At 40.6% G+C, this 72,089-nt stretch overlaps 4 protein-coding genes across 4 annotated transcripts in view; 2 read left to right on the plus strand and 2 right to left on the minus strand.

Moving 5' to 3' along the window:
• Window positions 1-5,533: 5,533 nt before the first annotated feature.
• Window positions 5,534-6,472, minus strand: LOC125128703 (olfactory receptor 10J1-like). The gene has a single exon (XM_047782882.1). The coding sequence runs from the start codon at window positions 6,470-6,472 to the stop codon at window positions 5,534-5,536; it is 939 nt and encodes a 312-aa protein (XP_047638838.1).
• A 22,014-nt stretch (window positions 6,473-28,486) lies between these two features.
• LOC125128704 (olfactory receptor 10J3-like) lies at window positions 28,487-30,816 on the plus strand. Its single transcript, XM_047782883.1, has 2 exons — window positions 28,487-28,494; window positions 29,835-30,816. The coding sequence occupies exons 1-2, from the start codon at window positions 28,487-28,489 to the stop codon at window positions 30,802-30,804; spliced, it is 978 nt and encodes a 325-aa protein (XP_047638839.1). The 3' UTR covers window positions 30,805-30,816.
• Window positions 30,817-37,355: 6,539 nt separating this feature from the next.
• Window positions 37,356-45,298, minus strand: FCER1A (Fc epsilon receptor Ia). The gene is made up of 6 exons (XM_047782996.1): window positions 45,043-45,298; window positions 44,067-44,186; window positions 43,648-43,668; window positions 41,940-42,194; window positions 39,461-39,718; window positions 37,356-37,729 (listed from the first exon to the last, which is right to left on the minus strand). The coding sequence occupies exons 2-6, from the start codon at window positions 44,119-44,121 to the stop codon at window positions 37,533-37,535; spliced, it is 786 nt and encodes a 261-aa protein (XP_047638952.1). The 5' UTR covers window positions 44,122-44,186; window positions 45,043-45,298; the 3' UTR covers window positions 37,356-37,532.
• A 26,636-nt stretch (window positions 45,299-71,934) lies between these two features.
• LOC125128853 (olfactory receptor 10J1-like) overlaps window positions 71,935-72,089 on the plus strand; it is a 1,412-nt gene continuing 1,257 nt past the window's right edge. The window contains exon 1 of the mRNA XM_047782997.1: window positions 71,935-72,089. This exon is cut by the window's right edge and continues 1,257 nt beyond it. The gene's annotated coding sequence lies outside the window, so the exon portion shown is untranslated.

Below are 72,089 nucleotides of genomic sequence, written 5' to 3' on the forward strand. Positions count from 1 at the left end.
TTAAAAAAGACTGGGCTGAGGCAATTGGGGATCTGTAGGCAAAAATTAAACCTTGACCTAAATCTCACATTTATTATGACAAACTCAAAATGGATCATGGACTTAAATGTAAAAAATAAAACTCTAAAACTTCTAGAAAAAAATTATAGAAAAATGTGAAATGTGAAATGTAAAAGACCCCAAGATAGTCTAGATAATCTGGAAAAAGAAGAACAAAGCCAGAGGTATCCCACTCCCTGTCTTTAAACTTTACTACAAAGCTACAGTAATCAAAATAGTATGCTACTGGCACCAAAACAGATACATAGATCAATGGAACAGAAAGCTCAGAAATGAACCAAGTTAATCTATAGCAAGCAAGACAAGGACATACGATGGGGAAAAGATAGCCTCTTCAATAAATGGTTTGGGGGGAAACAGGACAGCTGCACGCAAATGAATCAAACTGGACTGACCACTCTCTCATACCCGGCACAAAAATAAATTCAAAATGGACTAAAGACTTAAATGTAAGACCTAAAACCATAAAACTTCTAGAAGAAAACATAGGCAGTAAGCTCTTTGACACTGGTTTTACTAATTTTTTTTTGGATATATCTCCTCTGGCAAGGGCAACAAAAGCAAATATTTAAAAAGGGGGACTATATAGAACTAAAAAGCTTTCTCACAGTGAAGTAAATTATCAATAAAATAAACAGGCTACCTACTAAATAAGAAATTTGCGAATAATATACCCAATGAGGATTTAAGGTTCAAAATATATAAAAAAGCTCATACAATCAACATCACAAAACCAAACCACCCAATTTTTTAAAAATGGACAGACCTGAATAGACGTTTTTCCGAAGAAGACGTACACATAGCCAACAGGCTCATGAAAAGATGCTCAGCATCACTAATCATCAGGGAAATGCAAACCAAAACTACAATGAGATATTTGATAATGTCATTGACACCTGTCAGAATGGTATCAAAAAAAATGACAAGTATTGGTGAAGATGTGTGGAAAAGAGAACTCTCATGTACTACTGGTAGGAATGTAAATTGGTATAGCAAATATGGAAAACAGTATGGTGATTTGCAAAAAATTAAGAATAGAACTACCACATGATCCAGAAATTCTACCCCTGAATGTTTATCAGAAGAAATCAGAAATACTAATAAGAAAAGATAGATGCACCCCAATGTTTATTGCAGCCAATAGTATTTATAGTAGCCAAGATATAGAAGCAACCTAAGTGTCCATCAGTAAATGAATGGATAAAAAGATGTTGTAAATATATATGCAATGGAATATTAGTCATAAAAAAAGAATGAAATCTTGCCATTTGTGACAATGTGGATGGACCTAGAGGGTATTATGCTAAGTGAAAGAAGTTAAATACATGTTGTATGATTTCATTTATGTGTGGAATCTAGAACACAAAACAAATATAACAAAACAGAAACAGAGTCATAGGTATGGAGATCAAACAAGTGGTTGCCAGAGGAGAAAATGATGGGAAGAGGAGAGAAATAGGTGAAGGAGACTGAGGTACAAACTTCCAGTTGCAAAATAAATGAGTCATGGGTATGAAAACTATGTATATCTTTGTATGGTGACATCATAAACAGGCTTATTGCAGTGATCACTTTGAAGCATAAAAATAAAAACAAAAGGAAATAACACTGTTTCTTTTATTTTTTAATTTAAAAAAAATTGGGGGGCATGTGGAAGTTCCCAGGCCAGGGTTCCAATCTGCACCACAGCAACGACCTGAGCCACAGCAACAATAATGCCAGATCTTTAACCCACTGAACCACCAGAAAACTCCCACACTATGTTTTTTAATATGGAGACTCATTAAGACGTCAGTTTTTACATAAACTAATAAATGCAATAGAATTACAATAAAGTAATAGAGAGTTTGGTTTATATGTGTGTAACTCTGTTGAATGTATGTGTGTGCTAGGGAGGGGTGTGAGTTAAACACGCTGCTTCTAAAATTTAAATAAGCAAAACACCTAAAAATATTCTGAAGAAGAATAACGGCAGGTAACTATCTCTGTTAGATAAAATATTTTGAATCTATGGTAATTAATGTTGTTGACACATTAAATAAATATATAAATGCAAGAGAATAAAAATTCTGCATTATTTTCATATTTCACATTGTTTCAGAGGACTTTCATTTGCCCCAGGGAAGGGTAAATTCACAAGAATCTGGGGGGAAAAAAAGAAGTCAATTGAATTTCAAAAAGATTTTTTTAAGCTCATAACTAAAACATTTGTCTTAAAAGCTGAAATAGTTTTTAACTTCAGCAAACTTTTCTAGAGAGGAAAGCTTCTTTTAGTTTACAAAGAATGATTTTGAATATCAAAAGCCTAAGCATGAAAAGTATTTTGTATGTGAAATGTATAATGTAAACTACTACAGAGTCAGGAAGAATTTAGGTTTTTCTGCCAAAGTAAAATAAAGGTATCTGGCTTTGTGGAAAAAAATAATACTGGAGTAAGGTGGATATTGGAGAAGATCCACTCTTGCACCTACCAGTAGATACCAGCTTTACCTGCTGTAAGGAAGGAGGAGAGGCATCTGATAAAGCAGAAGGGGTGTGTCCCTCATTTCCCAGCCTCTGAGAAAACACCTGAGTCCTGGTGGAGCAGAAACAGGTGAGTGATACATCCAAGTGGATGTCTTGATGACACCTCACTATGTCCTGTTTATACCATTATGGGGTCAAGGGTACAACTGTATGTCTAAGTGCCCTCAAGAAGTGGTTGAGAGAAGGCCAGTGGACCTAGCATAGTCACAAGGAAGATGAAGGGCAGGAACCACACTGATGAAAGGACATAACAAGACCAGAGCCATCTTAATAGATACTAGTCAGAATGACCACTGGGAGTCATGTATCTACATAGACTCCAACATGGGCAGGAAGTGACCATGGAGCAGGTTCTTCTTCCTCCATGCCAAGAAAACTGGAAGACTTTGTTACAGACCTGGAGTCTTGGGCTCTTTAATCAGTAGACATTGGTGCGACCAGATGAGAAATTTAGGCAAGGCTTTATTGGGACTCGTGTTGAAGCAGGAGAGAGGGGAAAAAAGTAACAATTCCCTTGCTCGCTCACTGAGGGGGGTGACCTGGTCCCCTAAATAGAGTGAGGGTAGGAGTGGACCCATGGGTCAGGCTGGGGGGGGGGTGGTTTAGGTGGTCTTCCCACCCCCTTGGTGCTGCTGTGTGCAGGGATCAGGCACAGTACCCTGCTTTGGCTCCTGACCCCTCAGAAGTGGCAGTCGGGTTTTGGTCTTTTTGTATCTTGTTGTTCATGATATACCCCAAATTCTCATGCCTGCAGTTATTTTTAGTCCCTTATAATCTTTGTATTCTCTTGCTCAAAAAGGCATTTGTCCAATTGTAAGCACTGTAGCAAAGAGTCCCAGGTCCCACACCTTCTCACCTCCACCAGAACTTTATACACCCAGAGGATAATGTGGAAGAAAGGGGAGGACCAGGGCCTTGAATGTAATTGCTCAAAAAATGACTTAAGCACTAAATTGCCTGAGTTGACATGAAAAAAGGCTAGATGGCTTTTCTTAAGCAGATTGGTTGCTCAGAATGACAAAGTAGACTGAATTGCAGAACTGTTTTACAGCTAGATTTTTATGTTTGTATGCGTAGCCTATAAAATACACAATCACTTTACACATTTTATTTGATATTTCTGTATTTTAAAAATACCGGGAGCGCCTGTTGCGGCTCAGTGGAAAATAGTTCAACTAGCATCCATGAGGATGCAGGTTCGATACCTGGTGCTCAATGGGCTAAGGATCGGGCATTGCTGTGAGCTATGGTGTAGGTTGCAGACGTGGCTCTGATCCCATGTTGCTGTGGCTGTGGTGTAGCCCAGTGGCCATAGCTCTGATTTGACCCCTAGCCTGGAAATTTCCATATGCCATGAGTGCGGCCCTAAAAAGCAAAAAATAAAAAATTTTTTAATTTAAAAAAGGAGTTCCCGTCATGGTGCAGTGGAAACGAATCTGACTAGGAGCCATGAGGTTATGGGTTTGATCCCTGGCCTCGTTCAGTGGGTTAAGGATCAGGAGTTCCCGTGAGCTGTGGTGTAGGTTGTAGATGTGGCTCAGATGTGGCATTGCTGTGGCTCTGGCCTCAACTAGCAGCAACAGCTCTGACTGGACCCCTAGCCAGGGAACCTCCATATGCTGCCGGTGCAGCGCTAAAAAAAGACACACACACACAAAAAAAAAAAAAAATTTTTTTTAAATTGTATAATGAAAATACTGTGTACTCACATGTTTCTTATTTATCTTTTTATAAATAAACCAGTTTAGTAACTTATTTGCTTAGTAATTATGAATATTAGTCATTATAGTTTTATTTAGCACCTATTTTGTTTCACAAATTAAATCTCAAGTTCACCCTAATTCTTTTTTATTTTTTTGAGGTGAGGAACAGTGAATAGTCTTTTATTCATTTCTGACTCAGTCGCTTTCATTTTACAGAAGTTTTCATGTCCAAATCCTTTACTGTTGACTTTTTCCAGGTTTTCAGTGCTAATGAAATTATCTAATTTATCTGAAGGGTATCATGCTGACTCTTTTTCATATTTCTATTTAATTCTCTTTCTTTACCTTTGTGACTTAGCTTACAAAGGGCAGGAGAGGACCACTGCTCTCTGACCCTTCCCATGTTCCCCAGGCTTCTACTCTCCTATCACAGGAAGCTCCAGTTTGAATCTGGTTCTAATTTTTCTTTCTTTTTAGCCAATTTCATAATGTTCTTTCAGCAGTTTTCTCCCTGAGCTGTTGGTCTTCTCTTTCTCTGAGCCTGCTGTGCAACCTGTCCATGCAAGAGATACTTCTTCCAGCCCTCTAAGGACTTCTTCATGTGTCATATGTTCAGCCATGAGAAGTGAAGGATCAGACCAAGTCATGTGGGTCCCACGTGCATCAGATGTGCTTAGGAGTCCTCTCCACCCAATGCCCTCATTCCTCGCGCCCTGGTTCCCTTCCCTTTGGATCCCACATGCTTGAAAAGATTCTCTCTAGAAGGCTGTTAGCGCGCTCCAAACCCATTTCCTAAAAGATACCGGTATTTTCATTCTGCTTATTTTGTTAAAACCAGGGCATTTCAATTTCTATACAGTATCCTTCCCAGTGAACTTCTTGTCCAAGCATCCAAGAAGATTCAGTGCAGTGGCAATTTTAATGTGGCTTATACTTCAGCCAAGTGGGCCAGTCACTTTCAGTTTGAGATGAACACTAGATCACCTTCTGACCTTGTAATTATCTCCTGGAATAGGGCCAGCGGGTGTCTGTTTACAGGTCTGTAGAGTGACTTGTGTTTATTATGTTAACAAAGAGGTTGAGGAAGTAAAAATCAATTATTAGCGTCTAGCCCCCAGCTCCACTTTTGCCCTGGTCCCAACAGTGATGTATGAGACTCCACCAATCATTTGAAATCTTGGCTCTGTGACTTGACTTACATAGGCTTCCTTCTGGAAGGCATGCACACCTATTTGGGCAGGGTTTCACCTGAGGAAAAGAGATTTCCTACCCACCATTCTCCGCAGAGCATCCTGGACGTCTTTGTTTCTTAGACTATACACAACAGGGTTTAGTAAAGGTGTGATGACAGTGTAGGCCACTGAGATCAGCTGGTCCTGATCCTGGGTGTCCTCTGACTTGGGCTTGAAGTAGGCAATGGAGGCACAGCCGTAGTGGACAACGACCACAGTGAGGTGGGAGGCGCAGGTGGCAAAGGCCTTCTTCCGGCCCTCGGCCGAGGCGATCTTGAGGATGGTGGAGATGATGAGGACGTAGGAGATGAAGAGGAAGGTGGCAGGGGCTGTGATGGCCAAGAGGCTGATAATTAAGGTCAGGATGTCATTGATGACGGGGGTAGCACAGGCCAAGTCTAACACAGGACGAACATCACAGAAGAAATGCTCAATCCATGTCCTACAGAAGGGCAGTCTGAAAATGGCCACAGCCTGAACCAGCGAGAGAGAGAACCCTGTGGCACAGACCGAGGATGCCAGCGTGACACAGACCCTCCAGTTCATGGTGACGGAGTAACGAAGTGGGTTGCAGATGGCCACATAGCGATCATACCCCATGACTGCCAACAGGAGGCAGTTGGTGATGGCAAAGCCAAGGAAGAAAAAAAGCTGAGTCCCACAGCCCTCCAGGGAAATGGATTGGCTCAGGCCTACAAGACTGGCAAGCATGCGTGGGATGATGACCAGGGAGTAGAAAGTCTCTGATGTAGAGAGGACACTTAGAAAGAAGTACATGGGGGTGTGGAGGTGATGGTCAAAGTGGCTAACAGTCACAATGATGACATTGCCAGCCAGGGTTAGAGTGTACAGGGCAAGGAACACCACAAAGAGTGTGAGCTGATGCTCTTGGAAGTTGGAGAAACCTTGGAAAGTAAACTGTCTTACTTCTGTGTGGTTGGCTGTCCTCATTGAAGATCTCAGGTCTGAAAGACAAAGTCAGCACCCCCTCTTGGCACCAGAGGCTGCCCTGCCCTCTGGTGACCACACTGTCCGGAGCAGAGATTCAGCACCACATGGACCTCGCTCAAAACTTCATGACGGAGTTCCCATTGTGGCTCAGCAGGTTAGGAACCTGTCTAGTATCCATGAGGAAGGTAGGTTGTATCCCTAGCCTCACTCCTCAGTGGGCTAAGGATTCAGCGTTGCTGTGAGCTGTGGTGTAGGCCCTGGATGCGGCTTGGATCTGGCATGGCTGTGGCTGTGACGTAGGCTGGCAGCTATGGCTCTGATCTGACCCCTAGCCTGGGAACGGCTATATGCCAAGGGTGTGGCCCTAAAAAGACAAAAAAAAAAGAAAGAAAAATGATGAGTCAACTACCTTTGCCAGGGACATGGGCAGGACTAGGTCCTAGAACTGGAAGTAAAGACACAGGGAATTTGAGCAATCCTATTTAAAAGTTTGAAGTAGGAGTTCCTGTCGTGTCTCAGTGGTTAGCAGACCTAACTAGCATCCATGAGGATGCGAGTTTGATCCCTGGACTCTCTCAGTGAGTTAAGGTTCGGGCATTGCTCTGAGCTGTTATGTAGGTCACAGACGCAGCTCAGATCCTGCGTTGCTGTGGCTATGGTGTAGGCCAGTGGTTACAGCTCCGATTGGACCCCTAGCCTGGGAACCTCCAAACACTATGGGTGCGGCCCTAAAAAAAGGCCAAAAAAGTTTGAGGTAAAGCATTATTTTCAAATATCCCTGGGTCATTTAGAAAATGACAACCTATGACAGCCCATAAAATTGGCCTCAAAAATTTCTCAAAACTGGATTTTCTTAAAAAGTAGACCACAGTCTCAGACCGCAGTATAATTGAGTTAGAAATTATCACAAAAAGGAACTTGAAAAATTGCAAATATTTTTTTCTAACCAGTGGTTCAAAGAGGAACTAATAATGGATGGTAGAAAATATTTAGACCTAAACAATAATAAAAGAATCACAGACCAAAACATGTACAATGCATTTAGAACATTATTAGAGGGAAGTTTATAATTTTAAATGCTTATTATTTTTTTAAAGGCTAAAAATTAAGGACTTGAGCATCCATCCTGAGAAGTTATAAAAACAAGACTTAAAAAAGAAAATAGAAGGGAAAAAATAAGCAATGTGAACAATATCTAAAGAAAGATAAAAGAGACAAGGTCCACAAACATTAAAAATTATACACTTTAGGTAAACTGCTAGTGAAACTAAGAAAAACAAATGAGGACATAAATAAACTCTAGTACGAATTAATAAAGGGGCACAATAACAGAAGTTTCAGACAAAAAGATGAAAAGTAACATTATGAACAACTTATTAACTCAATTTTTTTTTTTTTTTTTTTTTTTAGGGCCACGTATGCAGCATATGGGGATTCCCAGGCTGGGGTTGAATCAGCTGCAACTGCCAGCCTACGCCACAGCCATTGCAATGCAGGATTCAGGCTGAGTCTGCAACCTACACCATAGCTCACAGCAACACCAGATCCTTAACCCACTGAGCAAGGCCAAGGATTGAACCAGCATCCTTATGAATACTAGTCAGATTCATTACTGCTGAGCCACAATGGGAACTCTCAATACATTTTTAAATTTCAGTGAAATGGATATATTTCTAGAAAAAAAAAAAACTATTTACCAATATTGAATCAAGAAGAAAAAACTTGAAAACTATTTTAAGAAATAAAGACAGTAGTAAAAAATCTACAAACAAACCTCCAGGCCAAGAAAAATTTAGCCATAAGTGCTATAAAACATTCAAGGATAAATTAATTTCAATCTTACACAAAATATTTTGGATAATAGATAAAGAGGGTGGAGGAGAGAAAAATTTGCCACCCCAAAATATGTCTCTTTAGCATGAGGATAAATTTAGGCTATTTTTAAGGTCCAAAGACTCTAGAGGAATCTTTGACCTTCTCCCTAACTGCCTAAAAGAATGAAGCCAGGAGTCCTCTTTGTGGCTCAGCGGTTAACGAACCCAACTAGGATCCATGAGGATGCAGGTTCCATCCCTGGCCTCACTCAGTGGGTTAAGGATCCAGCATTGCCGTGAGCTGGGGTGTAGGTCATAGATGTGGCTCGGATCTGGTGTTGCTGTGGCTCTGGCTGTGGCTGGCAGCTGTAGCTCCGATCCGACCCCTAGCCTGGGAACTTCCATATGCCGGCCGTCACCGCAGATAACTATGGAGGAACCTAGGAAAGTCCCAGTTCAGGTGTCCCATTTTCTCTGCCTGGCCCAGCAAACCTTTGTTCATCAAACATTTGGTTTTCTCTCTCCTGTGAACTGCCTTCCTCTCCTTTGAAGTCTCAAGCCACTGCCCCCAACATCCTCTTTTTTTTCCTTAGCTGTAGATGGTATTTAAGGTGAAAGGTTTAGCTGTTTTGATGGGTCACTCAGTTTTCCTGGGTCTCTCCTATGTATATGTGTTATTAAGCTTTTTTCACTTTTCTTTCTCTTGTTAATGTATCTCAGGTCAACTTAATTCTTAGACCAGCCAGAAGAACCTAGAAGAGTCGAGGAAAATTTCTTCCTCCCTGACCAAGGAGTACTCCTCACCTCATTTTAGGAAGCCGAAATTATCTTGCCACCCAATTTATCAGGCCGATCACACACACAGAAATACATGCAAAACTCTTAAGCAAAATGTCACCAGGCCAAAAGCAACAATGTACAAAATGAGTATAGGACTGAGGTGGTTTTATTTTAGGGTGAAAGTTTGTTTAACATTAAAGTAGCCCCATTATCTATTTCCTGAAACGAATTATGTCAAGGAGAAAAAAAAAGACATGATTATTTCAATCACTACCAAAAAAGCATTTTTAAAATGCAGTGTCTACTTAGAAGAATCCTTGGTAAACAAAGAATAAAAGATTTTCTTTAAGCTGATAAAGCATGTGTGCAGCAGTTCTTCAGCCAACATATTCTTAAAGAGGCTCGATACTGAAGGATTCATCTTTAAGATTAAGAACGAGATAAAGGTGACGGCTTTATCCACGTCCCTTCAACAGTGTACTGAGTATTCTAACCAGCCTAGTAAGGCAAGAAAAAGAAATTAAAGATATAAGGATTGAAAGGAAGGAATTCTTTAGAGATGATGTGATTGTGAACATCGAAAACCCAAAAGGAGCTACTGCTAAATTATTAGAATTATTAAGAGAGTTTAACAAGTTTTCTCGTACAAAATTTCTGTATAAAAATTCATCACACTTGTGTACTTTAACATATTGATAGCAAATTAAATTTAAAAGGGCTGTCATTTAACAGTGGCTTAAAAGTATCAAGTACCTAGGATAAAGACTTTTACTAGGAAAATTATAAAACCTTAGTAATGAATACCAAAGTAGACTGAAATAAATGGAGCAATACACCATGCTTATGAATTGGAAGAGCCAAGATTAGGAAGATTCAAATTAATCAAAAATCCATGAATTCATACTCTGCGAATTCTGTGCAATTCAATCAGAATCCCAAATGGATTGTTTTTGGTTAGTTGCATGTTATATTGATAACTGATACTAAAATTTACATGTAGATACAAAGATCCAAGAGAAGCCAAAACACTATTTTTTTGTCTTTGTATGGCTGCACCTGTGGCATATGGAGGTTCCCAGGCTAGGGGTCTAAACAGCTGTAGCCGCCGGCCTACACCACAGCCACAGCAACGCCAGATCCGAGCCACGTCTGTGACGTACACCACAGCTCATGGCAACACCGGATCCTTAACCCACTGAGCAAAGCCAGGGATCGAACCCACGTCCTCATGGATGGTAGTCAGGTTTGTTAATGGCTGAGCCACCATGGGAACTCCTCAAAACACTCTTAAAGGAAAAAACGAGAGGGTTTGCCTTTCAAATACCATTGCTTGTTACAAGACTCTAGTAATTAAGAAAGTATGGTATGGTCACAGGGATAAGCAATCACAGTGATGGGGGAAAAGGGGGTTCTGAAATATGGAAACTCTTTGTAACAGAATTGGCATTGTAGACTGCTGGAAAGTAAAGAGTAATCAATGAATGGTCCTGGAATAGTTGGTTATCCATATGGGAAAAATTAGGTTAGCTAAAATCAATTTCAAATGCATGAAGTACCTAGAAAGAAAGAAACAGAACACCCTACGAAATGTTTAGGAGATAGTATAGGAGATAATTTTTGGAACTTGGCATAGTAAAAGATACAACACACAAAAGAAAATGATGATAAATTTTATTCTATGAAAATTAACTTCTATTTTTCAAAATAAATCACAGAAAAGAAAAAAGTAAAAACAATAAAAATATTTAAGGTAAAAACAAAATACTAGTATCTAGACTTCTAAAAATCTAAAAGAAGCATAGGTTAAAAAAAGTGGAAAAATTAGGAATTTTATATGAGAGGAAACACAAGTGGCATGGGAACAGATTTTTAACATTATTAATAGGCGGGGGCAAATAAGACCACAGACAGCAGGTTAAGATCACAGACCATTCTGCACTTATCAGACTACAAAAAAATCAAAAGTATCACACATACAGAGCAATTGAAGCTCCAGTTCCCAATTGGAGGAAATGTAAATTGATACAGTCATTTTGGGAAACAGACATGACCTGTTAGAGGTGAAAATGAACATATCCTATTCAATTCCACCATTAGATATTTGACCTAGAGAAACTAAAGAGGCACAGGCAAGAAGATTATAGCAGAAGTTCCCTTAATGGCGTAGCGGAAATTAATCTGAATAGGAACCATGAGATTGCAGGTTCAATCCCCAGCCTCGCTCAGTGGGTTAAGGATCCAGCATTGCTGTGAGCTGTGGTGTAAGTCGCAGACACAGCTTGGATCTCAAGTTGTTGTGGCTGCGGTGTAGGCTAGCAGCTGTAGCTCTGACTGGACCCCTACCCTGGGAGCCTCCCTATGCCGTGAGTGTGGTCCTAAAAAGCAAAAAAAAAAAAAAAAAAAAGATTATAACAAGCTGGTTTAGTGTAGAAAAATGAAATTGAAACCATGTTTTTTATCTTTTTTTTTTTTTTTTTGCCATTTCTTGGACCACTCCCGAGGCATATGGAGGTTCCCAGGCTAGGGGTCCAATCAGAGCTGTAGCTGCCAGCCTACGCCAGAGCCACAGCAACACGGGATCCGAGCCACATCTGCAACCTATATCACAGCTCACGGCAACGCCAGATTGTTAACCCACTGAGCAAGGCCAGGGATCAAACCCACAACCTCATGGTTCCTAGTCCAATTCATTAACCACTGTGCCACGATGGGAACTCCCCATGTTTTTTAAAAGCAGAAAGGATATTTCAATTGAAATAAATTCTTATAATGCAGTATTATAGAGCATTGAATGAATGAATGAATTGTAAATCAGGGGTGGGCAAACTGCAGTCCACAGGCCACTGTTTTTTATAAATAAGGCTTTAATGGAACACAGTCACACCCACTTTTAATGTATTATGTATGACTGCTTTTCACTGTAACAGAGTCGAATAGTGGCAGCAAAGACTGCATGGCCTGCAGAGACTAAAGTGTTTACTGACTGATCCTTTACAGAAAAAGCTTGCTGGCTCCTTTTAAAGATCATCAAAGGGACTAATTACATTTTCACAAATCAACATGGATAAATCTCAAAATCATAATGTTGAGTAATAGAAGCAAATCAAAGATTCCTACAGATGTGTGTGTATTCCATTTATTTAATGTTCAAAAGAAGGCAAGATTAATATATTGTTTAGAGATAACAATATGTTCTTTAAAACACTGTCTTTTAAAACCATGGGAAATTTAAATCATGGAAATTCTTTAACCTGAAATTCATGATCGTGACTATTTGACATATAGTAGATGTGTTTGAAAGGACCATATCTGAGGCATCGAAATTTATGGTAATGTTCTACTTCTTAGCTTGGGCAGAGGGTACCTAGGTATTTGTTTAGTTCCTTTTCTTAAAATGTACATTTGTTTTACATACTCTTTTTAATGCTTACCGTATTTTACAATAAAAATTTTAGTGTACCTCAAGAAGTGTTCATGCTATTGTTAAATGGAGGAAATATTACAAAACAGTAAAGGTTATATGATCCCAATATTGTAATGGAAACAAAGATATATACCCACATGAATGTGAATATGTATACACAGGAAAAAGACTAAGAATATGTAAAATGAATATATGTGACAGTTATAAACAGAAGTTAATGCACGACTTTTTAAATACTATATATATAATGTGCAGCATTTAAATGATGCATATGAAAAATTTTTAATGGAGAATAATAAGCTAAAAATCAAGATATGATATACCATATATGGAATTACCTCAACTATATGAAAATATGAATACAAAGAAAGCTAAATGGAAGTCACATAGATGTTAATAGCAACAATTCTGCATGGTGTAACTCTGGGTAAATGTCTACTGTCTCTTGAATTTTCCAGAGTGTCCATGATAAACATGGGGATGGAGGATCAGTTCAATTTTTTTAAGCCTCCCTTGAGATTCTTATCACTATCATTCCATCTAAGTATCCCTCCAGTCTTGGTTCTATCCATATTTCATTGGTTCTCATATGATGGCACTTTTTCTTTTCTTTTCTTTTTTTGTCTTTTTGCCTTTTTCTAGGGCCGCTCCTGTGGCATGTGGAGGTTCCCAGGCCAGGGGTCTAATCAGAGCTGTAGCCGCTGGCCTATGCGAGAGCCACAGTAACACCAGGTCTGAGCTGCATCTGCGACCTACACCACAGCTCAGGGCAACCCCGGGTCCTTAACCCGCTGAGCAAGGCCAGGGATCGAACCCGAAACCTCATGGTTCCTAGTCAGATTTGTTAACCACTGAGCCACGATGGGAACTCCTGATGGCACTTTTTCAATTGAAATGATTTATTATCTACTTTTTCAACTACATTGTAACTATTTTGATGACAGAGATCATACTTAGTCATTTCTATATGCTTAGAACCTAGTCCAATATTTGTCATATCTTAAGCTTTTGATAACTATGTGTTAAATAAATCAATAAATGAAATAATACTCTTGAGGTACTTCTAGTCTGGTGGAGGAGACAATACCTCTGCCAGATATATACAGCAGTGCTGCCTTGGGTACATGGAGACCAGGACAAAAGTATTGAAGTGAGAATCTAGACTTATTAAATTGCAGAAACTGAGAGACTGAAGGGGTGGGGGGGGAGACATGAAAGAACAATATAGGAAAATGTGAAAAACTATAATCATTAAGAAGGGGCATAGGGAGATTCCCATCATGGCGCAGCGGAAATGAACCCAACTAGGAACGATGAGGTTGCAAGTTTGATCCCTGGCCTTGCTCAGTGGGTTAAGGATCCGGCATTGCAGTGAGCTGTGAGCTGTGTAGATTGCAGACACAGTTCAGATCTGATGTTGCTGTGGCTGTGGTGTAGGCTGGCAGCTGTAATTCTGATTTGACCTCTAGCCTGGGACCCTCCCTTTGCCACAGGTACAGCCCTATAAAGCAAAAAAAAAAAAAAAGGATGTAGATAATTAATCTGGGGTTAGTTTTCCAATCCTTTAATCTGAGTTTTGATGAACAGCTCTTTTCTCCAGAAAGGTGGTAGAAAATTTTGCAATTTTTTCTTTTGCATTTTACAGTTTCCTTTATTCTTCAAAGCAATGGTATATCTACTACTCAAAAATAACTATGTGGTGGAAATATGAGGACATGTAATTCCAAAGGAGTTGCCTAGTATTGCATATTTAGTTCATGGCAGAGAGAACTTGGGAACCCAGCTCTCTTTGCCTTGTGCTCTGAGTCCTTTGCTCTTGAAACATCTCAGTATTGAAGGGAGATGTTTCTGTCTCAGCTGAGATGCTGCCACATGTAATGGTGAAACACAGTGATACACATTAAAAAAAAAAACAAACAAGCAGGAGTTCCCATTGTGGCGCAGCAGAAACAAATCCGACTAGGAACCATGAGGTTGTGGGTTCAATTCCTGGCCTTGCTCAGTGGGTTAAGTTAGATCCCGTGTTGTTGTGGCTGTGGCGCAGGCTGGCAGCAATAGCTCAGATTAGACCCCTAGCCTGGGAACCTCCATATGCCGTGGGTGCGGCCCTAAAAGGACAAAAGGCAAAAAAACAGAAACAAACAGGAAATCACTTTATCTTGTTCTGTGTTGTTTTGATGTCTCTGTGAAGAGACAAGGACATGGATTTGATAAGTCTTACCCAATTTCCTTTTAGTTCCTAACTTAACTACTAGTGTCTGGTGGAGGGGCAAGTCTCAGGAGAAAACGGTATTTTCCTTTATTTATTTTCTTCTCTTTCAAGTCTAGCATCTATCTGTTTAGACTCTCCAGCTCCAGCCGCATTCCTATCCACATCCCCCTCCCTCAACACACACACACACACACACACACACACGTTATGTCAGGCATATTTCTCTGGAAGTAGTGGTCTGGGTGCCCCCGTGTTACATTGCTGGATGGGAGCAGGGCAAAGAACTGACCCAGGATTGAGCATGATAAGTAAAGGGGAGTCAAAGCAGCATATAGACCTCAAAAGCTGATGGAACAATAAAGTTGGCCCTTATGCTCTGAATGTCTGAGTTAATTAGTAAATGTAAGTACAAAAACTAACATTTGACTAAAATATACTATATGCCAAACCTATAAAGATAGGCTGCATAACTTAAAGTTTGGAAATGACCCATCAAATGAATAAAATACATACTCCCATTTTATAAATGGAAAATTTGAAGCTCAGAAGGATAAGCTGCTTGTCAGACACATATCTAGTAATTGACGAGACCAGGTATGAAACACAGGTATATCTTACCCCAATTCTACATGCTTTCACTGAATCAAAACTTTACCAAATGAATATTCAGGAATGAGGTTCAGATTATAGAGGAAGGAGACAACAACTGTATGAAAAATGCCTGACCCTCAGCCTTATTCACTCAAAAAATAACAGTGACATCGGTGGTAGATGACAACTCTGGGATTAAAAAGACTTTCTAATTTACTATATCTCCTCCATGATTATAAACAGGTTCTTCATTATTTAAAAATGAACCTTAGAAGAACACTCTATTTCATTTTATAGGCACCTGGTCTCAATAAGTCATCACGCAAAACACAGGGAAAGTGTGAAACTCTAACGTGCAAGAAAATCATCAGAAAGCCAGAATGTGAAAAGGAAGAAACTTAGAACATTTAAAAACAATTTCTCCCTCCTTTCTTGTTTCTACCAACAACCACTTACTTCTTACAACGCTGGCAAAGGAGTCGAGAAAAGTTCTTTTAGTTGCTGTGCATCTGATTTAAAAAAAAAAAAAAAAGAAAAGAAAAAAAAGAAGAACAAAAAGAGGACTCTCTCCAAGAGACCTATTAGGGAGAAATTGAAAATCCCAAGTCTAGAAGTTGAGCATTTCCTGAGTGTGAGAAAGAAGTGCAGGGTGTGGGGACCAACTTAAGGCCCAGAGTGTTGCATTCTCTGCCCTGAGAGGATCTTCTGTGGAGCCAAAGCCTCTTTAAACCCCAAATCCGGGAACTCTGTTTATTCCAGAAAGAAGACCAGATCCATCTGACCTAGGAGTCTAAGGACTTCCTCTTGGGAATCATCGCAGGGCACAAGGGGCTGCAAAGAGCTGGAGGCTTTATCCCAGGGGCCTGATTAGGAACTTGGGCAATTACGAGAAAAAAACCTCTGCCTATGATTACCGACTCACAAAGCCAGCTTGCATGGTAGAAACTGAAATGTGTTTTGTTAAAAAAAAAAAAAAAAAAAAGCCAAATAGTGAATGCAGAACATACAAAACAAAATACATGTCAATTATTCTGTGCTTGAGGATTACTCCATTAAATGAAGTAACAAATGTGAATGCACATCTACTTATGTTCCATGTACTGTGTTGAGTATTGGAGGTACAAGCCTGACACAGTCATGGCGTTTTCTGTCATAGAGCTTATCAAGGAGGAGGTAGGCTAATCCATTGGGATCTTCGTGTGAATTAGACAAAAGAACTTCTTTGAATAGATGCAGCCCATGTGCATACCACTTGGAGAAGAGACAGTATATTTTCGTAATTAGTAAAAGGACATCTCTTTGTATGGATGGATGGAGTTCGAAACCGGGATATACGACTTAGCAAGTGAACTGTGGGCTGGATTTTATCCTTCGTGCTACCCCTTGGTTAGAAATCCTTGGGCAGTGTACAGCTTGTACAACAGGCAGGTTTCGAATAAACAGTACAAATAAATACATTATTACAAAAAAAAAAATGCCATTAAGGAAAAATGCAGGGTCTTATGAGAGCAGGAGGGCAAGTTTTGCTAGTCTGGAAAGTCTTGCGGTATTTTTCAGAGGAATGATGTTTGAGTTGGGATCTTTAAGATGACTATGGGTCAACTAGATGGAGATAAAGAAGAGAATTTAAAGCCAAGAGAAAACATGAATGAAGCATTTGATAGATTCATGATCATAACTTTTTCCAAAGAAAGACAGACAAGCTATGCACAAAGAATCTGAGGGAGACGCAATCCCACTCTTGGGCATCTATCCAGACAAAACTCTACTTAAAAGAGACACATGCACCCGCATGTTCATTGCAGCACTAGTCACAATAGCCAGGACATGGAAACAACCCAAATGTCCATCAACAGATGATTGGATTCGGAAGATGTGGTATATATACACAATGGAATACTACTCAGCCATAAAAAAGAATGACATAATGCCATTTGCAGCAACATGGATGGAGCTAGAGAATCTCCTACTGAGTGAAATGAGCCAGAAAGACAAAGACAAATACCATATGATATCACTTATAACTGGAATCTAATATCCAGCACAAATAAACATCTCCTCAGAAAAGAAAATCATGGACTTGGAGAAAAGACTTGTGGCTGCCTGATGGGAGAGGGAGGGAGTGGGAGGGATCGGGAGCTTGGGCTTATCAGACACAACTTAGAATAGATTTACAAGGAGATCCTGCTGAATAGCATTGAGAACTTTGTCTAGATACTCATGTTGCAACAGAACAAAGGGTGGGGAAAAAAATGTAATTGTAATGTATACATGTAAGGATAATTTGATCCCCTTGCTGTACAGTGGGAAAAAAAAAGAAAAAAAAAGAATCTGAGGGAGAGATGAAGTTAGAAGGTGATGGGAGGAGATGTTGTGGGGCTTTGTACCAATTCATGCTTGTTGTGAGACTGATGTGGGACCAGCAGAGCTTTTAAGGAGCTGAATAGCACAATCAGCTGTGCATTTCCAAATGTCTGGTTGAAATGTGGAAAATAGATGGGAGAAAAGTAAGTTTGTAAGCAGGAGGGTCAATTAGAAGGCAGCTGTGGGAGTTTCTGTTGTGGCTCAGTGGTTAACAAACCCTACTAGTATCCATGAAGACACGGGTTTGATCCCTGACTCTGCTCAGTGGGTTAAGGATCCAGCATTTCCGTGAGCTATGGTGTAGGTCACAGACGCAGCTTGGATCTAGCATTGTTGTGGCTGTGGTGTAGGCCAGCAGCTACAGCTCTGATTCAGCCCCAGCCTGGGAACTTCCATATGCCGCAGGTATGGCCCCAAAAAGGCTGCTACTGTGCTCCAGTGGAAACATGATAGGAGCTGGAACTAGGGTGTAGACATGGAGGCCACGTTGTCTTGCTGGGAAGCACAAGACCAGTTCCAATGGGAGTCCAGGTTCACCTGGCCCAGCCTTCTGCCTTTCCCAGGACTCAGAAGTGATTCAGGAGTCATTTCTCAGAAGAATGCTCATTTAGAGAAACAATGCCTGACTTTCGCTAGAAATCTGAGGAATCTGCACTAGGATCCTTCTATTGGAGTCTGGCTGAATCTCGACTTAATTCATCATAATGGAAAGTCATCACCAAATTCTCTAACTAAAGCCCTTGGATGAAGGGGTGGCCATGTCCCCTTGAGAAACCCTGTGATGTTGCCACAAATAAATATTATAAACATATTATAAATCTCAATCTCTATAGGAAATTGGGTCTCTTTGAATACATCATATCCTTGGATCATAAGGATTTAGTGGTAGAGTTGTTTGCACTCTATGTTGCACTAACTTTGGAGCCTTCTCTTGATCTAGGCCTGCTCAAAACTGACAGTAGCATGGCTTACTCAGGAAATAGGTTGAAGTAGCAGATGTGTGGTATGTTGCCAACTGCTTAAATAATTCATTTGGAAATGGGAAAATAAACCAGACTGTGTTTGGGAATTATGAGCCCTACTGTGAAATGAAGTCAGGCCAAAATTCTATTTTTTACTTGAACTTCATGAGTTTTCACACTAAACCCTGTTGGCGCTCAAGAGGATAAGGGTCAGTTCAGAGATAATGCCACAGTATTTTCAGTCACCCTGGCAAATAGGTGCAAATTCCTTGAGAGAAGACCGCATTTTGATGAAAGCGTATTTAATAAATATATTCAAAGAATTAAAACTATGTTCCAAGAATTAAAAGAAAAATATGGTGGTGAGTCCACAAGTACTAAATCTCAGAAATAGGAATTATAAAAAAGAATGCAAATTCTACACATGAAGACTATCATAACTGAAATGATGTAAACACATTTGAGACGGCAGAAGCAAGACCAGTGAACTTGAAAATCGATCAATAGAAATTATCCCATCTGAAGAACAGATAGACAAAGGAATGAAGAAAAATAAACTCAGAGTTAGAAAACAAACAGCACAGTGGAGGTGTTAATCTAATTATATCACTGTTTACATTAAAAGTGAATGCATTAAATCCTCTGATCAAAGGGGAAGATTGTCAAGTTGGATTTAAAAAAGCAAGATCTGTCTGCCGGAGATACACTTTAGAATCAAATACACAGTGGGGTTCGTTGCAGCTCAGCAGGTTAACGAACCCTACTAGTATCCATGAGGATGAAGGTTCAATCTCTGGCCTTGCTCAATGGATTAAGGATCTCCGATTTGACCCCTAGCCTGGGAACCTCCATATGCTGCGAGTGCAGCCTTAAAAAGACAAAACAAAAAAGAAAATCTAGTACACAAATACTTTGAAAGCAAAACATTATAAATTGATATACCATGCAAACAGTAGCCATAAGAGAGCTGAAGTAGCCAAATTAATTTCAAACAACATAGACTTTCAGATAAGGAATATTACAAGAGACAGAAATCTATGAAATTATGATAAAAGAGTTAATATGTTAGGAAGATACAAAATTATAAATGTATACACACCTGACTACAGAATCCCAAAATGGAGCAAAAATAACAGAATTGAAAGGAAAAATAGGCAATTTAACAATTATATTTGGAGATAAGCCAATTTCGGTATTTTGAAACTACTACACAGAGAATCTGTAAGGATATAGAATACTTGAACCACACTCTCATTAACCAACTTACCTAAATGACATTGATGACTCCACACAAAAAGATCAGGATACATCTTCTTTTCTAGTGTATGTAGAACTAGACTGTAAGTCAAGTCATAAAATAAGCCTCAGTAGATTTTTAAAAATTGAAATATTCTTTGGCTAATATCAACATAAAATACTAACTTTCTTTCAGTTTGGCTTTTTTTGTTGTTTTTGTTTTTGTTTTTTGTCTTTTTGACATTTCTTGGGCCGCTCCCGCGGCATATGGAGGTTCCCAGGCTAAGGGTCAAATCAGAGCTGTAGCCGCCGGCCTACGCCAGAGCCACAGCAACGCGGGATCCGAGCCGCGTCTGCAACCTACACCACAGCTCACAGCAACGCCGGATCGTTAACCCACTGAGGAACGGCAGGGATCGAACCCACAACCTTATGGTTCCTGGTCGGATTCGTTAACCACTGCCCCACGACGGGAACTCCCTCAGTTAGTTTTTGCATTGTATATTTTTCATTCTTTTGTTTTCAGTATTTCTTTATTCTGATAATTAAGGTGTGCCTTGTGTTAACAAAACTTTGTTTTCCTATCAGGTCTGACAATCTCTCTCTACAATTGGGTTATTATTTTGCATTTAATGAAATTACTGATATATTTAAGTTTAAATATATCGTGTTAGGATTTTTTTTTTTTTGGTCTTTTCTAGGGCCACACCATGGCATATGGTGGTTCCCACGCTACGGGTCCAATCGGAACTGCAGCCACCAGCCAACGCCACAGCCACAGCAACGCTGGATCCTTAACCCACTGAGCAAGGCCAGGGATTGAACCTGCAACCTCATGGCTCCCAGTCAGATTCGTTAACCACTGAGCCACGACAGGAACTCCTATCGTGTTAGGATTTGTATTGTTTTCTCTATTTTTTGTTTGTCTACCTCTTCTCTTATCTTCTTTATTTTGGATTAATCAAGTATTATTTATTTTCCTTTTTGTTACTTTTACATAATTTTAATGGTTATTTTAGAATGCAAATAGTACATAAAAATTTAATTTATTGCCATTTGAATGTTATTGTGTATTTCAATTCTATAAATAAAAATTCCTAAGAGTAATTTATTATTGTATAATATTAGTTTATACCTGTCCACCACTTATCTTTTCTTTTCTTTTTCAATTCATTTTGGTTATTTTTAATTTCTGTTTCCCTTTAGGATGGATTTTTCCTTCTTCCTGAAGAACTTCTTTTTATATTTTCTTTTCCTTTAATGATTTCTATTTTTTCCATTATAGCTGGTTTACTGTGTTCTATCAATTTTCTACTGTACAGCAAGTTGACCCAATCATATATACATTCTTTTATCTCACATTATAATGCTCCATCTTAAGTAGCTAGATGTAGTTCCCAGTGCTATACAGCAGGATTTCATTGTTTATCCATTCCAAAGGCAACAGTTTGCATCTATTAGCCCCAAATTCCCAGTCCATCCCACTCCCCCCCAACCCCTTGGCAACCGCAAGTCTATTCTTCATGTCCATGATTTTATTTTCTGTGGAAAAGTTCATTTGTGCCATATATTAGATTCCAGATACCTTTTTATATTTTCTTATTGCAAGTCTGATGGTGAATTCTCTCGTATTTTTCTGCCTGGGGGCCTAGCAGTTAAGAATTTGGCATTGTTGGGGGAAAAAATGTAATTGTAATGTATACATGTAAGGATAACCTGACCCCCTTGCTGTACAGTGGGAAAATAAAAAAAAATTTAAAAAAAAAGAATTTGGCATTGTCACTGCTGTGGCTTGGGTTCAGTCTCTGACTAGGGAAATACCACATGCCATAGGTGTGGCCAAAAAAATAAAAATAATAAAAATTAAAATGTCTTTGTTGTGCTTTTTTAGCAAGGGAAATTTTCTCTGAGTATAGAATTCTAGTTGGTGGTTATTTTCTTTCAGCACCTTGAAGATGCCATTCTATTGATTTCTATTTTCCATTATTGCTGCTAAGAAGTCAATTAATAGTCTTATTGTTCTTCCTGAAAACGAATGTGTCTTTATTCCTCTAGCTACTTTTAAGAGTTTTTCTTTTCATCTTTATTTTTTAGTTGTCTTACATGATATGTCTACATGCATTTTGTGTGTAGATGTATGTGTATACAGCCTGTTTGTAATTCAGAGTGATTCTTGAGCCTCTGTCTGATGTTTTCCTCAACATGTGGCTGTTATTTCTTCATATATTGCTTCTGATACAGTCTATCTTTTCTATCCATGTGGAACTCCAATTACACTTATATTAGACCTTTTAACTGGGTTCCATATGCTCCAAATGCTCTTCTAGGCTCTTATGGTTGTTGTCAGGATGAGTTCCTTATGGTTATATGACTGGATTGTATTTTCTTATCAGCTGTCAATTGAGATTGCTCTGTTCCTAGAGGCTGTTTGCATTCCTTGCCAAATAGCCTTCTTATAAGCCTTTTCAAAACTTGGCAGCTTACTTCTTCAGAGGCAGTAAGGGAGGATCTCTTGCTCCTGTTTGCTGAGACAGATTTTAATAGATGTAATGTAAGCATGGGAGTGACCTCCATCACCTTTGTTTTATTCTCTGGAGTAGAGGCACGGTCTTAGCTCTACCAACATCAAGAAGAGAGGATTATACATGGACCCAGTGAGGATCACCTTAACTGCATCTTCCAGTCTATTTTTTTTAAAAGTCATATCTGATCATTTTAATACAGTGATTTTTTTATGGGTCTATTTCTATTGAGTGCTTTTTTTCCCTTCTTGATCTTTAGCCTTTTGGTCTTTTCTCATGGTATTTTTGTTGCATCCTGGACACTATATCATTTACAGATATAAAACTATTATATAACTTTTCAGGCTGTGCAAAAACCACTGATGGGCTCATGGTTTGCCTAACCTGTTCTAAATTTTTTACAAAGTGTAAAAATAAATTGAGGCTCTGTATTATATTCTCTTCCTCTAAAGAAGATTTTATTTTACCTTCTGGCTGGTAGACTAAAGGCAAGAGCATATTAATAGAGGAGGGATTAAGTAAAATTGAGCTAGTTTCAGTCTTTTTGAAGGTCATTTTATTTCCACTTGATTCTTTCACCTAGGGTGTAGCACTTAAGCATACGGCAACTGCCAGATGCTCTGCTCATTTTTTTTAGTCTTTGACCAAAGATTGCAGATAGCAAGTTACAGTTCCTCAAGGAAACTACAAAGAAATGGGTGTCAGGCTAACATTTCCTCATATCTGCTCTTTCTAAAATCTTGGCTCCTCAATTCTTCACTGACTCTATCTGCATCTTATAGTCCTTATAACATCATTCTAGGAATGGAGAGGAACTAACTCTTTCCTTCAATTTTATAGGGATATCAAGAGCAGCAGGGTAGAAAGAGCCCTGGTAATGGTCACTTATTAATTAGTTCTTTTAGTTAAACTTAGTTTCTTCATATGTACAATGGGAATAATAGTATTTAAATATATATATTTTGTCATATTATTATGAGATTACATAGAACAACATGAAGGATGCAGAGTAGAAGGCAAATCTGGTTTGATATTACTGTTGTCATCATCACAGTATCATATCCTCACTCACAGATGAATAAACAGAGAGCAGAGCAGATAAATGTTTATCCAAACACTAATCAAGCCTGTGGTGGATATGAAAACTAAAATCTGGATAAACAGAATCACTAGTCTAATGCTTTTTTCACCGTAACAAAGGTGTCTATCTCTAGTAGTGCCACCACTTCACATCATTCAATCTAACCAGTATTTACTGAGAATTATTTTGTGTCCAGAATTGTGCAAGTATGACTTCTGAAGCTAGATTCTGGGGGTTTACGTGCTGGCTTTCCATTCATCAGCTCAATGTTGTAGGAAAGTTACATATCTTCTCTGTGCTGGTTTTCTCTTCTACACATAAATATAAATATGCTACCTTATATTTTGTTGTGAGGATTACATTTTTTTATATGTATATACATATATATATATTACAGAGTTTGGCATCTAGAATATAATAAGCACACATAATTAGTGTTAACAGTTATTTTTATTTGTGGTAGTGGCTGTAGGTACCCTGAGAAAGCAAAAGATAAATGAGAGTATTTAAAGGTGCCTACAATTGAGTTAGGAATATAAGATCAATGCAGAGAAAATTATTAAAGAGTTAAAAATATGTGACGATTGTGTGTTCTTACACATTTTAAGGCTGTCAGCACTCATGAACATCGAGGTGGGCTATGGATAATAAGATAGATGTGAGAATGAGCAGGGCCCTGTGGGGTTCCTAGGTGCAAAAACCTTTATGTCCCCTGTTTCGTGTTTTTATGGAATAAGCTTCAGGTTCCATGGCCTTCCCTGAGTTCCAAAGGGGAGATTCAAACAGTTGCTCATCAGGGAAGGAAGGGGAGGCAGAGACAAGGGAAGATCAGTCAAGAAAAATGGTACAGCCTTGGGGTAGGACCCTGGGTCCTCCACAAGCCTTGTGCACATATCATTGAGCTCTTCTGCAGAACTAAAACCCCCAACAAATTAAAGATATTAACTATTTGATGAAGCATTTTTCATTCCCCAAAGGAGGACCACCAGAACTAGTCCCAGGGCTACTAAACACCAGCTTTGAAGAATGCAAGATTGCACATACTCTGATTCTTATCTGCAGCCCTATGTTCTACTCCTGAACGATAAGACCAACTCCTAATCTCTCCCAAAGCAGAGCACAGTCTTTCTGGCATTAGCCTGCTGTGGCCTCCTTTGCCTGGCAAAGTGATAAAAGCTGTCATTTTATCCTTCACCCAAAACTCTCAACATTTCTACTCAGCATCAGCGGACAGAGGGCTGAATTTCAGCAACAGATGTAGTACACAAAAGATGACTTGGCAAGGCTGAGGCCCTGGTGGAACTGAGCTAGGGCTCCAAAATAACATAGGGTATGTGGCGAGCATAGCAGAGATGAGAAAAGTCGGTTTGTAGAAGTTCTTACAACAGAACTCAGGAACCAGGGAGTTCCTGTTGTGGCTCAGTGGGTTATGAACCTGACTAGTATCTGCGAGGATTCAGGTTCAGCCCCTGGCCTCTCTTAGTGGATTAAAAGATCCAGTGTTGCCACAAGCTGTAGCGTAGGTTGAAGTTGCAACTCAGATCCTGTGTGGCTGTGGCTGTGCCTGGCAGCTGTAGCTCCAATTTGATCCCTACCTTGGGAATTGCCATGTGCTGCAGATGCGGCCCTAAAAAGCAAAAAAAAAGAAAAGAAAAGAAAAGAACACAGGGACGCAGGGACTGGATTGATGATTCTACCCTGAGACTCTAATCTGACTTCAAGTGCCAGAATATCTTAGGTCAACTCTGTGTACCTGGCAGGAGAGGGCCATGCTTAAACTCTATTTGGCAATTATTGCTTCTCTTCTGCCATAAGTCCTAAGCACATCTGCCTTTGGAGATGGACAGAGAAATGGACAGGGAGCATGACATGTATCATAGCAGGGCCATGATTCACCCTAACAAAATTTGAAGTTAACCTCTTCACCCCAGAGATTTCTCTTAATAGCCAAGGCAACTCTCCCCTCCAAAACAGTAATCTCAGGATTAGGAAATGAGCTGCCTGTATAATAAGGTCTCCAGATACTCTACTGTTTGGATTGTGTCTTCTTCTATTGATCACTAGGGAGCAGTCAGTGCTGTTTTGGGGAAAGAGACCCAGAAGTCTGGGACACACAGTTTGCACCTTAAGGAAACTCAAGACAGAGTTACTGCTTTGTAACCCAAGGAGGAGCTGCTTCAAGGTAGAGGGGCTGTGAGAATCTAGAGGAAATTGATGTGACTTTGTCTGTCCTTTACTTCCAATCTCAGGCACTGGAGAGGCTTTTCCTTCCTCTGTAGTTCTTTTAGGTATTGCATTCTGGAAGGTATCTAAAGATTTCTCAGTGAAGTTCGAATTCCTGTTCAACCATAGCTCTGCTCACTAAGACATTAGTGATCTTCAGATTTTAAAAATGTGTGGACCATTTGATAAAACAGCATATTTTTACAAAGTGGTCTAAACTTAAATTACTAATGTATTTTAAATAATTATCAGGAAGGGCACTGATAAAGATTTGGGAAATGTTTTATAACTATTAGTGAAAATCCATATCTTATTGCAGGCAATCAAACTCCAGAGTGGGGGATGTGACTCTCAGGCATGAATACAGCTCCCTAGAAGACCTAAGAAACAGGCTGCTTGTGAGTTTCCTGATATGCCAGAATGTTTTCTTTTTTCACCCCTGCCTCCCCAAATGTTTATTGTAGTGTATATTCAGTTATCACACAAGCCAGCATAGTTTATATTAGGAAGAATGTGCTCTCTCCTAGAGAATATTCTGATTTCTGTGCTTTTGGAAATGTGGATGTTTCAACTAATGTAGAGACGAGGGACATAAAGCTTCAAAAGTATTTAGTTAGGTCGCATACTGATGGCTGTTCAAAAATATAAGTTCCATGAGGACAAGGACCATTTCTCGAACATCTTTGTTTTCTTAGTGCTAGCCAAGTACTTACACTTTGTGGCTACTCAACACAGTGAACTGCTTAAAAAGATGATTTTGCTTGGATTTGAAGTAAAATGTTATTCTTCACAGGAAACAAACAAAAAATCAGGAAACAATGAGATAAATAACTTCTCTTCGCTGGAGATAAAAATGTAAATAGTATATTCATCCATGATTGAGTAGGGGCAGACTTTGTTTTACTTTTTTTTTTTTTTTTTTTGGTGGGGTGGGGGAATCATTTATTTGAAAGAACTGAAGATAGTAAAAAACTCTAAAATCAAAGACATTATCTGAATTTTGAGGTTTCTGTCCATCTGTACCCTCCCTACTTTTTTGTTTCTCATCTTTCCTTCCTCCACCCTAGATGAGTAATCCTGCTCTTGCCAATGTTTTTCATTTCCCTGTCCCACTCCGCACCCCTTTACTGATTGTTCTGTTATAGTCCCCCACGTGTTGGTGCTTGGGTAGCATTTTTTAGGGTGTTGACAGTTAGAGCTGATTAATGGTCTGGAGGAGGAGGGAAACAGAAATATTCTAGGCTACCAGCATGATTAAGATCCTCTGGCCAAAAAAGTGGAATTAATTAACCACCTGGATGAATTTCAATTCAAGTGTGCAAGTGTCACGCAAACTGTGATTTTATAGTGGTAGATTCCAAACTCTTGCTTATAAGCCAGGAATACCGTCTAGAAGTCACTGGAGGTTGGTACAAGATATGTGAGCTAGGTGGGCTATGATGATCTAAGGGAGAAGTAAAATGTAGAGCATCTTCAGGAAAGGGATTAGAAGCAAACCTGAAATTTTTTTTTTTTTTTTTTTGACTGTGTCTTTTTTTAGGGCCACACCCAAGGCTTATGGACGTTCCCAGGCTAGGGGTCAAATTGGAGCTGTAGCCGCCGGCCAATGCCACAGCCACAGCAACACTGGATACAAGCCTCGTCTGTGACCTACACCACATTTCACGGCAATGCTGGATCCTTAACCCACTGAGTGAGGCCAGGGATTGAATCCAAATCTTCATGGATACTAGTCAGGTTCGTTAACCACTAAGCCATGATGAGAACTCCAGAACTGAAAATCTTATTCTAATCTACTACCTGTTCTTTACTGGGACATGTAGCAATGAATGGTTCTGGTCATTGCACCTCAAGAAATGTTTAAAGAGCATGAAAAAGTCCATATGAGGAGTTCCCGTCGTGGCTCAGTGGTTAACGAATCCGACTAGGAACCATGAGGTTGCGGGTTCAATCCCTGGCCTTGCTCAGTGGGTTAAGGATCCAGCATTGCTGTGAGCTGTGGTGTAGGCTGCAGACGTGGCTCGGATCCCGTGTTGCTGTGGCCCTAGTGTAGGCCAGCAGCTACAGCTCCGATTAGACCCCTAGCCTGGGAACCTCCATATGCCACAGGAGCGGACCTAGAAAAGGCAAAAAGACAAAAAAAAAAAAAAGTCCATATGAGCAATTGGAAGGAAAATGATAAAATAAAATTTATAAAATCAAGGCTAAGATAATCACAGGCTTGTTTACTACACATCCTGGAATTCTAGGGTGAGGCCCCTCTACCCCATTCTGCTTTCCTTAGATATTTAAATTGGTTCATTTGTGGAAAATAAAAAGAAATATGTACTGATTAAACTAATAGTTATTAAGGGTTTCTTCCTCTGCATCAAGTCCTATGTCAAACTCTTCAGATGTATTAACCCATTTAATACTTACAGTGACTCTATGGAGTATTACTATATTCAACTTACAAATGAACTTAAATATTATGCTTAAAATATAGAGGAGCTACTGAAGGAATTTATTCAGGAAAACATTGTTAGCAGACTTTTTAAAAAGCATTTCGTGGAAGTTCCCTTATGCAGTGAGTTAAGTATCCAGCATTGTCACTACAGTGGCTCAGGTTGCTTCTATGGCATGGGTTCCATCCCTAGCCAGAAAAATTCCATGTGCCACGGGTACAGCCAAAAAAAAAAGAGAATATTATGACATTTGGAATGAAGGCTTGGACTAAGGTCAACTGAAATGGGGGAGATTCGTTAGAAGACCATCGCCGTCACACAGAGACTGATGGTGGTAGGAAGTTGGGTGTTAGCAGAAAGCATGGAGAGGTAGGGAGAGAGTGGAGAGAATTTCAGGAGGCACTGTCTTTAGTATGTAAAAAAGGGCATGGAGACACTTAGGATGATTCTCAGCTTCCTGAATGGAAGTAATGGTTAAACATAGCAGGTAGGTGTTCTTTGGTGGCTCAGCAGTTCAAGAACCCAACGAGTATCCATGAGGACGCAGGTTCAATCCCTGGCCTTGCTCAGTGGGTTAAAGATCCAGTGTTTCTGTGGGATGTAAAGTAGGTTGCAAATGTAGCTTGGATCTGGCATTACTGTGGCTGTGGTGTAGGCCGGGGGCTAGAGCTCTGATTTGACCCCTAACCTGGGACCTTTCATACGCCAAGAATGCGGCCCTAAAAGAACCAAAAAATAAAAATAAAAAAATAAAAAAAACATAGTGGGTAATCAGGAGTAGATATAAGTTTAAGGGGCAGGGTTAAATCTGCTCTAGTATAGTCTTCGATTCTGAGCTCATGGGAGTAAGCCCATTTCTACCCCCATTACAACTTGGAATATGCAAAATTGAAGTAAAAAAAAATAGAACATCTGGTCCTTCTCTGATTAAATGAATTTTATCTTTGCTCTCAGCCTAGGAAAACCCATTCTCTCCTTGAAGGGACTTGAAGGAATATCCTCAAATGTATTCTGTCTTCTCTCCTGCCTTTAGCTAGAATCAAGAAAATAAGCTAAATACCTGCATTGCCTTATGAAATCATTTTTCATGATCTTAGAAGATATTTGGTGCAGAGTTTCCAGAAGGACTATCTAGAGGTGCTCTCTATTGTAATCTTTCATGATTATAGTAGATTTTAGTGCAGGGCTTAGGTAAGTGAAGTGTAGGACCTAGGGTTCCGGGGAGGAGAAGTCATTCTTAGAACCCTCATGGGGCACTTGGTATTGAAGTGCATTCTGACAGTGTTAAAGAATATCAGACTTGGATATCTTGTCTCTCACTTAGGTCCCTGTTCCTAATTGGATGCTTAGGGGGCTAAATCAAGAGTTTTGGAGGAAGAACTATAGAGCGGGGCTTCTTCCTTGACCTTGACTCCCCTCTTCAATGGCTGGGTAATTATTTCTACAAATCTGCCTTTTGATGTGTCTCTGCTTTCCTTCTCAGACCTATCTGAGCCATCAACCCCAGGGCCCTGGGGTAGCATTTCTGTAATACCAAAGAAGAGGGTGGGAAAAGGTGGAGGGTCTGAGCAGTTGGCCAACAGCTGAACACTGGTGACCCTTGAAGTCTGGGGCATTGCTCAGAGGATAGACACAACCTTTACTGAAGACCTCAGTCTGGCTACTCTCTTCTGTGATTAACTCATCACACCTGTCTTTCCTTTGCCCAGCTCTTTTAGACCTAGACCTCCCCCATTCCCCGAGCCAAACTCCACAGCTGTGACTGTGTTCCTCTTTGAAGGTTTCTCCAGCTTTGGGTGGCAGCACAGGCTTGGCTTCTTCGTTGTCTTTCTAACTCTATACCTGCTGACTCTCGCTGGCAATGCCATTATCGTGACGGTTATTCGCCTGGACCATCACCTCCATACTCCCATGTACTTTTTTCTGGGCATGCTTTCCACTTCTGAGACCTGTTACACTGTGACCATAATTCCCCGCATGCTTTCTGACCTCCTGAGTCCTCACCAGCCCATTTCTATCCAGGGCTGTGCCGCTCAGCTCTTCTTCTATCTCACCTTTGGTATCAGTAACTGCTTCCTGCTCACAGCCATGGGATACGATCGCTACGTGGCCATCTGCAACCCCCTGCGGTATTCAGTCATCATGGGTAAAGAGGCCTGTGTCCAGCTGGCATCTGGGTCCCTGGGAATTGGCCTGTGTATGGCTGTTGTCCAGGTAACATCCGTGTTTGGCCTGCCCTTCTGTGATGCTTTTGTCCTCTCTCACTTCTTCTGTGACGTGAGACCCCTGCTGAAGCTGGCCTGCACAGACACCACTGCCAATGAGATCATCAACTTTGTGGTCAGTGTTTGTGTCCTTGTTCTACCCATGGGCCTGGTCTTCATCTCCTATGTCCTCATCATCTCCACCATCCTTAAGATTGCTTCAGCCGAGGGTCAGAAGAAGGCCTTTGCCACCTGTGCCTCCCACCTCACAGTGGTCGTCATCCACTATGGCTGTGCCTCCATCATTTACTTGAAGCCTAAGTCCCAGAGTTCCCTGGGGCAGGACCGACTCATCTCGGTGACCTACACCGTCATCACTCCTCTGCTGAACCCCGTCGTGTACAGCCTGAGGAACAAGGAGGTCAAAGATGCGCTGTGCAGAGCCCTGGGACAAAAGCCCCTCTCCCCTCAATGAGGAGAGGTGTCGACAGCCTTTTCTTTCATTTCATAAATATCTTAATTTTAATGCTGTTTCAGTTAGGCCTGTAAGTACAAGATGGAAAAGAACAGACTACATTGAACTGGGCGTTAAAATTGGAAGCTTCTATTTGGGCTAGTCATGTTCTCTGTGCCCTTCTTCAAAGAGGATAGAACATGACTTGGGATACACTGCTAAGAATTAAGGGAAAGACTGACATGTCTGGAACACACATGTCTGTGTACACACGTGTGCACACAGTTACACACAGCCCGAGAATATGTTGGGTTATACAATTCTATTAAGAAACAAAGGAGTTCCTATCATGGCTCAGTGGAAACGAATCTGACTAGCATCCATGAGGACACAGGTTCAATCCCTGATTTCCCTCAGTGGGTAAATATCCAGTGTTGCTGTGGCTGTGGGGTAGGCTGCCAGCTACAGCTCCTATTTGACCCCTGGCATGGGAACCTCCATATGCTGTGGGTGTGGCCCTAAAAAGGCTAAATAAATAGCTAATGAACAAAATGTTTGGAAACCACCTCAGAATAAACTCTGCTGTCATTGTTAAGGAGGTAGGAGTAATTTGTAAAAAAAATTAACAAATAGGGGAGTTCCTGTCATGGCTCAGTGGTTAACAAATCTGACTAGGAACCAGGAGGTTGCAGGTTTGATCCCTGGCCTTGCCCTGTGGGTTAAGGATCCGGCGTTGCCATGAGCTGTGGTGTGGGTTACAGATTCGGCTTGGATCCTGCATTGCTGTGGCTCTGGTGTAGGCTGGTGGCTACAGCTCTGATTCAGCCCCTAGCCTGGGAACCTCCATATGCCACAGGAATGGCTCAAGAAAAGGCAAAAAGACAAAAAAAAATTAACAAATAGGAGATACATGAATGTCCTTTTCTGTGGACATTGAAGGCTTTCTTATAATCTGTTTTTGCTGCTTGCTAATATCCCAGCACAGCCTGAGAAATCTTCAAGAAGCTGGGTGCACACTTTCCAAGTGGGTAGATCTGCTCTAACTTGACCATTCCTGTGAATGAGGAGTGCAAGCATGGGAGACCAAAACATCATCAGCTGCTAAGAACACAGAAGTGGGTTGTCCATAGTCCCCAGATGCCTCGGTGAGAAAACTCCAACTGGAAAGGAGCACATGCTGCAAAGTTCAGTGCTTTTCACCCCTCCAACCGGGAATGAAAGAGGATGGAGTTTGGAAGGAGCCAAGCAGAATCCTAGTTCCTTTTGCAGGGTAGACCTAAATCTTTGAAATAGTGTTATAAATGTTAAGCACTTTAACTACAACTTTGGAAATTATTTATTAACGAGTAGAGGTCTGAAGCTTGATTTAACTAAAAAATTATCTAGGAAGCTCCCAAGTCTTCAGAGGTTAATTTTCAGAAATTTCCACCTCTGACTTAAAATCTGAGTTAAAAACATGGTGTCATGACATACGGATGGCCAAAAAACACATGAAAAGATGTTCAACATCACTCATTATTAGAGAAATGCAAATCAAAACTACTATGAAGTACCACCTTACACCAGCCAGAATGGCCATCATCAAAAAGACTACAAACAAGAAGTGCTGGAGAGGGTGTGGAGAAAAAGGAACCCTATTACACTGTTGGTGGGATTGTAAATTGGTGCAACCACTGTGGAAAACAGTATGGAGATTCCTCAGAAAACTAAACATAGAACTATCATTTGATCCAGCAATCCCACTCCTGGGCATCCATCCAGAGAAAACCATGACTCACAAAGACACATGTACTCCAGTGTTCATTGCAGCACTCTTTTCAATAGCCAAGATATGGAAACAACCTCAATGTCCATCGACAGAGGAGTGGATCAAGAAGATGTGGTACATATACACAATGGAATATTACTCAGCCATTGAAAGGAACGAAATAGCATTTTTAGCAACATGGATGGACCTAGAAATTATCATGCTAAGTGAAGTCAGTCAGACAATGAGACACCAACATCAAATGCTATCACTACCATGTGGAATTTGAAAAAAATGACACAATGAACTTCTTTGCAGAACAGATACTGACTCACAAATTTTGAAAAACTTACGGTTTCCAAAGGAGAGAGGTTGGGAGGTGGGGGGATGCTGGGGGTTTGGGATGGAAATGTTATAAAATTGGGTTGTGATGATCATTGTACAACTACAAATGTAATAAATTCATTGAGTAATATAAAAAATAAACTAAAAAAAAAAATACATGGTGTCATGGAGATCCTGTAGTGGCTCAGCAGGTTAAGAACCTTGCTAGTATCCATGAGGATGAAGGCTCAATCCCTGGCCTCGCTCAGTGGGTTAAGGATTTGATGTTGCCACAAGCTGTGGTGTAGGTCTCAGACGCAGTTCAGATCTGGTGGTGTTGTGGCATCTGCAGCTCCAGTTGTACCCCTACCCTGGAAACTTCCATATACCGCAAATGCTGCCCTAAAACAAAACAAAACAATAGAAACCCCACATTGTCCCATATCCAAGCATCACAGAAGGTGAAAGTGTGTGCTCTGGTCCTCTCCCCATCTTCCTTCCCTCCTACCTGGCCTTCTCTACCAAGGAATGAGCATAACCTGAGTTTCACACCCAGCCCCTGCAGTCTCCAGAATCTAACTGATCCCCTGGGGTGACTGTGCAGAAGCAAGATATCACTTAGAAGACTGTCATGAAGTTAGCTGGGTGCCAAAGATGGGACAAGCCAGTGGAAATGAACAAATCTTCTAAGTCAAGTTAACATATCTTGATTTAAAAAAAAAAAAAAAAAAAAACCTACTGGCGTGGGGCATCTGACCAAAGATATAAGATATCTTTGCCTTTGTGACCAGATTTCCAGAAAAGATAGCTCATTTCTGTGAGGTTGACCAAAAGACAGTTATAATTTTTTTTTTAAATTTTGCTTAGTAGTCCTGCTTAGTCTAGATAGAGCTGTTAGGTAAAGGTCTGATGACCAGTGTCACATTCTCTTCTGTTTGCAGTTGTGCTTAGTGGATGCTATGCTGCAGCCCCTTCAGGACCCACACAGTCATTCCCCCAGCTGCTGGGAGTGTCTTGGGCTGACAGCCCTCAGTTGAATCCTAACAGCTGCCTCCTCCAAAGTCACAGTCCCCTCCCATGGGTAGGCTTTCCAATGACTTATCTTTTTCAGAGTATAACGTTTGGCACTCTTACCTCCATTTGAGATGTTTACAAAAGGCTCTCCCTCTCTGGGGCTCTCATCTGTGAGATGGATTGAGGTTCTTAGCATGACTGCATCACATCTCCACTTCCCCCTCTGCCCAGTTCTGCCTTCACTTCCACATGGGCGTTGATGCTGAGAGCAACACGCTTGTTGCTTTCAAATCTCTGTTTCAGAGTCTCTTTCCCGGGGATCCTAGACTGCAACATTCTAGGACCCCATTTCTGTAACAGTGATTAGCCAGTGGAGAACCCAAATTTTCAGCCTTGATATGATCTAGTGAAGGTCAGTGCTTCCTATATTTTAATTTAAAAAATAACTTTCTCCTATTCATTGAATGATATTTACAAAGACTCAATGTAGTCTGTGGCAGTGCTGTTACTACCTCCTCGGAAACTGCTTTAAAAAATAAAAACCCTTGTTTTTCTCAGAATCCACAAGAAGTCATTCCTTTGTCTTCAAAAATTTCTCTACGAGCAATTTCGATTTCATTGCATTCTTTACCTTGCAGTGAGATTGCTGATCACTCTCAGTGAGAGTTGAAAAGTTGCAAATAACAGCAAAGATGAAAAGTGTGCCTAAGAAGGGAAGGCACTTTTCAAGAAGGGAAAAACTGTGGGTGCTGTGATATGTGCAGGTGGGCTTGGTGGTGGTCCTGCACACATTTATAGAGTAAATGTTTATTGGGGGGAATGTCATGGAAACTAGGGCAGCAGATTGATACTCAGGCTTGGTAACTAGTTGTCCAGAACTGGGTAGACAACTTAAGGCAGGAAGACAATACCACTCTCTGAGGTTCTCCAGACACCTGGGCTGGCAAGTGCCTCTGCCATTCTCAACCTAAAGCTCCTATCTGTGGGTTAAAGGAGATGCTCTTGTTGTCTCCTTTCCCATCTCATGAGATGAAAGAAAGAGCAGGGCCTTTCTTCAGGTACCTGATTTCCCCAAATACTGACAAGATGTGTCTTTTGTCTGAGTTTCCACTTTTGAGGTGGCTGAGGAAATTTGTCCTCCATTGGCCGCTGGTGTGGAGCTACTGACTTGATTTTCAAAAAAACCCAATTCCTAATTATTGGGGGTTTGTAACAGTTTGTGGCAGCCAATTTGGAACAACAGTCACAGGAAAGAAATTTAGTCTATAGACTGGCCTAGACAAATTTGGTGTGAGATTGGAGGTAACAGAGGGAGCCCCAAGAATATATATATATCTACACACATATAACTGAATCAATTACTTTTCTATACACCAGAAGTTACAAAATCATAAACCAACTATACTTCAATTTAAAAAAAATTAAAGTTATGGGGTTCCCGTCGCGATTCAGCAGAAACAAATCTGACTAGCATCCGTGAGGACACAGGTTCGCTCCCTGGCCTCTCTCAGTGGGTTAAGGATTCAGAGTTGCTGTGGCTATAGTGTAGGCTGGCAGCTGAAGCTCTGATTGGACCCCTAGCCTGGGAACTTCCATATGTCATGGGTGTGGCTTTCTAAAAAGACCAAAAAAAAAAAAAAAAAGAGAGAGAGAGAAAAGAAAGAAAAAGGAAAAAAAAAAAACTAAAGTTACTTAAGAAATGGCCAATGCAAAAGGAGCACTCTGACCCTCCTCTCTGTTCCCCTGAAAGTAGGAAATACATTTCTTTTATGAACTGTGCATTCCCTGATCTGGAGGTCAAAGGGCACCATTGTTGCCAGAGAAGGGGAACTCAGGGCTGAGAAGCCTGTGTAAACAAACCTTGTTACTTCACTGATTTAATGCCTCAAGCCCAAACTCTGTCTAGAGTCTTCACTAATGGAGCACCCAAAACCCAAGTGTCTTTATTCTTGCTCTCAAAATTTATTGTTTCTTTGTCTAAAAAGAATGAAAGCTGCCTGCTTTGGCCACTTGTTGGGTCTCATTCCTATGGGACCTCTATGCACGTGAATTAAAATGTGTTTCTTTTTCTATCCTGTTAATGTGTGCTGTATCAATTTTACTGTTAGTTCAGCCACAGTAACCCAAGAGGAATGAAAGGGGAAATCCCCCCTTCCCCAACATCAGATACCTTTATTTATTTATTTAGTAGGCCACACCCACAGCATATGGAGGTACCCAGGCTAGGGGTCCAATCGGAGCTGTAGCTGCTGGCCTACACCACGGCAACGCAGGATCCGAGCCGTGTCTGCAACCTACACCACAGCTCACAGCAATGCTGGATCCTTAACCCACTAAGCGAGAGCAGGGATCGAACCTGCATCCTTATGGATACTACTCAGATTCATTTCTGCTGAGCCATGATGGGAACTCTCAAATACCTATATTTATAAAAATAAAAATTGAAAAAAAATGCTTTAATGATATCCCCCTGCTATTTATAGCCCCTAAGCATCCTTTGGAGAAAGTGGGACTTGTCAGTCTGGTGGATATTTACCAATTTCCCCCCAGTTCACTTCCTCTTTATGTTGTTAATTGTTCAAAAACATTAAAGGTGCTCTGATTTCTCACTCACTTTTGTGAGCTCATGGTCTGCACTGACAGTATATTTCCTCTCTCTCCTGATGCTTTTCCCAGGCCCTCAGTATAACTGTCTCCATGAGCAGAGGTGGGGTGAGGGTGGGAGAGCAAAGATTGGGTCTTTGTCTAAGATCTTACTTACCCAGTCCTGGACTGTTTTCAGAGTAAGAGCTGTGATTATTACTTGCCAGGATTTTCCCAAGATGCTTAGTTCAGATGCTATAAGAAAATAGAATCTAAGATTTAAATTTGGGAGATACTGGAGGAGTGAAGCAATCCCAGGGGAATCTTAGACTGAGCCCTAACCCCAGAGTTCTATGGCTCAAGCCTGCTCCAGAAGTAGTGAGTTGAAGAGAGAGCCTAAAAATGATTGACTTCACCAGCATCCTACCATGTCTTCTCGTTTCTAGTTCGGACTTACAAATGGAAAGTATATTACAAAAAAGACTATTTCTGGAGTTCCCGTCGTGGCTCAGTGGTTAACAAATCCGACTAGGAACCATGAGGTTGCAGGTTCGATCCCTGTCCTCGCTCAGTGGGTTAAGGATCCGGCGTTGCTGTGAGCTATGGTGTAGGTCATAGATGCAGCTCAGATCTGGCTTAGGCTGGTGGTGGCTACAGCTCCGATTAGACCCCTAGCCTGGGAACCTCCATATGCCTCAGGATCGGCCCTAGAAAAGTCAAAAAGACAAAAAAAAAAAAAGACTATTTCTAATCTAGAACACCACGGTTCTTGCTTCTAGAAGCAAAAAAGAAACTATCAAGCCTCGATTACTTAGAAACATCATGGTATATGGTTTCATACTTCTTTTATTGAAGCTGTATGACTCTTTTTTACAGATGCTAATAAATGAATCTATACATTTTTCTTATTTAACTGATGTTTATTGAGCACTGATTATTACATGCCAGTTACAGTTGGTTCAATGAAGCAGTTATGTAAAGCCTTGAGCATTTTCTAGGTACCTATGAACTGTGACAACTGAGAAACAATTGCTTATACTGAAAAGAAATTGCTATCGCAGATGTTTCTTGAGCAGGGGTATCAGTCCTTTGGGGGGTCTGAGCTAGGCTGTGGGTCTGTAAATTTCTTGCCTCTCCTGGTCTTCTTAATTTTCAAGAGAAATCTGAACTGCTGCTGGGTTGAGATCAACAGCCCTGTGTCCAGAACAAACAGAATCGCCACCAACAATGGGATATGAAGCTGTAGCCAGTAATAGTTCGAGGGAACTGAAGGGGAATCTAGATGCAACAAGAAACATAACTTGTATTAGGAATTGAAAAAAGTGAAGTTCAGGGCTTCATCCTGCATAAGAGAAGAACCCAACATGGTCTTTCACCTTGCATCCAGGAACAAAGAGCACGACATGGCATCCAGGAACAGAGAGAAAACACTCATGGGTTTGAGTTCCTCATTCTGTGCTCCCTGGAGCCCTGTGGAGTCCTGAGTATTTCCCCCACAGCCCCTGTCTTGTGGTTTGTCCATACCCAATATGCTCAAGGGGGTAGGTCATAGGAAAGATTACCCCTTTCTTAGAGCCAACAGGACCAACATTCCCATATGATTTGGAGGTGGAAAGGAGACTGAGGGCAGGGAGTCAACAGTGCCTTATTATCAATCAATCATCATTTATTGGATGTCTGTTGGATGAGAGGAAGATGTTGGACTAGATCACATTTTAATTGCCTCCCCAGTTCCATTATTTTGTGATTTTATTTTTCTGTTTACAAAGTACTGATTTTTAGGTGTGTGATTATTCTAGAATTATAGAACCCTAGAATATTACAACAAGAAATTACTTCCAGATTACCTATACCAGTAATGTCTAGCTCTGGCTACACATTACCATTACTTGAAAGAGCTTTTAAAAATCCCGATGCCCGGGACTCACTCCAAACCAATTAAACCGGGAGTTCCTGTCATGGCTCAGTGGTTAATGAACCCGACTAGTATCCATGAGGATGTGAGTTCAATCCCTGGCCTTCCTCAGTGGGTTAAGGATCCGGTGTTGCCATGATCTCTGGTGTAGGTCACAGAAGCAGTTTGGATCCCTTGTTGCTGTGGCTGTGGCATAGGCCAGAGGCTATAGCTCTGATTCGACCCCTAGCCTGGAAACTTCCATATGCCATGGGGTGGCCCTAAAAAGACCAGGAAAAAAAGAAAAAAAAAATCAGAGTCTCAAGGAATGATATACAGACATCAATAGTTTAATTCCCCAAGTGATTCTGATGGAGTCTAATCCAAAGCCTTTATTTTAAAGATGAGGATACTGGAAGCCCAGCAATAATTAGCATTTAGGTCTCAAATTAGTTAACAGAGAATTACCATTAGAGCGTAAATCTGGCTTCTGGTCTCATGCTTTTTTAGGATATTAACATGACCAAAGTCTGTGAAGCAAAAAGCCTAACTTCTCCATTGCAGGGCAACAATTTCAAAGACTCCCTATTTTATATGAAGTTTGGCAAGAGCAGTCTTTGCCACTGGCTCTAGAGGCAGCTCACCTGCCTATTTTTGCCTCATCAAGCCCTCTTTCTCCTCTCCCAACGCACATTCACACAACCTGTTGACTTGTTGGTCTCCCTTCCCAGCCTCCTAGGCTAAAGTGAACTCTTCACGCTCTTCATAGCTTTTGTTCCTTCAATCTGGAAACTCCTTTTCAATTCGACAAATTTAGGAGCCACAGGTAACTTTACTTGGATAGTATTTCACAGTTTACAAATCAATCTCACAAGCGTCACATTTAAGATTTATAACATTCCATAAGGTGAGCAAGTATTACTGTTGCATTGAACAAATAAGGGACTTAAGACAGATTGAGTGATTATACTCTATGCCTGGTCTCATTGTATGTCTAGTAGACTTCTCAGGGAGTCACAGCTGCCCCCTGATCAACAGCTGCAATCCCTTTAGGTTCAGATGTTCTTTCCCCTTTTCCCTGCTATGGCCTCCTTCCCTTTACCTTACCAACTCACCTGTTTGTATGGTAATGTTGAGAGTAGTAGAGTTTTTGGGTATTTTCTGAATTATGCCCGAGCACCAGTAGGAGCCACTGTCTTCTCTTGTAGCATTGGTAATGGAGAGGTTGTGGTTCTCATACCAGTACTTGAGGGCTTTGCCATCCTTGTAGTAGATCACCTTGTAGACATTCAGATTCCTCCAGCCGTGACACCTGAGGAGGAAGGACTGGCCTTCCCTTACCACCGGGACAGAGGTCTGAAGGAGCAGCCAGTCTGAAGAGAGTTCATTATGCAACAATGAATGGATACATTGACAGATAAAGGAGATCATGAAGAGAGTGTGCAAAGGAAACATCTGTTTATCATTAACCCATTCCTTGGCTCATAAGGTCAACAAAAAGGAAACAAAATAATGCTTAGAACCCATCTGCTTTATTGATAACTCCCCCTCTCCTCCTGAAAAGTAAGTCTGGGACCACCCATAGACTATCTGAAACCCATTACCCCTTACAGTCCTGTTGTTACATCCAGTCACTGAGAAGAAAGTAAACGTACTCTGCCTATGGAGTCAGCCTAGGAGTGTCTGCTTTGTCTTCTCCAACCTTATAGGTGATTCCCAGTTCTATTAATCACAGTTAGTTGCTGACTTCCTCTGAGCATATATCACAATTTTAAGTATTTTTGTAATTACTGATTTGTTATCCATTTCCTCACTTGGCTCTATACTTCAAAGGCCAGGGCCATGTACGTTCCTGACATTTTATCTCCAGTGCCTAACACAATACCCAGAAGTTGGTAGGTTCTCAAATATTTGTCAGTAATGAGTCAGAAAAATACAAGAGTCAGGTGGTTGGGATAATGGTCCTTTTAAGAATTGAAGTAGGAGTTCCTGTTGTGGCTCAGCAGAAACGAATCTGACTAGCATCCATGAGGACGCAGGTTTGATCCCTGGCCTCACTCCGTAGGTTAAGGATCTGGGGTTGCCTTGAGCTGTGGTATAGGTTGCAGACACGGCCTGGATCTGGCATTGCTATGGGTGTGGTATAGGCTGTAGCTCTGATTCAACCCCTAGCCTGGGAACCTCCATATGCCTCAGGTGTGGCCCTAAAAAGACAGAAAAAAAAATTGAAAAGCATTCACCAAAGGAGAATTTTAAATGGAAAGGTGGCTATTTTGCTTTGTTTAGGAGAAATCCTTGAGGACGTCTCTAGAATCTACTCCAAAGAAATAAAGGTGCTACTTTACACTGCTTTAGTTTGTATTTGGAATTTGTATACAAATGTTGAAACATCTCTTTTTTACACAAGCAAAAAATACAAATTATGTTTATACTTTAATATATATTTTAAATATAAAGCAAAATATAAATGGTGACCTAGTGATTCAATTGAAATCATTACTTTGTTCAGTCAACACTTACAAATAAATCCACATATGCCTGAGCATACTGCACTAATTATAGACAGTAGAAGAGTAATAAAGAAGGAACAAACATAGGATTTGGTCTTAAGTGAAAGTAGAGGACATATACTATAGAGAACATGTATAGAAATATCTTCGAAAACTAAGAGTACAACTTAATATTCAGGTTGTGACACATGGAAAATCTCAGAGCAAATCTTTTTTTTTTTTTTTTCCTTTTTAGGGCTACACCTGAGGCATATGGAGGTTCCCAAGCTAAGGATCAAATTGGAGCTGCAGGTGCCAGCCTACACCACAGCCACAGCAAAGCAGGATCCAAGCCACATCTGCGACCTACACCAGAGCTCACGGCTGTGCCAGATCTTTAACCCACTGAGCAAGGCCAAGGATCAAACCCGCAACTTCACGGTTACTAGTCGGATTAATTTCCACTGCACCACGACGGGAACTCCAATCACAGAGCAAGTCTTTAAATCAAACCTTTTGATCCTATTTAACATATACAGCTCTCTACAGTGTTCACATATCCAATATGCCATTTGACCATGTAACACGCATGTGCACCTATGTAGAAAAGATAATCAGAAGTGAAATAGAGGAGTTCCCATCGAGGCGCAGTGGAAACGAGTCCGACTAGGAACCATGAGGTGGCGGGTTGATCACTGGCCTTGCCAAGTGAATTAAGGATTCAGCATTGCTGTGAGCTGTGGTATAAGTCGTAAGCTTGGCTCGGATCCCACATTGCTGTGGCTGTGGTGTAGGCCAGCAGATGTAGCTCCGATTGGACCCCTAGCCTGGGAACCTCCATATGCCGTGGGGGTGGCCCTAAAAAGCAAAAAAAAAAAAAGTGAAATAGAGTAGAGGAATAACATGGAGAGATTGCCAGAATATTGAAAGAAGGCAGAAGAAGAAAGAAGGTCAAAGAAAATAGGTGGACAGGTCTTGAGAGAAAGACCCCAAGTCCCACCATGGTGCCCCTAAGTCTTGAAATAACTTGCTCTCTCCCCATCTTCAGATAGGTGATTCCTCCCTCACATGAGAGAATTGCTATTTCCATAACCCTGGAACTTACCACTGATGACTTCTAGGTGCACAGGTTCACTCATTATAAAGTCTTTGCTTTGGCATCTGTATTTGCCGCTGTCCCCAGGTTTTGCATTCTTAAGGTCCCAACTCGAAGTTTGCACTTCCAAATTTTTGTTGTTGTGTGTCCAACTGGTGGAGTAATCTTCAAGAGAATAGTTCCCAATACATGTAAGAGTCACATTCTCTCCTCTAAATATTCGATTCCATGGGGGATTCAAGGACACCTGAGATTCCCGGATGACTTCAAGAAGGGCAGGTTGTGGAAAGAAACATAGAAGGAGGAAAAAAAAATCATTGAAAACAGCCAAGCCTCCAAAGTACAGACATACCAATAGTCAAGACAATCAATGATCAGTCTACCCTAATAGTGTTGGTGATAAGAAACTCTCTGGGAGTTCCCGTCGTGGCTCAGTGGTTAACGAATCCGACTAGAAACCATGAGGTTGCGGGTTCGGTCCCTGCCCTTGCTCAGTGGGTTAGCGATCCGGCGTTGCCGTGAGCTGTGGTGTAGGTTGCGGACGCGGCTCGGATCCCACGTTGCTGTGGCTCTGGCGTAGGCCGGTGGCTACAGCTCTGATTCAACCCCTGGCCTGGGAACCTCCATATGCCACGGGAGCGGCCCAAGAAATAGCAACAACAACAACAAAAAAAGACAAAAGACAAAAGACAAAAAAAAAAAAAAGAAACTCTCTGATTCCTAGGATTAAAGGAAGTCAGAAAGGGTGTTGTGGCCCCAGAGAGCTGCCAGCCTAGGAAGAGAAACTGGACACAAATGTAAGATACTAAAAAACAAGCAAATTTACTATGTGGTATAAGATAGTTCACTCTGATTCTCTTGATTCAATTTTAGTATCTTTTTTTTATTACTCAATGAATTTATTGCATTTATAGTAGTATCTCTTAATGAGAACAGCAGTTTCTTTTCAGGCAGAGGTGATGTCTCTGATGTTCCACCATAGTTCAGCACAATGACTATGACATAGTACGTGTTCATTAAATAGTTATTGAGTTGATGAATGAGTGAATAATGGATGAATGAAGGTACTGGATTAGATGCAATATAAGGTCTCTCCCAGCTCTCAATTTTTATGACTATTTAATTGTGAGTGAATATGGGATGTGAAAATATATGTCAATTCTGGAAGATAATGAGAAGCACCGAGAGGATCAGTCTTAAAGGGCTTTCAGGAAAAAAGAGATGTGGTACAAATTTCAACAGAAACTTAGGAAGTGGCCAAGTGGTGATGAGGAAGAGATGATGCAGTCAAGAGAGAGCTAGACTTGGATCCAAGGCACTTGAGTTAGAATCCAGCCCATTGTTAGCTGTGTAACCTCCAGCAGATCACTTAATCTGAGCATCCTCAGATTAAAAATCCTCAGTTAGAAAATTGCAGTAAGGATCACAGTGATGATAATGTAAGAATTGAATGAGGTTACACGATAGTGGCCAAAAGAGAGGCTGAGGCACTTAGATGATCCACAGGCATGATTGTTGGCACAAAAAAGAAAAGCGTGACTTGAGAGGATGAAGTGGCAGGTGAGCAGTTTTGAATGGAAGGAAAGAAGGAAGCAGGTAAGGTGGAAATGGAAAGCTCAGAATAATGATCATTAGAAAATAGAGGTGGTGGGAGGAAGGCAAAGAGTGAAGGGAAAGTGGTTCCCAGAAACTGAAATGCTGAGGACAGGGGACTTACCTGCTGCCATGCCATCTGGAGCTGCAAAAATCCAGAAATGATACGTTAGTGTCTATCCTCAGCCTTCTGGTATTCCTAAAGACTGGGATCTGGGTATGATGATGAAGTCCACATCCGTGGAATTTTCAGAAATCTGAGCCAGGGAGAGAAGCAGCTTCTCTTTCCTCTCTCCTTCCTCCCCTGCCCTCTGGGAAATTCCAGTGTGATTGCTAGGACCAGCCTTTCAGTCTGGCTCCCCCCTTAGATGGTGCTCAGTCCCGATTGCCCTGCTGTCCAGCTTGATATCCCTCGGAATCCCTGGGAAGTGCCCCCACGGTTTGCATATGGCCCAGAAAAAGTCACCACTAAAACTATCAGGGTTCCTACCCCAACTGCTCCCCTAGTCTATTTTTGTCCCTTCAGGAGGGGTACCTACTTACAGAAGAGCAGCAGAGCTATCCATAGCAGGGCAGGGACTCCTATAGGAATAGACATTTTCTCTGTGGCCCCCGGTTGCCAACTGGACTGTAGAGATGTAGGGTCTTAGAATAAACTTGAAACTAAAAAGGAGAAGGAAATATTCTCCGTATCATATCTGGTTAACTAATCAGCTGCGCCTAAGTTTGCTTCCTTCTGTAGAGATAATATTCAGAGAGGTGCCTAATCGGGCAATTTTATATTTACCCCCTTACTGCACTCTCCATCCCACCTCCACATATGCACCTGGAATCTACTGGAAGAGAGGCATAGAGCCAGGCACTCAGGTATGGGGCTTTCTTGAGCTATCAGTCAATGTACAGCTATTTAGTTTGCAACTCAGAAAAATGAGGAGCAGGGGAGAGCAGGATAAAACCACAGGAATTATTGGGCACCTAGTATATGCCAGGCACCATGCTACATACATCATATAGTTCATTCATTTTTCACAATAATCCTATGAAGTAGGTACCACTGTTATCTTGGACCTTAAGTAACTTGTCACAGGGTCCTCCCTAGTAAATGGCTAATATGGGATTCAAACATCAAACATTTAAAAATCCAACCCCAGGAGTTGCCGTCATGCCTCAGCAAATTAAGAACCCAACCAGTGTCCATGAAGATGCAGGTTCATCCCTGGACTCACTCAGTGGGTTAAGGATCCAGTCTTGCCATGAGCTGTGGTGTAGGTCACAGGTGTGTCTCAGATCTCGTGTTGCTGTGGCTATGGTGTAGGCCAGCAGCTGTGGCTCCAATTTGACCCCTAGCCTGGGAACTTCCATATGCCACAGGTATGGCCCTAAAAAGAAAAAGAAGAAAAAATAAAAATCTAACCCCGTAGTAGAATTCTTAATCATGATGACATGCAGGTGTACAAATATGGCCAACAATTGCTGAAATTCTGTTGTGGTTCCCCAGAGGTACCAGCCCTCTTGATACCTGATTTCCTGCTGCTCCATTAGTTCACAAATCCACAAAGCTTCATCTGCTTCCTTGATGATCCACCATCCAACCAGCCAAAGTGGAGATAGTTTCAAAGACTCCTTCTCTCCCCTGGGTCCTGAAGGGGCTCACAACATAGGAAGGCAGATGTTAAGCCATAAGTTACAGGGATCCAGGTCATATAATTTATTCTACTTTATTTCCCAGCTTTTTTCCAGTTTTATCTTTCAAACCTTCCAGCACGATCACCCTTTCTCCTTTAAATTCACATCAGTTCTCCTCCCTCCAGGACCCTTTTGACTAGTTCTTCTGTGTTTCAGCTCTAGGTCAAAGTTGGTCACCTTCTTCCAGGATGTGGTATTGATAATGATCCTGGAGATAATAACCCCCTAAATATCTACAGTGGTTTGCTATTTACGAAGCTGCTTTCACACCCAGGATTATTATTTGGTCTCTGCCAAAACTCTGAGGTAGTCAGAGGCAGTGAGAAGTAAGCAGGGCCCCATTCTGTTGTGCTGTGCTTTTCCTCACAGGCGGGTGAGTTAAGTCTAATACATTAAACGTAAAGCCACCAAACATAAGGATCCAACCAAAGCTTCCAGCTGCTATGAAATGAGAGAACATGAGACTGCAGACTCCTAAATAGAAAGATTGAGATAAGAATGATCGCGACTGGTCCCAGGTCATGCGATGTTTTAGTGAGAGATCTTTAAAGAAAGCAACAAGTTTTGAAAAGTGTAAGTTGTTTGTATTTAAAAATCTGAATGCAAGTACTCCCAGTATTTATCTGGTTAAGGTTTACCCATGAAATAGGGCCAATAAGGGTATCCAGACCATGGCTTCAGTATGAGGTTTAGCAAGAGATAAACATGTAAAGCACATTGCACAGCAATGGTATATAAGAGATGCTCAATAAATCTGTTTTCCCTCCTCTATTACCATAATTTATTAAAGACTCTTAGGAGGAACATGCATTTCAACTGTGTTAAGGCCATCCACAAACTACATAGAATGCTTTATTCGACACCCGGTATCTCACAGTAGTATAATCTACATAAGCTCACGTCCCTCCATAGTCCCGAAGAAGAGAGCATGATAAGGAAAGAAGAGGATGCGAAATGCTGTTTGGGGGACAGGGAGAGAGAGGAATGGGGAAGATGCTCTTCTTGAGGTGCTGCCAGAGGGCAGGACGTATTGGAATGCACAGAGATCCTGGAAGAGACAAAGACAGATTCTACTTCCCTTCGTTGAGAGTTTACCCAGGGGACTTATCAGATATTCTTGATTCCACAGTAAAACTGTCCTTCAGAGACAACCACTTTACTGTGACTCAAATAGTCTATTTTCAAGCTTCCTCCTAAATCTTCAGTTATTTCCTGCTTGAATGAGAGGCAGACTGGAATTCATTGAGACATACTATTTCTAGTTCCGAGAGTGTAAGCTTTGGAGTTAGAGAGACCACTTTCATTTGCTCCTCCAGCCTGAATCTGTTGCTTCAGTGTCCAGCACTGAAAGGAAGGTAGTGTTTTGGTAGCAGTAATGGCAAAGATTTAGCAGATTCAACAAAGGCAGTTCATTAAAGCTTAAAACAAAGCAAACCACCCGCCCATTAATCCCTAAAACAACAACAGCAGCAAAAACAATATCAACAGCAGGAAAAAATAAACCATACCCTAATTCCCATAGAATGCAACCACAGGTACCCAAAGGAACAAAATGAGAATTCAGGAGGGACAAGTGAACACTGAGATTAAACCATAGTTCCACTCCACCCTGACATGACTGATGTGCCAGTTGAATTCCAGGAATCCTTTATCTTATTAAAAAAAAAAAAAAAAATGGGGGTGGAGTTCCCATTGTGGCTCAGCAGGTTACGAACCTAACTAGTATCCATGAGGATGTGGCCTCGCTCAGTGGGTTAAGGATCCAGCACTACCGTGAGCTGTGAAATATAGGTCGCAAATGCGGCTCAGCTCTGGCTTTGCTGTGGTGTATGCCAGCTGCTGCGGCTCTGATTCAACCGCTAGCATGGGAACATATGCCACAGGCGTGGCCCTTAAAAAAAAGAAAAGAAGTTCTCTAAATTTTATATCCACTATCTGGGTGTTGATTTCTTGTATCCTGACTGTCAATATCAGGAACAGGTGCTAACTCACTTATTACAATGAGCTTTTTTGTGTGTGTGTGTGTGTCCCAACCTCACTTATTACAATGAGCTTTTTTTTTTTTTTTTTTCCTTTTACAGCCACACCTGCTTGTGGCATATGAAAGTTCCTGGGCCAGGGGTCAAACTGGAGCTGCAGCTGGAACCTATACCACAGCCACGGCAACACCACATCTGAGCCACATCTGTGACCTATGCCACATCTGGCAGCAACGCCGGATCCTTAACCCACTGAGTGAGGCCAGGGAACCAACTGGCATCCTCACAGAGATAACGTCAGGTCCTTTACCTGCTGAGCCACAATGGGAACTCCACAGCGAGCTCTGAATCCAGATATTCATGTGTTCAACACTCATTAAATAGCATCTCTACCTGCAAATTTTGACCCATTATTGGTTCTCAGCAATCTTAATCTATACTTTGTGGCCATGGTGAAGTGAAGCTCAATTAGCCATGCGTGAACTATATAGGACCTGTCTGCTGTGAGGTGTCCAAGCTAAGAGGCTTTTGACAGAACTTTTGTGATGGCAACTGAGGGATTGGTCCATAGTGTGTCCGAGCCTTTGTGCCTCCAAAATTGGAAGCAGAAAAGATGATCTACTGGCTGTATCGTCTCTGTGTTTTCCAGTACCAGGCAAGATCCATTAAAGTTGGATATGAAATGATGAAAGAGCAAAATAGCCGTCTGCTCCTGGTGTGTGTGCACCTGATAAATACTGCTCTCTTTCTGAGGACTAGGACCGAGGCTAAGTGTGTGACATGTCTTACCCACTTTCTCCTCATGCTTAAAGAATGAGGAAACTAAAGTCCAGAGAGGTTAGAGGACTTGTCCAAGGACATGCAGCCGCTGAGCGAAAAAGTTACAGCGGAAATCTGGCTGAAGAGCCCACACCCATGTTCTCGTCCATATAATATGTATCCTTATCATCCAGTCTACACATTGTCCTCAAACTGTCCTTGGGTTCATAGTCTCCATTCATAAAGCCCATCGATTTCAAGGATCCTTAACCCACCCACAAAGAGAAAATCATTGATCTAGTCCCACCTCTAGAAATTGTGGAAATTAGAGTTCTACAATTCTTTTTCTTATTTTTAGGTGATGCTATCTCAGTCCATAGCCAGGCAGTGCTGTTAGCACTGTTGGCAGACTAGTTATGTGTAGATCATAGATATGCCTAAAAAGAAGAGAGAAGAGGATTCTTGCCTTTTTATTCTAGATTCTTAAGCCGGGAGGACATCAGTTCCTACTACGTTGAACAAAATCTGTTCAAGAAAGAGCACTCAATCACTGGTGTTCACTGCCTGGTGAATTTTCACAATGCTGTCCCTGGGGGAGTTCCCTTGTGGAGCAGCTGGTTGGGGATCCAACATTGTCACTGCAGCAGCTCAGGTTTCTTCTGTGGCACGGGTTTGATTCCTAGTCCAGAAATTTCCACATGCCACAAGCCCAGCCAAAACACAAAAATACTTTAAAAAAAGATTAATGTCATTGGCCTTAATACTTTCTAAATTTCTTATCTTTATTTGAAGGATTACCTGCTTTGGGTGGATCCAAAAGAAATAAATGGAAACTCCTAGGACTCCCTCAGGAAGAGGTGGAGACAAGGATTATGCAAGCTAAAACCTTGAGTGTGGACAGAGGTTCTTCCCCCAAGAGAAGACAAATGAAACTTAAGGAAATAATCTCAAGGTTGATAATTTCCCATCTGTTTTTAGAGACTAACTTCTTTCTATCATGGAGAGTCAGTGGAATTTTTCACAGAAACAAGAATTTGAATGAAGGCTGGTTGCAAAATATATTTCCAACACCTGATTATTGTTATTAAATAACAAACTATGCTGTCACTCAAATTCAAAAGCAACCATACTATTTGGATATTATAAATTGATAGAGCTAATATCCTACAGACTGTTTATAGATGAGTCTACCTGATATCCAATTAAAGGGTGTCAGTGAAAGCCCAGAGGTCAAAGTGTCTGAGGCAGGTGCATAATCATATTCTTTTTTTTTTTGTCTTTTTTTTTTTTGCTATTTCTAGGGCCGCTCTCGCGGCACATAGAGGCTCCCAGGGGTCGAATCGGAGCTGTAGCCTCCAGCCTACGCCAGAGCCACAGCAACGCAGGATCCGAGCCGCATCTGCAACCTACACCACAGCTCACAGCAACACTGGATCCTTAACCCACTGAGCAAGGGCAGGGACCGAACCCGCAAGCTCATGGTTCCTAGTCAGATTCGTTAACCACTGCGCCACGACGGGAACTCCTTTTTTTGTTTTGTTTTGTTTTTTTTAATTGCATAGTCATATTCTGATTGCACATAAAAATGAAGTAGACTGGAGTTCCTGTTGTGGCTTAGCAAGTTAAGAACCCAACTAGTATCCATGGGGATATGGGTTCAATCCCTGACCTCACCCAGTGGCTTAAGGATACGGCATTGCCATGAGCTCTGATGTACGTTGGAGACATGGATTGGATCTTGTGTTCTTGTGGCTGTAATGTAGGCCAGCAGCTGCAGCTCTGATTCAACCGCTAGCCTGGGAACTTTCATATGCTACAGGTGCAGCCTTAAAAAAAAAAAAAAAAAACAGTAGACTAGGAAAAGATCTCCTAACTAGTGTTACAATTCTGGAGTATCTCCTAAAAACTCTAAAATACAGAGAAAATCCTTGAGTAAGTCTCCTAAAACTCCTCTGGGCTGGACCATTGACTGAGCCTAGTGTGTACAGCTTTGTTTGTTTGTTTTAGGTTTGTTTATATTTACTCGAATTTCCCATAATGGTTAAGCTGATTGGCTTTAAGGAAATCCAGTTAGCATTTTTTTTAAACTATCCTTTCAATGATAGCAGTAACAGGTAACTATATAATTTTTTTTTTTTGCTTTTTAGAGCTGAACCTGTGGCGTATGGAAATTCCCAGGCTAGGAGTTGAATCAGAGCTACAGCTGCTGGCCTAACACTACAGCAACTCAGGATCCGAGCCTCTTCTACAACCTACACCACAGCTCACAGCAATGTCAGATCCTTAACCGGCTGAGTGAGGCCAGGGATTGAACCCACATCCTCATGGATCCTAGTTGGGTTCATTAACCACTGAGCCACAAAGAAACACCTAATTATTCAAATTTTGGAAAATACAGATAGGCAAAAAGAAGAAAAATAAAATCATTCTGCAATGTACATGGGATAGTCAATGATTGGTTTTGGTTGCAACTGTCTTTGTTATTTTTAAAAATATTCTGCAGTAACACTCATATGGCATATTGTTATAGTATAAATTATTTCCAGTTCCATAATTTTATAGTGTGTTTTGTGGGCATCTGGAATATCAAGCTGTGCCTGTCTTTGAGATGTGAAACCAACCATTCACCTTCCAGATGAGGCATCTTTGTGGCATCTTGTAGTTAGGGAACAGTCTGAACCATAAGGTGCATGCAAGCAAATTGACCGTGACCTTTGCCTTATAAATACTATATTCCAGCTGAGAGACCCAAAAGGCCTTCCTGCCTTCCAGCAAATACAGATGTCAAGTGAGCTGATCTTTCCTTCAGAATAGAGAGAACAGAATTATAAGCCTGCTAAAGAAGATTCCTTAGGGGAGAATGGTGGCATTGGGGGAAAAAAAAAAAAAAAAAAAGCCAGACTATTATATTAAATTTTAAAAATTAAAAGAAAAATAAACTATTATCCATGCATATTTTAAAGAGATTAAGTGTAAGACTGGTTAGGAGTCCAGGCTCCGAGCAGCCTGTGGAATTTGATTCTCAGCTCAGACTGCTTATTTGCTATCTGGCTCTTGGCAGGTTAAGCTCTCTGTGCTTCAGTATACTCTCTAGTAAAATGGAGATAGTAATAGCACTTGCTGAGAATACTGGAACCTAGCAGGACCTTCTGGGGTTTCTGGAGAGCCTTTCTGTTGTCTCCTACTTCTTGTTTGTAGGGAATAGGCTTCAGGCTCCATGACCTTCCCTGAGGGCAGGTTCAAACAGTTGCTATCAGGGAAGGGAGTTGGAAAGCAGAGACAAGGGAGGGGCAGTCAAGGAACAATAATGTAGCCTGGGGGCAGGGTCCTGGTTCAACCTCAAGGGATATACATAATATCTTTCAGCTACAGAATTAAAACCCCCAACAAAATGGGAGATGTCAACTACTTGATGAAGCCTCTTTATTCCAGAGAGAAGGTCACACAGTTTGATATGCTTGAGAACCCCAGGAGCTCAGCAGGAGATCACCTGAGTCCAGATTAAAGACTACAGGCACTGAACACATCCTGATCTTTATCAGCAATGCACCCTTGAACCATTGCTATAAAACACCTTACCAAACCCTCCCAAGTTGGAACACATTTTTTGACAGCATAAGCCTAATGTGTCCCCCCTTTGCCTGGCAAAGCAATAACTCTGTTGCTTTCTCCTTCACCCAAAACTTGGTATCTGAGATTCAGTTTGGTGTCCTTGCAGAGAAGCTGAGTTTCAGCAGCAGTACTAAATGAGTTAATATAGTAAAACTCATAGAGTCGCTCTATGGGCGTTCTGAGGTCACTCCCAGAAGTGGTTCTAGAGAGCAAAACCCCAGTCTTGCAGAGTCAGCCCTCAAGCCCTATATAGTAGGCCAGGTTTATTTCACGCTTCCTTTCAGAATTACACAGTTGCAAAATGGAAACAACTTTCCCTTAAAAGAATCCCTTTTAGGCTGTTAGCAGCTAAGAACCAGAGGTCTTAGCCCAGCCAAGGATATTTGCATTTTAATAGGTAGCTTTTGGAAGCTGGGAGGAGTTGTTTGTTGCTTGTCTCAGTGATGGTGTGCTGGATACATTTTTAGCATTTAGTAGGCAGCCTAATATTCTTTAATAGTCAGGACAGCCTTGCATGATGAAGAATTGTTCTGCCTTTGCATTGCTTTTGAATGTCCAGCCAGATAGGTTATAATTATCCGAGCCTTGAGTCTGACTGTTCGACAAATACGTGCAAAATATTTTTACATTTTTTTCATATATACTGGATTTTACAGGAAAGAAACCATTGTGTATACCGAGGGAAGATTATTCTTGGTGTTCCCTGAAAACTAGGTTTGCCTCTTGGTGGGTGTCAAGCCAAAAGACACAACCAAGCCAAAGATCTGGAGACGGAAGGATTTATTATTACTTGCAGCCAAGTAAGAACACTGGAGGTCTTTCCCAAAGCAGCGTCTCCCCAGACAGCAAAAATTGGAGAAGTTTTAAGCTAGAGGCACCGGCATATTCATGAAGGAGCCTGAGCACAGGAGAATTCAGCATAGAATTGGGGCAAAGGTCAATAGATTCCAAGCTTTAGTTGACTGACATTTGGAGGGCCAACATCATCATTTTATCCTCCATCTGGATGGCAGCCTTAGTTCCTGCAGAGCTCAAAAATTATACCAAATCGTTATGTATATCCCTTGATAAGGAACTAGGACTCGAGTTTTCTAGTTGAATTATTGTTTCTTGACCACTTTTCCTTTATTCTTGCATTCCCTTGTTTCCCTTATGATCATTGATTACTGAAGTTCCCGCTGTGGCTAAGTGGTTAACGAATCCGACTAGGAACCATGAGGTTGCAGGTTCCATCCCTGGCTTTGCTCAGTGGGTTAAGGATCCGGCGTTGCCGTGAGCTGTGGTGTAAGTCACAGACGAGGCTTGGATCCTGCGTTGCTGTGGCTCTGGTGTAGGCCAGCGTCTACAGCTCCGATTCAACCCCTGGCCTGGGAACCTCCATATGCCGCGGGAGCGGCCCTAGAAAAGGCAAAAAGACCGGGAAAAAAAAAAAAAAAGATCATTGATTACTGAGACCTGTTCAAGGGCAAGCATTGTGGCCATGGTTAGTTCACAAAATGGATTAAGCCCCAAATGGCTTCTCTTTTGTCAAGGAAGCCAGACCTGGTTCTTTCCCTGGGTGACCCCCCCACCAACCTATCTGCTTACATTCGCTTTTCCTAAAAAAGTGTCCTTAAATTGCTCACTGCTTCACAAAATCAGATCGTCAATAGCTACACTGTTCCCAATAACTGTACTGTTACCAAGTTAGCCACCTGGACCCCAACAGGGTCCTAGCCTGGGCGGATTCACCCAGCCAATAATGAAATTGATGCTGAGACTGGGACAGCCCAAGCTTCATTCAGTGGCCAAGACATGGAGAAGCAAGTCAACTTGTCAGCCAAGATGGAGGGGAGACGTGTGTATAGGAGGATCTAGGTAAAAAGGAAGAATTGGAAAGAGTGGGAGGAATAGTCATGAGTTACTCAAGCACAGGGATGTGGTTTGGACTTGAAACTGAGGCAATGCCCCTTTTCAGTTCTTGTTTGGGCTTTTTGGGTTGTTGTCATGGTGATTTTCTACTGTGCCTGTGTCATGTAGCATGTTAATGTATTATGTTGAGCTATTATAATGAGGCTCAAGGTTTACTGGAAGTCACATCTTCTGCCATCTTGGGCCTAGTTGGTTAGAAACCAATTCTTTTTCTCTTTGCAGCTTCCTCCTGAAACTTAGATAAGAGTAATTGGTTTCCATTGGAGGGAGGGGCAGGGGTATGATTCTGGGGCAACCTCCTTGGAAATAGCCTCACCAACACCTCACTGTCATATTAACCTACATTCGTAGCTGTCACATTCATCATGGATATATTTTGTTATTATAAAGTCATTTCATTTTGTTTCTTTTTTATGTTAAGACAAGGAATTATACTGATTTAAATATGTGTTTGTGTATGTGTGTAGATAGGAGAGGTGGATCCAGCTTCAGGTGCCTCAAACTTCCACAATTTGGGGCATCCTTCTTAAACAATTGAATAGAAAATTACGAATACCATACTAAGTATTAGAATGACTATTTATTGAGAACAAGATAAGAAACTACAACAAATTGCAAAATATAAAAGCTGGAAAATGACGTGAACATTATAAAATCCAGAAATACTTTTCCTCTGTATCTTTACTATATACTCTGATCGCCTCTACATTAGACAGTGATATTGTAACATCACTTTTTATAGAATGTTGGGAAGGAGGGAATTTTCCTCTACCCTTCCAGGTTATTCTGGCTGGTCTAAGAATTGTGAGCTGGAGAGTGGTACTTGCCATCTGAATTATGAGCTGCTGCAGCTGACCTTCAACACCCACGGAAAGAAGCTCAGGGTGGAGATCAGGAGTGAGGCTCTCTGTGCTCTGGGAAAATTGGCAGAACAGGTCTTCAGATAGTTAGATATTTTCAGAAGAAGATTTTATGAGCCCAATTCTTGCATCTCCTATCTAGAAAAGCATTGAAGTGCTGCATGGTGACATTTGCTCCTCCTGACTAATAGTAACCTTCACAAGGCTGGCAGCAACCTTCTATAAAAACATGTGCTTGGTTGCGTGTACCTTCCCTCTTCACCAAAATCACATATAAACTGACCTCCCCCTGACCTCTTTGGAGTGGTTTTTCAGAGGGAATCTGAAATCCTGCCTCCTGGGCTGTAGTTCTCATTTTTCACCAAATAAAACTTAGCTCTCCACGTTTAGGTTGTGCATATTTTTTAAGTCGACAAATTAAACTGATATGAGACAGATTAACAAGAGAAAATCAAACAAAAGTTTAATAGCATGTATCCACGGGAGGAACCCAGGATAACTGAGTAACTCACCTAAAGGGCCAAAGCCATCACCTAAAATACCATCCTTTGCTACAAACAGAAGAGGTTGTGGAGGGTTGGGGAGTCAGTTATGAGGGTTTACCTGGAAAAGCATAGTAAACAAGGGTAAGGTTGTTATGCAGATTTCAGTCCTCGCCTTCCTCACTGATAAGGGATTCTGGAGAGTTGGTCATCCTTCTCTTCCCGGTCCAGTAAGAGAGACACCCTTACAGATAGAGGTCTCCTTTATAAAGGTTTTTTTGTTTTGTTTTGTTTTGTTTTGTTTTACAAAAGAGTAACTCCTACTTGCTTTTCAGAGGTTTTTTGTTTTTTGTTTTTTGGGTTTTTTTTTTTGATGTCTGCTGACTCTTAGAAAAGAACTAGCTTAAAATAATTATTATGCCAAAGAGACATATTTGGGTGGCAAATTCTGCTTCCCTATAAGAGAAACTAGAATTTATAACTCATTTTGGAGTTCCCATCATGGCTCAGCAGAAATCTGACTAGCATCCATGAGGATGCAGGTTCTATCCCTGGCTTCGCTCAGTGGGTTAAGGATCTGGCGTTACTGTGGCAGTGGCATGGGCCAGCCTTTGCAGCTCATATTTGACCCCTAGCCTGGGAACCTCCATATGCCTCAGGCATGGCCCTAAAAAGACAAACAACAACAACAAAACTATAACTCATTCTTTTCCTCGAGCATCTATTATTTTCTATTATTGATAGGGTGCATAGAAAATGCAATTGTTGAACAATAGTCAATATCAAACCTGCAAAGAAAAAGAGCTTTTTTTGAGGTCTTGATAATTGTGATTTCAGAGACAGATTTGAGTAAAATCAAGAGTGTTCAAGGAAAGAGAAACAGTCAGGGACTTATAAAGATAAAAACTACAAGGTTGCTAAACTTGCCAGGAAAGAATTGTGAATGACTCTGATGCAAGTCAGGCAATGTTTGTCTTTAAGGGGTCACGAGTTATTTTAGGGTAGGGGTTCAATAAGTATCTTGAAAGGACAGTAAGTGGCCCAAAAGATTAGTTTCTGGGAGTTCCCTCTGTGGTGCCGTGGAAACTAATCCAGCTAGTATCCCTGGGGATGCAGGTTTGATCCCTGGCTTCTCTCAGTAGGTCAGAGATCCAGGGTTGCCATGAGCTCTAGGTTGTAGACTTGGCTCAGATCCCATGTTGCTGTAGCTGTGGCGTAGGCTGGCAGCTGTAGCCCTGATTCGACCCCTATCCTGGGAACGTCCATATGCCACTGGTGCTGTTGTAAAAAGAAAAAAAAAAAAGTTTAGATTCTGACCAGGCTGAGACATATGTAAGTCCTGCTTTCTCAATGGTTTACTGGCTCCCATTTTAGAGAACTGTCATAGAAATACTGCCTCCATTTTTATTTTCCTTTCACACAATTTATATGAGATAGCCCTATTTATATTATTGCTACAGGTTTGAGCCTTATTCCTATCAAAAAAGACAAAAACATCATGATGTGTTTGTCATTTTGTTTTCTGCCTTATCGAATATATTCCTGATAGGAGAGAACTTCCATTTTCACTAGATGCAGAAGTGAACCAAATCCTTTGCCTACAATTTTATATACATCTGATGCTTGGAAAAGTTTTTGGACCACATTTAGTATCTGACTCCAGATAGTTCAAGATCCGTTTTCCTTCACTGCCCACAAATTTCCAATGCTGAACATGGAGGACATGTTCATGCAGCAGCAGGAGGAACCTTATCCCTTCACCTTTGTGTCCTGAAGTCAAGAGATCTGGCTCTCAGTGGAGTTTTCCTGGAAGCCATTTCTACATCAGGATGACTTGAGATACCTTCCCATACCTGGAAGTGACTATGAACCATGTACATCTATTATACTAACCCAGAACTAAACATATCCCCAACTCAAGTTCACCTTCGCCAGATCCCAAAGGCTTTCTGCAGCTATTCTTATGCTGCCAATAAAAAAAGCAAGACAGAGGGGGGTCTGATGGGGAAAAGACAGTGGTCTTATCCAAATGTTGGTAAAATATCTCACTTTTGCAAATTTTACAAAATCCTATGACCTCTTGGAGAAGCCTATGCAAAAGAGGGATCCTAAAATTTAACTTTCATTCTCCATTTATGCTAGGTGCATTCATGATTCATATCAGGATAGCAAAGAAGGTGTTGCAAAATGTAGGCCAGGAAGTGGGGTCTGGTAGGATTGAAAACTGCTAGCAAGATTTCAAAGAAGAGGAAAGGGCCAGAGGAAGGTGACATAGGGCCTTGAACAGACACAGATCCCAGTGAACTTCCCTTTCCTTCAAAACCAGCAAGACTGTCATAGAGGTTCAAGAAAACATGAATATTGTGTCTGACCAAATATTAAAATGTATGGTCTAGTATGTGATTTGAACATTGGACTAAACATTGGAAATTGGTACAGCATCAGAAAGTTTAGTACCTTTTGGTGCCATTCCTATAGGCCAGTGTTTTCCCAAAATCAGATATTTGCAAATTATTAAAATGAGGAAATACATACATTTTTCATTGGTGATAACCTAAACAAATTAATATAAATATGCATCATTTACCTGACCACTGTTTTTTTTTCTTTTTCTTTTTTGGCTGCACCCACGGCATATGGAAGTTCCTAGGCCAGGGATCAAATCCAAGCCTATGCCACAGCTGGGGCAATGCCAGATCCTTCACCCACTGTACCACAGTGAGAACTGCTATAGGAGCATTTCATAACCAAAAATTGCACTTGATTTTAGGACATACATTTGCACTTTTTTTTCCCCTTAAAGACCATACCTACAGCATGAGGAAGTTCCCAGACCAAGGAGCAAAACCAAGCCACAGCAGTGACAAAGCTGAATTACCAAGCACTAAACCACCAGGGAACTCCTGCACTTTTTTTTTTTTTTTACAATTTACAAGTACATCCAATGAAGTGGTGCTTTACCCCTGAAAATGGGTTCAAACAGAAAGAAGTGGAGAGAAGAATGAACCGACACAAGGCCCACAACAGAATAGACTGCAGAACACAAACAACCGTCTTCATCACAGCTAATACCACAGTCACATTGCAGAAAGACACAAGAAGAAAACCGTTTCTTCACAAAACCCATGGGGCAACAGTTAATTAGAAGGAAAGTATAATGGTAAATATGAAATATGTTTAGTATTTGCAACTTCTAAATTGGAGTTATACCAATTTACTATATATTTTAGTAATATCAGAATGCTAATCTTATCTTTTGGAGAAAAAGAAAACTGCATCGAATTATCAAAGACCACCTCATTAAAGTCAGCATTTGAACAGAGGTTGCTAGTAGAATTTTGGTTAATTTTATGCCCTAATTTCCCAGAGTAAACAGACTAAGTCTTAATGTCTATTAATATTATTTTGTATCTAAATATAGATACAGAGCTGGTACTTGATCTTTCTACCATTAAACCCAACAGAAAACAATCTTGTTTTAGCACAAGAACATTATTTATCACATATATTTACTTCTTTGTTTGTTCAACAAATATTTATGGACCAAGCATTCGGTCATTTGTTGGTAATACAAAAGAGAACTAGATAGAGAAGATCTCTTCCCTCATGGAGTAAAGTTTCTGTTGAGAAGATAGACATAAACAAGTAGACAAATAAAATGATAACATCTGGTAATTACAGTTTACAAAAAATAAAGCATGTTGCTCTATAGAATCACAAGAGTAACATTTTATTTTATGTTACTATTATTATTTGCTTTTTATGGCCACACCTACCGCATATGGAAGTTCCCAGGCTAGGAGTTATATCGGAGCTGCAGCTGCTGGCCTATACCACAGCCACAGCAACATAGGATCCGAGCTGCATCTGCAACCTGCACAACAGCTCACGGGCAATGCCTGATCCTTAACCCACTGAGCAAGTCCAGAGATCGAACCCGCATCCTCATGGATCCTAGTCGGGTTCATTAACTGCTGAGCCATGAAGGGAACTTCAAGAGTAACTTATTTTAGATAAAATGGTTAAGGAAGGCCTTTCAACAAAAATGACTTAAAACATGAGATAGAGGGAATTCCCTTGTGGGTGAGTTAAAGGTCTGGCATTGTTCACTGCAGGGGCCCAGGTTACTGCTGTGGCTCGGGGTCAATCCCTGGCCTGGGAACGTCCACGTGCCATGAATGCAGTCCAAAACAAAACAAAACGTGAGATAGAATGGACTGAAAAAAATATGAAGTAAGACTTCCAAGCAGTGGGCGATTCAAAGTCCCCATAACAAGAAAAACTTAAGAACTCTGGGACTAAAGAGAAAACAAATAGGACTGAAGCATAGTAGGGAGCAGAGGGCCGCAGTAGCTTGAGATTTGATATGTGCATAGGGGCCAGTTGGTGAGGACCTAGGAAAACATGGTAAAGTGTCAGGATCTTACTTCAGGTGTGGGGAAGAGCCTCCAAACTGTTGGGTTTTTTTTTGTCTTTTGTTGTTGTTATTGTTGTTGTTGTTGTTGCTATTTCTTGGGCCGCTCCCGCGGCATATGGAGGTTCCCAGGCTAGGGGTTGAATCGGAGCTGCAGCCGCCAGCCTATGCCAGAGCCACAGCAACATGGGATCCGAGCCGCGTCTGCAACCTACACCACAGCTCACAGCAACGCCGGATCCTTAACCCACTGAGCAAGGGCAGGGACCGAACCCGCAACCTCATGGTTCCTAGTCGGATTCGTTAACCACTGCGCCACGACGGGAACTCCCCTCCAAACTGTTTTAAGCAAAGGAATACACAGACACACGTGTGCACACACACACAGATACACACATGCACACACATTTACCCTTGCTTATGTGTGTATATCTACACAAATATAAATTTCCTTGCTTTAAACAGTTTGATGGGGGGGGTTATGTGTATGTATACATACACACAGATACATACATATACACACTGCAGCTTTATGTCATAAATATTTTTCATTGGCTCCTGGAAGATGGTTAGGAGGCAGTAAAATATAATAATAGATTAGCCTAAAGTAAGAAAGACAAATTGATGGGTTTGAGGTGTGTATTGGAGATGGTATTAACAGGACTTGCTGACAGATTGGAAGGTGATGAAAACGTAAAATATGGTCCCAAAGTTTCTGGCTTTAATCACAGGGTGATGCCATTTATTGCCTGGTGAAGTCTGAGGAAGTACAAGATTTAGGAAGGAAAATCAAGTCTTCCAGTTTGGAGATGTTTTAATTTGAAGTGTCTTTGTGATGTCTAAGGGTTTATGCTAAATGGACAGATGCAAGATTTGGGATACCAGAAGAAATATCTGGACTAGAGACAGAAATTTGAAAATCATTGACATATGTTTAAAGCCACTGGAGTACGATGAGACCAGCAAGAGAGAGAGAGAGAGAGAGAGAGAGAGAGAGAGAGAGAGAGAGAGAGAGAGAGAGAGAGGGCCTAGAAAACAGGGTTCCAGGAGTATAAGGAATTCCAACATTTAGAGGATGGGTAGAAGAGGGATCCAGAAAAAAGAGTAAAAGGAGCCGGTAAGGTAGCAGGAAGCTCAGGGACTTGTATTACTGAAGGTGAAAAGAAGAGAACAGTTCTGGTGGAAATGGTTGATTATGTTGAATCTTGCTGAGAGGTGAAGTAAGAGAAGAGGATAAAATTATTCTTTGCATTTAGCAATACAGAACATTTGGGGGCCTTAACAATGGCAATTTCGGTGGATTGGTATGTGTGGAAGCCAGGTTGAATTAGGTTGAAAAGTAAATAGGAAGTGAGAAAGTGGAAACAGCATGTGTAGACAACTTTCTGGGTTTTGCTGTGGGATGGTAATATAGGAAGATGTGGGGTCAAGAAAGGGTTCGTATTTTATTTTCTTTCTCTCTTTTTTTTTGTGCTTTTTTAGGGCCGCACCTGCAGCATATGGAGGTTCTCAGGGGTCTAATCAAAGCTGTAGCTGCCAGCCTACACCACAGCCACAGCCACAGCCATGCCAGATGATCCGAGCTGCATCTGCAACCTACACCACAGCTCACAGCAATGCTGGATCCTCCTTAACCCACTGAGTGAAGCCAGGAATTGAACCCACAACCTCATGGTTCCTAGTTGGATTCGTTTCTGCTGTGCCATGACAGGAACTCCAAGAAAGGGTTTGTATTTTATACAAGATGCCAGACCGTATTTGTTAGCTGGTAGGAATAATCCAGTAAGCAAAAACAGAGCATGAGGGAAAACAAGGTTAGGTAGTTGAAAGAGTTAAGTCCTTGAATAGGCAGAAAGGAAAAAAACACTTTTCACTCATTCAATTAATCGTTCTTGAACATAACACAGGTGCTATAATGTCATATGCATTTATTTTTAAAAGTCCTTGCATTCTGCAGAAATGCACACTAAAAATAAAGTCTTTTGGGAAAAAAAATATTGTGGCAGATTATGCAAAACCTATAGCCAAGCACTACCACACACAAAAAAAGCACATTTCTACTAAGTGAATTAAGCAGTTAAAAAGATAAGTTAAATTTCTAATTAAATGAATAAAATCAAAGGTAGACATAGGATTTGATCCTCTTCAAAGATAAAGGTAGGTTGACAAAAGAAAGTCACGAAGAGAAAATGCACAAAAGCCAGGAATACCGTGCAGAAACACTTTCAAGACAGATGTGCAGTAAAACTAAGCCAAGAGGAAAAGCTTAAAGGGAATGGTTATTGGGTAAGAGTCTTTATTCCTCACTGTGTTCTACTGTTCTAGCAAGATCTGTGTTCAGCTGCCATTCCCTAATAATAAAACACATTAACAGGCTCAGAAGAATCTTGTATGAACTAACTTCTACATTATATCAACATTATTCCTTCATTTACCAATAGTACGTGGGATATTTGCATTTCAGAAACATGCATTGTATCACAGAAATTGTGGTGTATTTTGTGACTTATTCAGCAGCTGCTCCATGCCAGCAATATACAAGTACTGTGTAGGGCACGAAGAGGCAAAAAAAAGGGGAGGTCCTTCTAACCACATTTGACTTTGTCAAAATCTTGATTTCTATGGGCAGAAACACTAATGGAGAAATTGTAATGTGTTCCAATAAAAGTAATCAACATCCAGCAGCAATAATAATCATTGTGAACATTTACTGAGCACTTTCCATCAGAGTGCTTTATCCCATTTAACACTCCCAAGAACCCTATGAAGTAGGTACCATTAGCATCCTTCTTTTCCATGAAGTAGAGAGAGCATAAAACTGGTGAATAGCAGAGCCAGGGTTTGAAGCCAGAGGTTTGAATAGCTAAACTCTAAAAAATGGAGAAGAAAGGCTTTCAATGAGGTGCCAGAACACTTTTCCCATAACATGGGAATTAGTGCATCATTCCCTCCATCTCCAGTAAATTGAGAAATCATGGCCATTTGTTGCCTTAAGGTCAATGAAGCATTATGTTTGAAGAACATCTAATGCTGCTAGAACTTACAGGAAAAGTCTGGCAAGAAGTGATGGACCTGAGGTAGGGGGTGCTAGGTGTTACCCTGCGTTGTCACCATTCTGTGGGACAAGGCTAAGCAAATGTCCCATGGGTTAGGTGAGCAAACCAGAAGGTCACAGGGGCATGCTCTCTTGCCTGTCTTCCCCCAAAGAGCCACTCCTTGGGTGGCAGGGATCCCAATAACAAGAGGTTGTGGAGTGGGCTGCCTGCAATGAGAGCTGAAGTAGACTGAGCCTTGGATAGGCTGGATAGACTGTGCAGACAGATGGAACACAGGTTCCTCTGAAAAACCCACAGAGGTACTCTTATGCGAGCACCTACTTTTGGATAACTGACAAAAGAGAAAGAGCAAGCAACAATGTCAAAGAAATGGTGACAGCTAACAAAAAGGGGACATCACCACAACTGTGCCTCTGCCTATAAGGTGCTGTTCATTTCAGCAATAGCAGTTAAATCAGAACGAGGAAATGACAGCTGGTACCCTGTGGATAATTTCTTTACATTTTCCCTTCTCTCTTCTCACCTCCCAGGGAAGAAAGGGCAGATGCTGGGAGGAAAAAGGAGTATCTGGCCACTACCCTTCCCCTCCCAACATGTATCAAGCTACTGGAGCCATGAGTTTATTCTATGCTTGGGGGAGGTGGAGGAGTAGAGAATGATGGGGACTGGAGAGAATTTAAAATAAAATATAAATTTTGAAAATAACAGAATTGTGTTTAATAACTCCAATGAGCCTTTCTTAGTGACACAAAGTGATTCAAAGTTTATAAAATTAGGTCTAAGAAGTCATTAAGGGAGCAGGCTGCCCATCAAGAATGGGGCCACAGTGGGAGTTATTGAAAAAAAAATTAACAATTTCATGTTTATACCTCCCAAGTTGAGACTCCTTTCAAAACAGTTGTGTCTGTGAAATGGAAAGGTTGGACTACGGGAGCACAAAGGTCTTCTGCAGGTCTAACATCTGAGCATCTTTGGCAGTTAGGATGGAAGGAGTTCAAGAAGTTGCTTGAACGGCATGGCCCTGTGGTGGTTCCCAAAGAGTGGTGACTCCTGCTGCCTGGTTGATGAGTTCCTCATCCTCCTTCCTGGTCTGGCATGTTGATAGTCAGGAAATATAGTAACCTTGCCTTCTATGATACTCTTTCAAAGCTGGCAAAGGTGAAAAGAAAAAGCAACAGGAGGTGGTGATACATTTTGAACATGGAAGTCAAAGAAAGAAAGGAGTCGAAGGGAGAACACTGAAAGGATGCTGGGATTGATGATAACCATGGGACATTTGTTAGAAGTGACTTAGGGGAGAGATGGTATTTTCAGCTTTCTATCAGTTTTTATTCTAAAAGTAGAGGAAAATATCAAAATTTTAAAATAGGAAAGGACTTCAGAGATAACCCATTTAAATTCCTTTGTTTTAAAGACTGAGAAACCTGAACATCATAGTATGGTTGGTGCAGTTTGGGGGTGGGGGGTGCTTGGGGGGGTTTTGTTTGGTTTGTTTTGTTTTGTTGACTGAGCCTGAGACATATGGACACTCCCAGACCAGAGATTGAACCTCTATCACAGCAGCAACCAAGCCACTGAAGTGACAGTGCTAAATCTTTAATTCACAAGAGATCTCCATATGCAGGTTTTATATCTGAGCAATTAAACAGTGGCAAGTATAGAGCTAAAGTATGGGGTTCCTTTTGTTTGTTTGACTGAAGGTTTAGGACTAAGGAAAGGATGACACACTAGTGCTCTTCAGGATTAATAATCCAATGTGGGGAAAAAGACAATAATGATATGAATAAATAAATGAACAAAAACATAGCAGGTAGTAACAAGGCAGAGAATTAAACCAGAGTGATAGAGTGAGTGGGTGGTTAATTTAGACATTTAGGTTAATCACATACTGAAGTGATAACAGTGCAGTAGAGTCTTAACAACCTCAAGTTCACTGACTTATTACATTAAATAGCATTCACCAACCCCTCTGTAAAACAGTTTGACATGCCATATGCTAAATGACCGCGGATGGTAAGCTTCTCAGTAGAAATACCAGGAGAGAGTAGTGGTATCACAAAATCAAAGCTAAAGAAAATTTCAAGACAGAGAGTGATTAGCAGCGTTGAATGCATCGGAGTTATCAGGTAAGAGAACAAAGGAAAGTCCAATGAATTTGGTAACTAGAAAAATCTTAGCTTAGCCCCCAGCATCCAGGCAGCCATGCAAGCCCCATATCTCAGTGGTCAATTCACTAAAGCTAATCAGACATTATATGCTAATTTATTCATTTTTTTAAAATTAGGGTATAGTTGATTTGTAGTGTTGTGTCAATTTCTGTACTGCAAAGTGACCCAGTCACTCATAGATAGATAGATAGATAGATAGATAGATAGATAGATAGATATTCACACACACTCACATTCTTTTTCTCATACTATCTTCCATCATGTTTTATCCCAGGAGATTGGATGTAGTTCCCTGTGCTGTGTAGTAGGACCTCACTGCTTATCCATCCTAAGTGTAATAGTTTGCATCTACCAACCCCAAACTCCCCGTCCATCCCACTTCCTCCCCTGTTGCCCCCCAATTCATTCATTTTTGATGGTAAATATTGCAGACCAGTTATCTCCATGGCTTTTGCTTCCTGGTGTACATAAGTAATTCAGTATATTAAAATTCACATCAAAGAGTTACTTACTGTTCTCATATGACTCCATTCTTACCTTATCAAGGCATACATCACAATATACAAAAAATGCATCTTTTCTTGCCTTGCTTCTCATGGCATAACTTATATGTTTGATTGACGGCTCTTTACCTTGTGCTTAGCATGATGTAGGGCACGTTTAGATTTTTAATAAATATTAGAGCTTTAAATGAGCAATTAACTATTATTTCTATTATCATAGTGCAACCTGATAAATCATCCTCTCCTTTCTTAGAGATAATTTCTTTTAAAAAAGTTATCTCTTTAAGAACACTAGAGACATGCTAGACAACTCTTTATCTCCAATTATTTATCTTTCATGGGAATCCCCAATCTTTGCACCTCTGCTTAGGAAGACCAGCACGAAGGGACATACTCTTCAATTAATTCCTATGGTAATTAGTGCCATAGAATATTTTCTTTTATGACTGATGCCCTGCTAGCCATATTGAGATATGTAAAATATAGGCAAGATAGGGTCTTCTAATCCTCTTTCTATATCCTAACCACAGGATATTTAACTGCAAATTTAATTAGCTGGAAATACAATATAATAAAGTCAATACAATAAATGAAAAAGAAGATGGAGTTCCTTGTGCTGCTACCAAATTCTGTGATCTGTAGGCACCCTTCACCAGTCACATGTCACATAGCTGAAGAAAGGGAGTCTTCTTTTTTTTTTTTTTTTTGGTCTTTTTGCCATTTCTTGGGCTACTCCCTCGGCATATGGAGGTTCCCAGGCTAGGGGTTGAATCGGAGCTGTAGCCACTGGCCACAGCAACATGGGATCCGAGCCTCATCTGCCACCTACACCACAGCTCATGGCAATGCTGGATCCTTAACCCACTGAGCAAGGCCAGGGATCGAACCCGCAACCTCATGGTTTCTAGTTGGATTCGTTAACCACTGAGCCACAAAGGGAACTCCCAAGAAAGGGAGTCTTCTTTGACTTAACTTTATAGTCTTTTTGTGAACAAAACTCTAGACCTTTCAGAAACTACAGGCAATTTGACTCTATGGCACATCCATGGCTGTGGACTTGGCTGTATAGATTATTTTGAAATGTGTAGCCAGAGTGAAAGGAAAATGGAAAAATGCCACAGATTCTATAATTGTGCATTAACCCCCCCCCCCCTTTTTTTTTCTGGATGCCATCATTTACCCTTTATTTCTAGAGGATTTTATTTTTTCTGCTTAGAGATTCATTTCTGAATTTTCTTTCAGGTACCACTGCCACCCCAATGTTATATTTCTACCATCTTACATCTCTAATAATTATAAGACATAGGCTTGCTGGATTATGACTATTTGTAGTCATGTATTGTCAATAAATCAAAAGCAAATAATCTTTTATACTGGATATAATGGAATGCACAGTAGACTCAGAAATAGAGGACCCAGTTTGAATTCCAATTACACTCAGTTCTGTCTTGCACTTTTACCCTAATTTTTTGTTTTTTGGTTTTTGTTTTGTTTTTCCTTTTTGTCCACCCCATGGCATATGGAGTTCCCGAGCCAGGGATCAGATCTGAGCCTTAGTTGCAACCTCAGTTGCAGCTTCAGCAACATCAAGATCCTTAACCCACTGTGCTGGGCCTGGGATGGAACCTGCGTCCCGATGCTCCCAAGACACCACCACTCCAGTTGCACCACAGGGGAAACTCCTCTTACCCTAATTGATGAAAGAAACTTCTATACCCAAAAAAAAAAAAAAATCCATGGAACAAATGTAGAAGGAATGACATGATTAGAAAAGCATTGTTTGCCTCCCCTAATAAAAAATTGATTTAGACAAGTCATTAAAAGATGGAATGATAAAAGATTGATGGGATCAATTTGAAGAGAGCATCGGGCAGTTGTTCCCTGAAACACTGATCAATTTAGCATTGCTGAGAGTGGTATAATCAAACAATATGTGCTTCCTGATTAGGGCTGCCAGATAAAATATGGGATGCCTAGTAAAATTTGAATTTCAAACAATTTTTAGTATAAGTATGACCCATGCAATATTCAGGATATTCTTATCCCCCAAAAAAGTATTTGTTATTTTGTTTAGGATTCAAATTTAACTAGGTATCTTACATATGTATTTGTTAAATCTGATAACCCTACTTGATGTAATGTAAAATTTTCATACGTTATGTGGTTTAATATAGTTCTATATATAATTTACATGTGTAGTTTAGTGTAGTATATCTTATAGTGTGTATATATATTTAATATAGTTTAATAAATTGAACTTGCCTTTAATTAAGCTTTTAGAACTGACTTCTAATCTGCAGGAAGCACAGGATATCGAACAAATTAAATGGTACAGTGAGTAAATAGATATCGAGAAGGTGAAACTTCCCCATAGGGATGTGAAAACTCAATGCAGTATTAGTTTCTGAAGCCCCAACATTATCCCCAGCGATGAGAAAGCAAATGAAAGCATCTCCGTCATCTACTCCCTGGGTTTCCTAACAAAGCCCTGAGATAAGCTCCAGGAGTCTCTCTTCCCTACCTCTTAGTACCCTGGAGGGATTTTCAAACATGTAGCCCCGGGAGACTTGGAGTAAAGGGATTCACTCCTCTTGCGGGAAAATAAATATACAGAAGACTGACTTTTTTCCCCAGGCCACTTTTCAAACCAAAGGATCCAGTGTCCCCAGTCTCAAGGAATATAGCAATAATTCGAGATTCTCTCTGTTACCTGAGGAACTGAATTTTTCTTTCTTTGTGGGTTTTAGCTTCCCTTGTAAATGCCTCTTGAACACATGGTGTTTTCACCTGCTTCCTCTGAATAGAGCTGGCCGTTCAATGCCTTTTTAAAGATCACTATCTGGAAAGTGACTCCTTCTCCTTATTGCTAAGGTCAGGGGCAGTGAGTGACTGTTGGCAGAACTAAATGAAAATGGAATGCCATGTGTATTTTCCAAAATATTATTTTCCCTCTATGACTTTCAGTGTTTGGGTGTATTGATTCCCATGTCCGTTAATATTCTATTTCTTCATGCTCATCTTGCAGTGGCAGTGGATTCAAAGACATGACATTTAGCTGAGACATTATAATGACATCCAAATATTTTAAATACTCTTGGGTTGAAAAGGAAGTAGAAGGAGGGATAATGTGGGGATGTGGCAATTTACAGGGAGACGTGTTGAGTCAATAGGAAGTAACATTTTCTAAGAACTCAGGGCATTCAAAAATAGAACTGATGATCATGTATCTGTATGGATCTATGTAGTGAGATAGTGCGCACCGTTAGAAATGAAAAGAGTGGGATAGATTTACAGAACTGTTATGCAAAGCATTCAAAACGTAATATTGAGGAAAAGCTACTTGTAAATGGGTACATGCAGTCTAATTCCATTTGTGTAAAATTGAAATGATACAGAAATATCAGAATATAATGAAATAATTGGACATAGGTATTTTCTAGACAGAAATAAACAAGTTTAGAAAAACAAACAAACATGAATCATGTTTACCTCTGGACCAGAGAATGCAAAGTATGGAGACAGAAAACTAACTTTTCCATTTCTACTTTTCTGTACAGATGGCTTTTTTTTTCACCCTTAAGCATTTTTATAATATAAAATAAACAGTTTTTTAATGTAAAATTAAGTAAACTTAATTTTGTTGTTGTTTTAAGAGGGGATGCGAACTTGTGAAATAGTGAATTTCCAGTTGTTGGAATCACTGAAGCAGATTCCAGGGGCTGTTTGTGAGGAGTGCTGTGCTTTTAACATTACCTCCTAACTCTGAGATCCTATGATTCAGTTATATTTAAAGGACTCAAAGCTACCAAGCACATGAATTTTTCCAGCTTGCTTCCAATTGGAAGAGAGTCTTGGATAAAGAAATGAATAAGATTAACCTCTTGCTTGGTATTGGTTGTCAGGTCTAAGCAGAAAATGACTTTTCTAGAAGGAAATATTTTTACTTTTTTGACAGTGGGGAGATATTTTTGGCTAAAGATCCAGAATCCAAGGAAACAGAAAGTGGTGTAAAGTGTTGCCTTTTTTCAGTGACATGTATTCTGCCGAGGAGGCTGCCGTTTTGTTGCGGTTATCATGGTCTTACTAGCCTAGTGTTCTCATTCATCAGTTCTTTGCCATCTTGAGGAGTCTTCATCTTCCTGAGGGGTGATGGGAGAGGAGATGCAGTGGCAGGAGATGCACAAGCTCAAGTCAGTCTTTTCTCTTCTACGGCCTAGCTTATTCTGGTAGGATTTATGTTCCAGTTATGTAAGATTTGCATTTTCTTGTTTAGTAGGACGTCATGAATTTCCTTTAAACAGAAGTGGTTAAGGACTAGCCCATCAGCACACTTCAGAGGGAAAGGAACATAAATTTTGCTCTGTATTTTCTCTATATTTTGAAATTATAAATATGTAAAAAATGTTTTATATTTTTCTGCTTTTCAAAATTTGCCCTCACTCAGCTATTTTCATCCCACTGTAGTAACTGTCAGACTTGTTCTTGTATTTAAAACTTTAGTATCTTGTTCATCTTGGGTTTTTTGCATTAATTTTTAAAAATACAGCATTAAAATGTTATTCATCTTGATTACTGAGTTTTTGGGGTGCTCCCTTAAACTCTGCAGCCAGTTGAGTGCCCTACTTACCACACAGTTTTTACTTCCAGCGTTGTTCAGAACACTTTTCTTTTTACCAGCTACAATCTTTCTTTAAAAACTGAAGTTAATTTCCTCTGGATTTGGCCCTTGAGTGCTCAAATTTCTGTAAAATACCTACTCTGAGGCTTTAAGTTGGTTGTATATTACACTGTATATTACACTGTCAACTTTTTCTTCTCTAAGGTAAATTAACCCACTACTTTCACCTTTTCTTCTCAATCTTCTCTGCAGCCTCGTTAGAGAGTTCCGTTTTGGAGAAGAATTTAACTGTTTTGTTTTTGTGTTTAAAAGAGAATAATTAGGCAGAAAAATCTGGATTATATAGAAAGCATAAGAAGAAAAATAAGATAATTCATTACCCAGAAAAAAAGTACTTTTAGTATTTTGGTATATTTACTTTCAGGTTTTTTGCATTTTTGTTTGTTTTTGTCTTAGGGCAGCATCCTAGGCATATGGAAGTACCCAAGCTAGGGGTCAAATCAGAGCTGTAGCTTCAGGCCGACACCACAGCCACAGCAACATGGAATCTGAGCTGCATCTACAACCTACACCACAGCTCACAGCAATGCCAGAGCTTAACCCACTAAGTAAGGACAGGGATGGAGTCAGCAACCTCACGGATACTAGTTGGGTTTGTTACTGCTGAGCCACGACAGGAACTCCACTTCCAGGTTTTTTTTAAGGCATGTATGCTATTAAATGTGTTTCCTTCCTTTTTTTTTCTATCCATTTTTACAAAATTATGATCTACTGTATTTTTGCATACCAGCCCTTTTTAGACGTTTAATGGCTACACAGTTGTCAGCAAATGGATATGTTATAATTATTTGATCGTTCCTATATCCATTTACGTTATTTTTGATCTTCATTACTACAAATAGTATCATAAAAGCTTCTTGTATGTACATCCTGATACATACATCTGATCGTTTCCTTAAAATAAATAATTGGAAGTAGAAATATAAAGCCAAGGAGAATGAACATGCATTATCACTAATATGCAAATATTTCATATACTTATCTAGACACCCCCCAATTTTTCCATTTTTCTCCAATGTTTTTGAGTTTTTGCAATTTGTTCCCAGTGTAATCTCATTCCCAGAGTAGGAAAAATGCATTAATTATTTTCAGTAGAAACAAAACAAAAAAAGTATCTTCTTCCTCATTTGCTTATAATCATGATGCTTCTCAGACAGTTGTGGTGTAGGACAAATCATGCTTGCATTTTTTTTTTTTTAACCACATCTGTGGGATGTGAAAGTTCCTGGGCCAAGGATCAAACCCAAGCCACAGCAAGTGACAAGGCCAGATCCTTAATTTGCTTCACCACAAAAGAACTTACATGTTGGCTTTAAAATTAAAAGATTGGCTCAAGAACGAAATAATTTTGGACAAATCACCTAATCATAGGTTTCTTTTAGATTATTCTCATCGAACACATGGGATTGTTATGCTCTTAAATAATGTAGGTAAAAACTCTTTCTAAACTAATAAAAATGCCATAAGGGACTATTATGACTGTCATTGTTGTTAAACTTTTTTTTAAAAAATAAGAACTCTCTGATCCCTTCATAATTCCCCAGAGAGGGAATAGAGTGAGAGATACTTTGGGGAAACTGGTTTCCCCAAAGACAGCCATTTATAATTCTGAAGGCATCAGAGAAGAGAGTGCAGAGTTTAGTAGGGAGTCAAAATACCTGTGAACATTCAAATCTAAGCACAAGGTAGAAACACAAAGAAGTACACACAGTCCATGAGAGCCAATTATGGCCCAAAACTTAGCAATTGAACTACCCTATAGGGAGCTTAGATTGATAGTATGAATCTAAGAAGACTTTCTGAGCAAGAGGAGGTTTGAGGTAAGTATTGGAAAAAATAGAGAAATGTGGCTTGTTAAAAAAAAAGTGTGTAATGGGGGGGGTGTTAGAGGGGCCAGTCAGGTTGAAAGCTACTGAGTGACTTGTAAGAGGGCTCCTGAAAGATGCAGACAAGTGGAACAGGGAGAAAGCAAACACTTAACATCTTGCTGGAGCGGAGAGCCTCGTCTGGTTCGGCCACTCAGAAGGGAAGATCTTTGAGAAGATGAGGAAACTATGGCTTATCATAAAACAAAAGTAGAAGAATTGTGGGTGAAGATGGCAAATTTGTTTTAGATAAACAAAAATCTGAAACTGAAAATTCTTTTCAAATTTAACACCACCTTCCTATTTCTTTAGCCTCAGTTTCCCCTTGACACCTGTGTTCTAACACCTGGAAATTTTTCCACACTTGATCCAATCCTCCTTCCTTCTATATGATCCCATCCCTATTCATTCTTTTGTATCTTTATGTAGATGTCTCCATACATGAAGTTGTTTGCTGATTGTTTCTCTTTTCCCTATAGGCGAACATCAGTCCCCGGTAACCAGGCATCCATCAGGAGCAAGGTCCCTTTTATTTTCTTCTCCTAGAGTTCTCCTGCCCAAAGCACTGGGTGCTGATATATTCCGACTGCTTG

This window comes from Phacochoerus africanus, chromosome 6 (genome assembly GCF_016906955.1).
Source record: "Phacochoerus africanus isolate WHEZ1 chromosome 6, ROS_Pafr_v1, whole genome shotgun sequence".
Lineage (NCBI taxonomy): Eukaryota > Metazoa > Chordata > Mammalia > Artiodactyla > Suidae > Phacochoerus > Phacochoerus africanus.

Coding starts and splice junctions, on each gene's coding strand:
- FCER1A (XM_047782996.1), bottom strand. CDS start 44,121: ATGTCTATTCCTATAGGAGTCCCTGCCCTGCTATGGATAGCTCTGCTG. Junction 42,195..43,647: donor TCCAGATGGCATGGCAGCAG/GTAAGTCCCCTG, acceptor CCCTTCTTGAAG/TCATCCGGGAATCTCAGGTG. Junction 37,730..39,460: donor CAACATTACCATACAAACAG/GTGAGTTGGTAA, acceptor TGTTGCATCTAG/ATTCCCCTTCAGTTCCCTCG.
- LOC125128703 (XM_047782882.1), bottom strand. CDS start 6,472: ATGAGGACAGCCAACCACACAGAAGTAAGACAGTTTACTTTCCAAGGT.